The sequence below is a fragment of the Helianthus annuus genome, chromosome 14 (genome assembly GCF_002127325.2).
Source record: "Helianthus annuus cultivar XRQ/B chromosome 14, HanXRQr2.0-SUNRISE, whole genome shotgun sequence".
In the NCBI taxonomy this organism is placed as follows: Eukaryota; Viridiplantae; Streptophyta; class Magnoliopsida; order Asterales; family Asteraceae; genus Helianthus; species Helianthus annuus.
Window position 1 is genome coordinate 142,946,681 of NC_035446.2, and position 72,089 is coordinate 143,018,769.

General features: G+C 37.9%; 2 protein-coding genes and 1 long non-coding RNA gene across 3 annotated transcripts; 1 reads left to right on the forward strand and 2 right to left on the reverse strand.

Moving 5' to 3' along the window:
- The first annotated feature begins 7,440 nt into the window (after positions 1-7,440).
- LOC110907504 (CUGBP Elav-like family member 3) lies at positions 7,441-7,893 on the forward strand. Its single transcript, XM_022152479.1, has one exon. It carries the CDS (start codon positions 7,441-7,443, stop codon positions 7,891-7,893), a length of 453 nt encoding a protein of 150 aa, XP_022008171.1.
- A 29,999-nt stretch (positions 7,894-37,892) lies between these two features.
- Positions 37,893-42,098, reverse strand: LOC110904077 (probable (S)-N-methylcoclaurine 3'-hydroxylase isozyme 2). Its single transcript, XM_022149881.2, has 2 exons — positions 41,199-42,098; positions 37,893-38,581 (listed from the first exon to the last, which is right to left on the reverse strand). The coding sequence occupies exons 1-2, from the start codon at positions 42,081-42,083 to the stop codon at positions 37,973-37,975; spliced, it is 1,494 nt and encodes a 497-aa protein (XP_022005573.1). The 5' UTR covers positions 42,084-42,098; the 3' UTR covers positions 37,893-37,972.
- On the reverse strand, positions 38,594-39,340 carry LOC118486693. The gene is made up of 2 exons (XR_004879538.1): positions 39,190-39,340; positions 38,594-39,057 (listed from the first exon to the last, which is right to left on the reverse strand). It is a non-coding gene; the product is annotated as an uncharacterized LOC118486693 (long non-coding RNA).
- Positions 42,099-72,089: the final 29,991 nt, after the last annotated feature.

Consider the following 72,089-nt stretch of genomic DNA (forward strand, 5'->3'; position numbering starts at 1 on the left):
ACAGCACGACACACAACCGGTGGTAGAAATCGTGACCTTTGGATTCACTTGGAGGCATTACTTGGGCGGTACCGAACGCGTTACTTAGACCGATCACAAGGGCCTCCCGTGTACCCTGGCCACGAAAGAAGCTTTGTCAGTTGATGAGAACGCTGGATGGAACTTTTGGATGATTACGACCGTGAGACCTGAACGTGCATGACCTTGCAGTTCGCTATCCACTCTGACACACCTGACCAGACTCACCTTGTTCGAAGTGAAGACCTGTTGGAAGAGAATTCACAAGATGGGTTCATGCAAGGCATGGAGGAGCAACCATTGGCAAGGCGGACGCTATTCGCTATCTCATGGAACAAATGTGGACTCCACTATACAGCAACCGTATGGAACTCATACTGAGCGAAGTACACCGACTCCGATGTTCCAGCAGTTTGGACTTGATAGGAGATATTAAGATTTTAAGTCTCGTATGGATAACCGGGCAAGAAGGCCCCATAGCACTACATATGAACGATGTTGGACATGTGCGAGGATCAAGGTGGAACACCGGAAACCTACTTGTTTGGGCAGTAACCAGAAACACCCATTGGAAACGAGAACAAACACCATGAATTTGTCGTTGGTTTACTTAAAACTCAGAACGGAACCGATATCACCTGGTGATCGTCAATTGTCTCACGAAACCAGCACACTCTCTTGCAATCAAGAAAACTAGCGGGTCTTCACAAGCTGTGGATGTTCTTCTGAGAGAGGCGGTCTCAGGCACGAGGTGCCAACTTCTATTACTTCCGATATTGGAGCTATACCTAATTTATGACAGGCAATACACGATATCCTCGGCTTACGTCTAGGCATGGACGTTTCGTATCACCGTGGGGCAAACGATCAGAGTAAACGAACCATCCTTGCACACGAGGACATGCTGTGAGCATGTGTATGGTTAACTGTAGTAGAACTGGAAGGACGCTTATCTTTGGGTGAGTCTACAGCAGCTGTTACCGTATTAGTATGCATATAGCCTTGGTTGAGGCATCGCTTGGACAGTAACGCTAATCTCCTTGTTGAATTAAGGTGGGTGGTAACCTAATCACAGGTCCAGGATTTGAGCTCAAAACTCTTGAAGATTGTTTAGATCGGAAATTGTTTGATGGCAACGCGTAACTGCTAGGAAAACTGATAAGCTTAAGAAACTCTGGGAGTTCGTTGTGGACGAACGTGTCATAATCGAAGGTATCACCCTAGGAGGGTGCGGTACGCTATAGTAAACATGGTAATCTTAGTTTTCGACGCGTGGGAACATTCGAATTACTAGGATGAAACGGTGTCGTGGATGTAAAACCGTGTTGTCTGATGAAACCCTTATGATATCCTTGTCGGAATCTGAAGTCATCAGAACAGTTGTATTTATCAGGGAACCTATCGAAAACACGGACTAAGGAGTCAAGGTTTGCTAGCACAAGTTGTATGACAATTGTGTGGGTTGTTAAACCTCAATACGGGGACTGGAGTCTGCATAGAAATATAAGGATCTGTTGAAACTTTAAAACCTTCTATGGTTCAAGAGGTTGAACCAACCATGATTATCACTGGTGAATTTCGGGACGAAATTCCTCTTCAAGTTGGGGATGATGTAACACCTGAGGAAAATCCGCAACAATCTTGAATCGTCACTTCACTCTCTCGTACCTACTTGCCAAATTTCGGGACGAAATTTCCTTCAAGTTGGGGATGATGTGACAACCCGAATTCCCGAGGTTAGTATTATCCTATTCCACGACTCTTTTGTTTGTATCTACATGTTGTCGGCATCTTAAAAAGGTTATTGTTGCTAGTGGGATTACGTTGCAAACTTGTTATTAACGCGTTAAACACTTGATACTAATCCTTCGACCAGAGGTAATAAGATCCTTCGAGGATCTTTCGAGCTAAGAAACACCAAGGATCTTTCGAGCTAAGAAACACCCTTCGATCCAAACTCTATCTTTCGAAGATCCTTCGAACTAAGACCCAGTCTTTCGATTGAAAGCCTTAACTTTCGGCCCAACTTATTACCGGCCCAAACCCCATCCGTTTTATAAGATGTTACGTAGATTCACAGCACAAAACATTCAATCATACTGCAAACCCTAGAAACCTCCCTTGTTTGACGGCAACAACTCTTTCAACCAGGGCCTCGTATCTTGATCCACTACACACGCACACTCCGGTTAGTTTAATACTTTTGAATTAGTTGTCACGATGTTATAATTTCTGTGATATGATGATTGATTGATGTTATTGTTCCAATTATTTACGTGTTATGTAATACGATCGGATTGGGTGTATGATTGTCAATCTGTTGTTATGTGATGATGCTTAGACAAATTGGATCGCATGTAAGTTGTAATCGGCTCACATGTATATTCGATATTCCTACGGTTTAGACTGGATGATCCAGGATTAGGATCAAACAAGTATTAACCGGCTGCTATGGGGTCTCGTATAAATGATTTGGTTGTTTTAGTATGATAGCCTGGAAATCCGATTGGTTGCTCATTGTGATGATTATTGCTTGTGTTTGTTATATTAGGGTTCATATGAATTTCATGATGAAAACTCTTGTTTGATCGATAATTGATGGGTTGGGAAACTGGTAGTGTTGATCGATATTCATAAAAATAGAAAACTGACTAAGTTGATTGTAATCGAATTAATGGGGATTGTAACAAATTCTGCTTAAATTAGGGAAACAACATAACTGTTTGATCGAAAGGTAACACTTTGTCGAAAGATAACAATTGGATCGAAACATAACAGTTCGGCCGAAAGATAACAGCTGGCCCGAAAGATAACAGTTCGGCCGAAAGATAACAGTGTGATCGAAAGATAACTATTGTGTCGAAACATGACTATTATGAACCGAAGGATAACTGTTGATCGAAAGATACCTGTGATCGAAAGATAACTGTGAACCGAAAGATATTGGGGGGTTATGAACGTACTTTGAATGATGGAATTTGTGCATGATTAATTGGTATGCCATGCTTAGTGATGAATGTTAACACTTGTATTCGTGTACACTAGCTGATGACTGAATGTGAAATGATACGTGTTGTGCTAGTATGCAAACTGATTGATATGTGTAACTATCATAGGGCTTGGTAAATCTCTGTTGTGAAACAAGTAATTAATTCTACCGAGCAAACCAAGGTGAGTTCACTACATTCGAGCATGCGTCCCAGTGGTTGGGGACAGTCAGTGGGTATCCCATGGGGGGGGATGAGTCTTTGGGTAAAAACGAGTATATTGGTTAATATTCTCACCTATCATCTTTTGTAAGTCCCTCATCGGGTATTAGTTAGTAGCGCTACTTAGGTTTGGCACCCTCACCCCGTGCCTGTAGAGGACGGAGGTGAACTAATGACCCAGTCTGGCCCAGTACTAGATAGGAGTACGTGGGAAGGGCAGTCGTGTATTTCAGGAGCCGTCATTGTTCGGAATTGAGATATTAACAATATTACTTGCATTGGTTATTGAACGGTTTTACACACAACGGGTAATAAACATTTTCTAAAACTGTGAACTCGCCAGCTTTGTCTGATACACGTGTTACATGCTCGCAGGTCGTTAGGTATCTTGGAATTGGGAAGCTTGCTATCTGGGAGTGCTGGAGTGGTTATGGATCGAGGCTCTTGGATTAAAATACATTTAATACATTGGTTTTAAGCGTTATTACGAAACAATTGCTAAACAACTTATTACATGCTTCCGCTACACAACTTTTGAGAATTAATATTATGTTGGCAACTTATTTTGGTAAAATAGTGTCATGACTAATTTTAACATTTATCATTGGTTCAATGTGATTGGTGGCTCGAACTCTGATGCGTGACACGCCTCGCGGAGTTTCCGCAGGTGAAATTTTGGGGGTGTTACAGTAATGACCGAAAGTCAAAGATATCGTAATTACGCTTTGACTTTGTGATTATTTACTAACGGTCCAGCCATTATTCAAATTGAAAGTGGCTATGTGTTGGTAATTATGTAGGTGTTAAACCCTTAAAAGGGCACCTTCTAATTATCACGTTATCTCAGTCAATTGTCGGGTCAAACTACTTAACAAAAAAGTCAAACGAGTCAGTTTTTGCAAAATAAATCACAACTGATAATGTAGAAGCTATAAATTACATTTTATCACTTAAATAACTTGGTAAATAATATAAGAATATGTTTAGGCAAAAGTAGACTTTTGCTTTGACTTTCAGTTCTGACCCGAATTAGCTGAGTTTAGTTATACCTTAGGATTCCTTTGTGACCATATTACATGTTAGTATAACCTTCTGAGGTCATACTACATGGTCCCCTAGAAATCTGAATCATTTACATGTTTCCGTTAAATGCTTAAAAGTTGACCATTTTGCCCTTATGTTTTAAAAACGAGATTTTTGAAAATGTGAGAGGACAAAAACCTTTATTACTGATTTATAAGTATGTTATAAAAATTTGACATCCGTTTCTGGTCTCAAATGGAAGTTATGCAAGATATCGTCAAACAAAAGCTTTTTGTTAATTAAATGGCGTTTTCAGCATAAATCATATTAAACCCAATTTTTGGCACCAAACTTGCTACCCACTGTTATGATATAATATTTAGGGATTTTTGGAAATTTTTGTCAAATTTTGTACTGATCATAACATAGAGTTCTAGCATAAATTCGGTAAATTACGGTAATGCCCCTTTTGTGAATAAAATGAATTTAACATATGATTTGAATACCAAACCTTTTCTTACTGATATCATATGTTAAATAAAATATTTTAAGCATTAGAGACTGATCAAAACTTCAGAATTTTATAAACATCTTGAATACCGTCAATTACCGACTTTTACGCTTATTAAGCGCATAGTATGATTTAAAACCATATTTAACGCTTAAGACTTGTTACCTACTGATTTTAAAAATAAAATTTTATACTTTAACAGTAAGTATATGTCTTGAACTCAGGTTTCCAAATTTGACCTTAAAAGCATATGTGAAATGACCAAAATGCCCCTACGGTGCATAGTTTGGCCATAAATGATTAAAAACACACATATATATATGATATCTTGCTGATATAACAGCATAAAATAAATAATTTTGTAGAATGTTTTTAGACCAGAACCTCAATTTATGTTTAAACCTCTTTTATAAACTTTAAAATGACCAAAATTCCCTTACGCGGCTTAAATTGGTTTTAAATTCGTTTTGGGCATAATGGAAGATATCCTAGTGATATCATATCATATTTAAAGCATATTAACTTGTGGAACTTGTACATGACTCATTCGGTTACCCGTTATGCATATACGCGTTCGGTACGGTTTATGTAACTAGTTTGCATAAATTAGCCGAAACGGGTCAAACCTTATCATTTTTACTTCAAAATCCAGAATGTATTTAGTTTACCCATTTTATACAAGTCTTCATACTTGTTGGGTCTAAATCACATTCTAATCCGGTCCTCGCTTAACCTTGCGTTTTGAACCGTAAACCTTTCTAAAAACTAACCGGTCTAAGTTATAACTTAATAAGACCCGTTAGGAATCTAATAGGTTAATAAAACCTTCGTTCCAGATTGAGAGCCCCGGTAGAAGTACCTGCACTTGCTGATTAGAATATACGGCTGACTAAATTTACATTTTAGCTCAGGTAAATACTTTTAACTTATCTTCCCTTATACCGGCTTGGGATAGGGTTAATTATTACCGCTTGGTCGGGTGTAGAAACCTTTTAATTGAATATGTTGAAATTGTATTATCCCGTTTTAATCAGTGTTGCTTGATAACAGATAACATTGGGGGTTAACGACCGTGTCCTGGATATCCTTGGCTCATTCAAAAAGCGTGAATAGCCACGACTTAAGCACGGGGTGTAGGCATACACCTGTCTGTTGCGTATGTAAAAGATATACTCACTCGTGAGGAAACTTCTTGTGAGTTTATATTTGTGGTGTGTCGATTAATCTTGTTCGGATTTTATACCGACCCTAAATGTTGGACAAACATGTAAATCTAATACAAGATTATTATTAATATAACTGTCCCAAGTTATAAAATGTTTATGCCTTGTGCATTGAAACCAATTTTCATAAATGTTTTCAAAAGAGTCGGTTAATTGTACTTACCAGTGTAATTTGACGTATTTTTCCAAAAAGGCTAAGTGATAGGTACCGTACGTAATTGGCTGGGAGCTCGGGGCGTTAATATGGAATCTTGTAAGTTCTAAACGTCTAAAGTCTGTTGAACAATATTTACATTTCCGTTTTAAGATCCGCCTGTGGATCCATATACAACTGTTTGTATAATATTTGAATTATACTTTAAATTTCGGTTTTGTAATATTATTTTCATCCAAGACTTACGCTGTGCATTAAACTGTATACATTTGACTATGACGATATCAACTACGTCACGATACTCCCCACCGGGCCCACCGGTAATATTTTTGGAATATCGGGGTGTGACAGGTTGGTATCAGAGCCAACATTGAGTGAATTAAACACTAGCCTTTTGTGTTTAATCTCAATGACTGAGTTTGCACATTCCTTGACTTCCGAGTCTAGGCAAATGACTTAGGATTAATCCTAATCTAAACTTTTTTTCTTTTTTTGTTTGTTTCTTTTGTTTGTTTTGACAGGATCAAAAGCAAAATGCCGCCAAGAGTGAGGGGCAGAGGAGGAAGATGAAAAGCTCCAATTTGACTAGAAACGACCATGAAGCCGGACCATCTCACCGACGTACACCATCAGCAACACTCAGCTCTAGTCCTCACGAAGACTGGAGAACCTATTTGGAGCCCGCGAGACGCCCAGTCTCACTCAGTTCCTCACCGTCTTACCACCATTCGTCCGGGCCACATCAAGATAACGAGTCGCATGATTCACATCATTCTTTTATCCCGCTGCAGCGTTCGGGTTCTCACAGTTCTTTCCAGAACCCGACACCTTATTTTCAAAGCCGATCCAACCCGATGAACCAGATAGAAGAACCAGAGGGTCAAAACCCTTTGGGACCAGCTGATCATTATCCTGAGATGCAGGACATGGATCTGGACCATGATCCAGATCCAGAAATGCTACCATCTGGGACGCCGAGGCATCCCATTGAGATTTCTATCGGATCACCCTTTCATGGTTCGCCTTACAGGGGCCCTGGCATTTTTGCTGAAAGATGGGCTACGAACAAGCGGGTGTATTCTCCCCTCACCGCAACTCACCACCACACCAGCAGGTCCCTTCTGAGGACCCACATTTCCAGGCGGTCACGCCACCGCCACCACCAGCGCCAGAGCAGCCACCGCCTCCCGAACCATCGAGGCGATGAAGAACAACACGGATGTCCGTGCATGGGGGTTTCCATTTCATCACCCCCAACACTCCAGCAACAGCAACTACCCGCTGCTGTATGAAGACCCGCAAATGGGTTGGCCTTCAAACCCAGTTTCTGAAGTCGACTCTGCACCAGTCACACCAGCACCACACATGGGTTATGAAAACCCAATTTCATCATACCCAGGTGCAGCTGGGTATAACCCATTTGAGCAGCCAGCTTACTCGGGTTATAATTACAACAATGCCCCTGCCGTTGACCCGTACCTCGAGGCAGCAAACTACAATGCTCTCTACCCTGGACCCTTTCCAGCTACGTACCCAACTGGGTACCCCGCATATGGGTATCAATACCCACCACCTCCTCAACCTCAACAGCAGCAGCCGCTGCAGCCGCCACAGATTCAACCACCGCAGCAGCAAGAGATACTCCAAAGGTTGCACGAGGTGGAACAAAGGGTAGACGAGGAGCGTAGGAGCCGCCGCGGTCTACTAAAGGGTTTGGCAAACCTTATTAAGGGGAAGAAGAAGAGGGATTATTAAAATTCCTTATTTATTTATTGTATTGTTGTTTCATTTTCAATTAAGTCCCAGCGTGGACATTTTATTTATGTATTTGGTCCTTGCGTGGACTTGTATTTCTTATTTTAGTCCCTATGTGGACAAGTTATCTATTAAAGTCTCGTTTAGGGCAGCTATGTACTTCTTTCAATTTATGGAATGTTTCATTTTTTAAATTTTTATTTGTCAGTATATGCATGTACTATATTAAACAAATCAGAAATATCATTCCAATTTATAATTGATCTGCCATTAAATATTAAAAGAAAATCTTAAAGGTATAACCTAGCCTATATGTCATTTTAGACATGGCCATGATGGTAAAACCTTTTTAAGATTCAAATCTTTGTTAACATCTGAAAACATGTTAGCACTCCTGGCAAATGTGAATTCGATAAAATCACATTAGTCATCCTTATATTGGATTTTTCCAATTCCTTATTCTTACCTGATAATTTAAACATCCATTAGTGATGTAGTGCCTACGGGCCATACCTATTGTCCTATAAGACAAATGACAGTTGTAGTCTATGACTCCTGTCAGAAAAGGTGATGAACTATGTTCGAGCCTTAATGCCTCGATCCTATAAGATCATGGCTTATAAATTTAAAACTGACCTTGTGATAAGGCCTTTTGTGCCACTTTAATATCCTTAATGATTTATAACTGGGATAAATTATAATGAAAAAATTAAGATAAATATGATTAACAAATTAACCAAATATGGTTTATAATTACCATGGTTAATGAATCATCGAAAATGGTGATTCCATAATAGACTTCTAAAACAAAATTATTGTCAACTATTTCAGCATGCCTAAATCAGATGAAGTTAACAGTCATCCCAATATGAGGAATGACAATACATGAATGAATGTAATGGATGCAGATCTACAAGCAATGATAGATAATGCTGTCACTCGAGCCATTGACAAACAGTTCAAAGAATCAAGTGGTACTCGCACCAGGACCCAATCTGCACCTCATACAAAACCACCTTCCAAGACACATACATCTCATAAGGACGATTTTCATCATTCGTCGAATCAGAGAAGTATTCCATCCAAATGAATTGTGCTCAATCAAGAGCCACGTGTTAAGACCTGCTCTTATAAATACTTTGTCTCTTGAAAACCAAGGGACTTTACAGGAGAAAAAGGAGCCATCGATTGTATGACATGGCTTGATGAGATGGACACTGTAGTAGACATTAGTGGTTGTGCAGAGCAGGATATTGTGAAGTTTGTTTCACAGTCATTCAAAGGAGAAGCGTTGGCATGGTGGAGATCATTGATCCAAGCCACAGGGAAGGTCCCGCTTTATAACTTGTCTTGGAACCAATTTGTTGCACTGATTAAGGAAAACTTCTATCCTCAACATGAGGTAGTGAAATCGAGACAGACTTCTTGACTCTGGTCATGAAGAATTTGGATTCTCAGGTATATGTGACGAGTTTTAACACCATGTCCTGTCTGGTTCCCTACTTAGTCACCCCTGAACCTAAACGCATAGGACGTTTTATTGGAGGCCTAGCACCAGAAATTAAGGGAAATGTTAAAGCATCTAGGCCTACCACATATAGGTCCGTGGTAGACTTGTCCTTATCCCTCACTTTAGATGCTATCAGGAATAAGTCTGTTAAGACTTCTGACAAGGGAAAAAGGAAAAGAGAAGAAGAGAGCTCTCATCATTCTGACAAGATGAAAAGGGGAATTCTGATCATAAGAAAGGTTCTGAGTACAAGAAAAACTCGAGTCAGTCTGACAACAGACCCAAGTGCAGGAATTGTAGAAAACGTCATTCTGGAAAGTGTACGATCGACCCACATGCTAAACTTTGTGGGATTTGCAAGACCAATGGTCACAAGACGTTAGAATGCAAGGAATTGAAAAACGCGACTTGTTACAACTGTAACGAGAAAGGGCATATCAAAACTAATTGCCCAAAACTTGCAAAGAAACCTAAAGAGGCCAAAAAGACAAATGCATGAGTCTTTCAGATGAATGCGCAGGAAGCGGTACATAATGATAATGTTATAACAGGTACTTTCCTTATCAATGATGTTTATGCTAGAGTATTGTTTGATTCTGGCGCAGACAAGTCTTTTGTACACAATAAATTTTGTAAACTGTTAAATCTGCCAGTTAAAACTCTAAACATAAAATACGAAGTACAATTGGCCGATGGTACCATAGAGACTGCTTCAACAATCTTAGATGGATGTTTTATATCCATTAGGAATCACTCTTTTCCACTGTCTTTGCTTTCCGTTAAAATTGGCAGGATTCAATATAGTGATAGGCATGGATTGGTTATCTTTTAACCAAGCCCAAATTGTATGTGACAAGAAGCAAGTAATCGTTAGAACCCCTCATGGCGAGCCACTTACAATTCAGGGAGATACGCAGTATGGATTTCCTAAGCAAGTAACTATGCTTAAAGCGTCAAAGTGTTTGAAGAAGGGTTGTGTCATTTACATGGCACAAGTGACTATAGATGAGCCAAAGCCCAAGATCGAAGACATCCCTGTTATTTCTGAATATCCAAATGTTTTTCCTGAAGAGTTACCTGGTTTACCTCCAGACAGGTAAGTGGAATTGAGGATCGATATCATTCCTGGAGCAGCACCAGTTGCAAGAGCACCTTATCGGTTGGCACCAAATGAGATGAAAGAATTGAGAACACAGTTGGATGATTTGTTGGAGAAGGGTTTTATTCGACCTAGCTCGTCTCCTTGGGGAGCGCCCATCCTATTTATGAAGAAGAAAGATGGCTCGATAGGTCTATGTATCGATTATCGCAAGCTGAACAAGGTTACAATCAAGAATAGGTATCTGTTGCCCAGGATAGACGATTTGTTCGATCAGCTGCAAGGAGCAAGTTACTTTTCAAAGATCGATCTAAGGTCAGGTTATCATCAGTTGAAGGTCAGAACCGAAGATGTGCATAAGACCGCATTCAGAACTCGATATGGCCACTACGAGTTCTTAGTGATGCCTTTCGGGCTCACTAATGCACCTGTAGCATTCATGGATCTCATGAATCGTGTTTGCAAACCATATCCAGACAAGTTTGTCATTGTTTTTATTGATGACATACTTATTTATTCGAAGAGTCAAGCCGATCATGAAAAACATCTCCGGTGTAATTTTGAACTTCTGCAACAAGAAAAGCTTTATGCTAAGTTCTCAAAATGTGAGTTCTAGCTCCGAGAAGTCCAGTTTCTTGGGCATATAGTGAGTGAGCATGGTATCCAGGTGGATCCCGCTAAGATTGAAGCGATTATGAACTGGCAAGCACCAAAAACACCTACAGAGATTCATAGCTTTTTGGGTCTAGCAGGATACTACAGACGTTTCATTGAAAACTTTTCAAGGATTGCTGCACCTCTAACTTCGTTAACTCGCAAGAATGTAAAGTCTGACTGGGGTCCCAAGAAACAAGAATCTTTTGAGATCCTCAAGCAGAAATTAAACAATGCTCCTGTGTTGACATTTCCAGAAAGGATTGAAGAGTTTGTTGTTTACTGCGATGCATCAAACACAGGTATGGGTTGTGTGCTTATGCAGAGAGGCAAGGTTATTGCCTATGCTTCACGTCAATTAAAGGTGCACGAAAAGAACTACACCACCCATGATCTGGAACTGGGTGCCGTTGTATTTGCACTGAAACTTTGGAGGCATTATCTATATGGAACCAAGTGTGCGATTTATTCTGATCATAAAATTCTCCAACACTTGTTCAATCAAAAAGATCTTAACATAAGGCAGCGTCATTGGATGGAGACACTAAATGATTATGATTGCGAAATTCGCTACCATCCAGGCAAAGCAAATGTTGTTACTGATGCCTTGAACAGAAAGGAAAGGATTAAACCGATAAGAATCAACACCAAGAGCATCGAACTAAAGAACAGCTTAAATGAAAAGCTGTTAGCTGCTCAGAAGGAAGCCGTGTTGGAAACTAACTTTCCGAATGAAAAGTTAGGCGTCACTACTGACCAATTGTCGTATGGCAAGGATGAAATCCTTAGATTAAATGGACGAATCTGGGTCCGTATCCATGGAGGACTTAGAGATGTGATCCTTCAGGAAGCTACAGTTCAAAATATTCAGTCCATCTACGCAGTGATAAGATATACCAGGATTTAAAGGCAAATTATTGTTGGATAGGTTTGAAGAAATCTATATCCACTTATGTAGCTAAATGTCTGACGTGCGCACAAGTTAAAGCCGAGCATCAAAAGCCGTCAGGTTTACTGCAACAGCCTGAACTACCCACTTGGAAGTGGGTAATGGTAACTATGTACTTTATCACTAAGTTACCAAGGACGAAGCACGGGAATGATACTATTTGGGTTATAGTCGACAGGCTGACCAAGTCAGCTCACTTCTTGCCTATTAAAGAAACGAACAGCTCCGATAAGCTAGCTCAACTGTACGTGGATAAGATAGTATCTCTCCATGGTGTGCCAGTATCTATTATCTCTGATAGGGATACAAGATACACGTCTCATATTTTGGAAAAGCTTCCAGCAATCTTTAGGCACACGTTTAAATTTCAGCACTGCTTATCATCCTCAGACTGATGGACAAAGCGAGCGTACAATTCAAACGCTTGAGGATATGCTATGAGCTTGTGTTATAGACTTGGGTGGAAGTTGGGATGGCCATCTTCCTTTGATTGAATTTTCGTACAATATTAGCTATCATTAGAGTATCTAAGCCGCGCCTTTTGAGGCCTTGTACGGAAGGAAGTGCAGAACGCCAGTTTGTTGGGCGGAAGTTGGAGAAACCCAACTGTCAGGACCTGATATAGTCCTTGATACGACGGATAAGATTTTCCAGATCTGTGATCGTATCAAAGCTGCCAGGGATAGGCAGAAAAGCTACGCGGGTAAAAGGCGTAAACCTCTGAAATTTGAGGTAGGTGATAAAGTGCTACTCAAAGTGTCACCTTAGAAAGGGGTGATGCGTTTTGGCAAAAAGGGCAAGCTAAAACCAAGATACATAGGGCCATTCGAGATCATCGAATGTGTCGGAACTGTGGCCTACAAGCTAACCCTACCAGAAGAGCTTAGTGGAAAACACAATGTGTTCCACATCTGTAACCTAAAGAAATGTCTAGCCGACGAGTCGCTAGAAATGTCGCATAAGGACGTGCAGATTGATGAAAGCTTGAAGTTCACTGAAAAACCTTTGTCGATCAAGGATCAACATGTTAAGAAGCTTCGAAGAAAGCATGTGCCGATCGTAAAAGTAAAATGGGATGCCCGTAGAGGCCCAGAATACATGTGGGAGGTTGATTCCACGATGAAACAGAAATACCCTCATTTATTTCGGTAAATCTCGATGTCGAGATTTCTTTTAAGGGGGTGAGGATGTAACACCTCACAAAATCATGTCCAATATTATAAAGACACGTGTCATGGACTTTAAACGTGTAATGAATTGATTTTGAGGGACTAAAGTTGACAAAAGAAGAAAGTATGTGTGTAAAAGGATCCAAAGTGTCAACATTTGAAAATTTTGCCTCTCAACGACCCTACACGATGTTTATACCCTTAAACAAATAAATTGTGAAACGTATGAAGCCGTTTGTGAAAGAAAGTGAAAGTTTACAAGACGCGAGGGTTAAATGCGTCAACATGTTAAATTACTACCTCTGAGTGACCTTTTAATGAACTCGGGGCTTTGTAACGATTAATTATACACTCAAGAACAAGTGACAAAAATTTCACAAGGTTTCGATATCGTTTGATATACATACGTTAATTTTCGTAAATAAAGGGTTAAAAGCATCAACGTGGCAAAACTTGTGTTTTCGGTTATCGTTTAACGAAACCGGACCTAACAACATTTGGTTATATCCTAAAGATCATCCAAATATAAATTATATGGGTTAAAAGTGCTTGAAATGAAAGTTGTTACGTTTTAGAAGGTCCAGGGGTCAAATCTGCCAAGTTTGAAACTTGTTTTGCTGGTCACCTTAGTGGTGGCGTCGCGCCACACCTATACTCCCCTGCCGTCGCGCGACGTGACGACTTAAAATGGGCAGAATCCATGCACAGGTGCAGGGTCTGCCAGTTCTTCACCATTGCATGCCTTAACTCGATTCTATGGACTATTTGCTGGTATTCAAAACCACTTTGGACACCTATAATCATCAGAGAACATCGCAAAACACCTGGATTGATCTGGTGATGACCTCGTCTAGTATAAATAGGGGCTTGGAGTTGTTCTTTCATTTGCACAAGTTTAAAATTCTCATACTCGCAATTGCTAAAGCTTTCAAACACCTTCTCTGGAGCATCCTGACTTAGAAGGAAGCTCTCTTAGTGAAAATTTTCGTGCTAAGGACCATTGTAAGTGTTCTTAGCCTCTGTAGTTAAGTTTTCATTAGTGTAATGACTGAAAGTCAAAGATATCGTAATTACGCTTTGACTTTGTGATTAATTACTAACGGTCTAGCCACTATTCAAATTCAAAGTGGCTATGTGTTGGTAATTATGCAGGTGTTAAACCCTTAAAAGGGCACCTTCTAATTATCACATTATCTCAGTCAATTGTCGGGTTAAACTACTTAACAGAAAAGTCAAACGAGTCAGTTTTTGCAAAATAAATCACAACTGATAATGTAGAAGCTATAAATTATATTTTATCAATTAAATAACTTGGTAAATAACATAAGAACATGTTTAGGCATGTTCAACCAGACAATTCTGAGAATTAGGTTCGGTTCGCAACCGAAAGTCGCAAAAGTAGACTTTTGATTTGACTTTAAGCTCTGACCCGAATTAGCTGAGTTTAGTTATGCCTTAGGATTCCTTTGTGACTATATTATATGTTAATATAACCCTCTGAGGTCATACTACATGGTCCCCTAGAAATCTGAATCATTTACATGTCTCCGTTAAATGCTTAAAAGTTGACCATTTTGCCCTTATGGTATAAAAACGAGATTATTGAAAACGTGAGAGGACAAAAACCTTTATTACTGATATATAAGTATGTCATAAAAATTTGACATCCGTTTCTAGTCTCAAATGGAAGTTATGCAAGATATCGTAAAATAAAAGCTTTTTGTTAATTAAATGGCGTTTTCCGCATAACTCATATTTAAACCCAATTTTTGGCACCAAACTTGCTACCCACTGTTATGATATAATATTTAGGGATTTTTGGAAATTTTTTTCAAATTTTATACTGACCATAACATAGAGTTCTAGCATAAATTCCGTAAATTACGGTAATGCCCTTTTTGTTAATAAAATGAATTGAACATACGATTTGAATACCAAACCTTTTCCTACTGATATCATATGTTAAATAAAATATTTTAAGCATTAGAGACTGATCAAAACTTCAGAATTTTATAAACATCTTGAATACCGTAAATTACCAACTTTTACGCTTATTAAGCGCATAGTATGGTTTAAAACCATATTTAACGCTTAAGACTTGTTACCTACTGATTTTAAAAATAAATTTTTATACTTTAACAGTAAGTATAAGTCTTGAACTCAGATTTCCAAATTTGACCTTAAAAGCATATGTGAAATGACCAAAATGCCCCTACAGTGCATTGTTTGGCCATAAATGATTAAAAACACATATGTATTATATATTTCTAATATAAAAATGTAATATAAATAATTTTACAGAATGTTTTTAGACCAGAACCTCAGTTTATGTGTAAACCTCTTTTATAAACTTTAAAATGACCAAAATACCCTTACGGGCTTAAATTGGTTTAAATTCGTTTTGGGCATAATGGAAGATATCCTACTGATATCATATCATATTGAAAGCATATTAACTTGTGGAACTTGTACATTACTCATTCGGTTACCCGTTATGCATATACGCGTTCGGTACAGTTTATGTAACTAGTTTGCATAAATTAGCCGAAATGGGTCAAACCTTATCATTTTTACTTCAAAATCCAAAATGTATTTAGTTTACCCATTTTATACAAGTCTTCATACTTGTTGGGTCTAAATCACATTCTAATCCGGTCCTCGCTTAATCTTGCGTTTTGAACCGTAAACCTTCCTTAAAAACTAACCGGTCTAAGTTATAACTTAATAAGACCCGTTAGGAATCTAATAGGTTAATAAAACCTTCGTTCCAGAATGAGAGCCCCGGTAGTAGTACTTGCACTTGCTGATTAGAATATACGGCTGACTAAATTTACATTTTAGCTCAGGTAATTACTTTTAACTTATCTTCCCTTATACGGGCTTGAGATACGGTAAATTATTACCGCTTGGTCGGGTGTAGAAACCTTTTAATCGAATATGTTTAAATTGTATAATCCTGTTTTAATCAGTGTTGCTTGATAGCAAATAACATTGGGGGTTAACGACCGTGTCCTGGATATCCTTGGCTCATTCAAAAAGCGTGAATGGCCACGACTTAAGCCCGGGGTGTAGGCATACACCTGTCTGTTGCGTATGTAAAAGATATACTCACTCATGAGGAAACTTCTGGTGAGTTTATGTTTGTGGTGTGTCGATTAATCTTGTTCGGCTTTTATACCGATCGTAAATGTTGGATAAACATGTAAATCCGATACAAGATTATTATTAATATAATTATCCCAAGTTATAAAATGTTTGTGCCTTGTGCATTTTAACCAATTTTCATAAATGTTTTCAAAAGAATCGGTTAAGTGTATTTACTAGTTTAAACTGACGTATTTTTCTAAACAGGCTATGTGACAGGTACCGTACGTAATTGGCTGGGAGCTCGGGGCGTTAATAAGGAATCTTGCAAGTTCTAAACGTCTAAAGTCTGTTGAACAATATTTACATTTATGTTTTAAGATCCGCCTGTGGATCCATATACAATCGTTTGTATAATATTTAAATTATACATTAAATTTCGGTTTTGTAATATTATTTTCATCCAAGACTTCCGCTATGCATTAAACTGTATACATTTGACTATGACGATATCAACTACGTCACGATACTCCCCGCCGGGTGATTGTTAGTGCACGATGTATAAAGCCTACGTCTTGTGTCTAGGTCCTAATGTATAGAGGTCTTAGTGTCAAAAATGTAAAGTTTAAGGGTTCTTATGTAATTTCGCATGAAAGGTCCTCAACTAATTCTGCACGGAATTACAATTAGTAATTCCGCATGAACTCTCACGTACTAGTTTCGTGCGGAATTAGTGACCTATATATATGTATGTTTGCTTTCTTATTTTGTACGGAATTAGCTGCATAGTAACGAAGTGCTGCCAAAATCCTGCCGTGTAATCAAGTTGTTTTATGAATGAGAAAGCTGTGTTAAGGTGATATCTCTGTTTTCTACTTAATTCTCTCTGATTCAACACTGTTTTTTTGTTTCTGCCACTCAAACAATGGTGTATTGACTTTAATTGACTCACTTGATCGTCAAATCGATCCTACAATTGGTATCAGAGCCAGTTATAAGCCAATACACTTGAATTAGTGCTTTTTATTACACTTTTTTGGACTTCTGGACAATCTAACGGACAAAATGGACTGAGTTTCTAGTATTGTGTGTAAAACTGTGTTTTAACAAACCCTTGAGAGAATCAGATCAAAATTCAAAGTTTAAGTGACAAAAAACTCGAATTCCGCACGAAATCTCACTTGATTTCATTTGAATACGTAAAAATTGTTTGAAAACTAATCCCGTTTGAAGTTAATCTCGTGTGAAGATCTAATTCCGTGTGAAAGTCCATTAGGTCTGTAATTTCATTTAAAGTCTGATCTTATGTAATTTCATTTGAAACACCTGTTTTTTCAAATCTTGAAATTTTTTTTGGTAATCTGATTTCTAAAAAATGGAAAATCAACATTTTTATAACTTCTTTGCCAGCGGTGGGATGACAGCAGCACAGAACCCAGCCAGTATAGTGCAGAACGTCAATATGGAGAATGAGTTAGGGACGATGCAGAAACCACCTAAACTGATGAATATCGATGAGAATTCGGGTTGGTCTGGGAGATTCGAAAACTGGGTACAAGTCAACCACTTTGAATGTTAGATGAAGATTGAGTCGAAGTATGTTCCACCAAGATATGGTTTGGGTCTTGAGAAGGGGATTGGGAGTTTAACACAAACTGAAAAGGATGACTTCAAAGCTGAGAAAAAGATGATGAGCATTCTTCAACAGGAAATTAAAGAGGATATCTTGGTGTTGTTGCAGCATGAAGATAATTCACAACCAGTTTGGCAGCAATTGAAAGTAAAGTTTCAAGGGAGTGTGTCCATGATCAAGAGCAAAAAGGCTTTGATAAAGAAAGAATTTGCCATCTAGTTGTGGAGATGAAGAGATTGGAAATAACCAAGACAAATGAGGAGTGGATCGATAAGTTGGCAGATGCAATGCCTTACGACGAATGGGGTACTTCAGATTTTGCTAATTTGAATCTTAGTTCGTTCATAGAGAAAATCGAAGCTCATGAGTTAGAGTTAATAAAGATCAAAAAGATGAATTCTGCAAACGTTCAACAGGATGTGTCTCTTTATTACAAAGGCAGCACACCAGCAACAACAAATCTAAGCCCGAAGATTCAAACAGCGTTCAGCGCAGATTCAACATCGGGTGTTTCATCTAGTACTCCAAGCAACAACAAGCCTTCACCGTTTGCTAGTTTTGAGCCAAATTTCAAAGCTTCTGAACAGATGTCACCTCAAATCTCATCTAGCTCGAACAATCAGGGATATGTTTCTGGGATTCAGTGTAATATTGCAGTCAACATCAAGAACGTACATGAGTTTACTGAAGCGGCTGCAAAACAACATATTTCACTGTTAGCTTCCGTTCTGGAGTCGTACGAGAGTTTGGTGGCAGGAAAGATCAGTAATCCTGATATGACCAAGGAGGATTACGATTAAATAGATCCGGAAGAGCTAGAGCTGATTGACATCAAGTGGGGGATGGCTAGTTTGGTTAGAAGAGCCCAAAGGTTTTTGGAAATCACGGGTCGAAACAGTTTGTCTGGACTAGATCAAAAGCTCGGATTTGATAAGTCCAAAGTGACTTGTTTTAAATGCAAAGAAAGAGGGCATTTTAAGAGAGAGTGTCCGAATAGAGAGGTCAACAATCACCAGAATCTATTTACCAACGACTACTACAGACAGGTGATCTATCACAAGCCAAATCAACAACCAGTCGTTCAAAGACCTCAGATTGAGAACAAGCCGGAGAAAGCTCTCATAGTCAACCAAGATGATGAGAAGGTAGCTGAAGGATTCAGTTGGGATAAATACATCCCGGGCAGTGTCGGAAAAGCTATGATGGCTGAGATTGTGGAGGAATCAGAAAGTGTTGTTGAACCAGAGGTGGTTAGTGAGGATGTGTCTGTGAAAATGTGGATGATCTTGAGTTAAATAACTGCCGAAGTCTACTATTATCAAACCGAACAGAAGGTTTTAGCTAGTTCTTTAAAATCAATTATGCCTCCTAAAGTGTTTGATTCTTTTGCAGGTTACTTCGGAGAGCCAACAACAGGATTTTGCCCACAGTATAATGTAAAGAAAGATTCGGTTGAAGAGATGATTGATGTAACCAAGGAAATGACTGAAGAGACACTGAAAGAGATTGCTGACAGAGCCTTAATGGGAAAACTGAAAGAGGTAGACACAGAACCTGTAGAATCAGAGTCTGGTGATACTGAGTTAGTTGAAAGTATGTCAGTCAAAACAGAGTCAGGTCAAATGGAGTCTGACGGGAAATCTGATAGTGAGGAGGTCAAAACCGAAGAAGTGACTGAGTCAGAGTCAGAGTCTGATAATGTCGGTAAACAGGATGTTGATATTGATCAGGAAGAAAAGATTGTCGAGAAGATTGAGTCAATTTCTGAAACCCCATGCCAAAATTGTTCAAAACCTTGCATGGAGTGTCTTAAAAAGGACACAAAGTTTCAGGAATTGAAACAATACACTGATATGATTAAATTTGACCTAAGTGAAGTAAAAGAAACTTATGACAAGTTGGCTAAATCTATAAAAATGATTCAAAAGGAGAGTGTTGAAAATGATAAAGCCACAAGATTATTAAAATCAACAATTTTTGATAAACAAGTGGAAATCAATTTTCATTTAGACACGATTGCTTCATTGAAGAAAGAGTTAGAGTTAACAAAAATTGAGAATGAAAGAATTGATAAGAAGTTAATGAGCTATGTTGCATCTTCTTATGTGATTGAGCAGATTGTCCCACAACAACAAAATGCAACACCTGTCTTTAACAGTGTTCCACCCCTAATGTGGAATCATTACACCCAGAAGTATCCAGATGGGGTGGAAGCTGCATTGAACCTCAAACTGAGGACCATTGAGGAAGAGTTACCAGAAAGTATTGATGTTACATTCTCTCCGTCCAACACTGACAATGAGTCACAGGCTATCAAGACCGTTGTTGACCAAGTGTTAGACGAAGAGAGTGATAACTCGGAGTCTGAGATAGTGAACACTCATTCTGAGAAATTTGTGTTTGATTCTGAAGAAAACAGTAATTTCTTAGACCGATTCATACCAAAATCAGACAAAGTCGCAAATGATGAGCCGATCATTGTGGTTTACACAATGATTGGAACTGACAAGCTTTATTCTGATTTTGAGTATCCGCTCCAAAATGCAAAGATTGAGAATATTGAAAAAGTGTTCAAATTGGTCGAAATTAACATTTCTGAGGTGAACAACAAAGAGTTCTTTTCAAAACCCAAGAAGTCGTTTGTTAAATCACAATCTAACAACTCGGGTAAGAAAGAGTGGGAGGGAAATGGTGGTAACAAGCGAAATGGAAACAATTTAAAAAAAGGAATTGGTTTTGAAAAGAAAATGGTTAAGAAGAATATCAAGTCGAAGGAAACAATGAGTGATGTTTTCGTTGTTGGTCCAAGTGTTGATACTGAAAAAGAGTACATTTTCAGTCAGAAAGCCATTGATGATTTCAGTGCAGCGAAGAAACTGAAAGAAGAGTCGTTCAAATCAACTTTTGTCGAATATGACAAAAGAGTTTGCTATCGCTGCAATGAGATTGGTCACATGGCCAAACAATGCAAGAAAGTCTTTGAAAAACCTGTTTTTGAAAAACCTGTTTTGCAAAAACCCCGACCTAAATCTCCAACTGATAACAAGGGTAAAAAACCAATGGTTTCACCGGTTCGCATTTTGAAGAGGGGTGAATCTTGGAAATCAGAAGATAAGGCGAAATCAACTTTTGAGGTTGGCGAATCTTCAAAAGTTCAAAAGACTTCAAAGATTTATCGAAAAATGAAAGTTTTTGAGAATCAATCTTGGGTAGTGAAATCAAAATCATCGGTTGAGGAGAAAAAGATGGAAAGTGTTTTGAAAAATGAAACAAAAGTTTTTAAAGATGATGTAGAAAAGCTTAAGTTTGAACTTGATAAAATTCTTGAAGAGTTTCCACCGATTAAAAAGGAAGAATTAAAATCAAAAGTCAAAATTGATGTTCCAAATGTCATTGTTAACTTTCCAAAGGTTGATGTGACGTGTGACATAGTAGTTGGAAGTGTTTCAGCTGTTAAGAAGTCATGAGCGTCTTTGTTTGAGTGAATTGCTATAATGTTTGCAGGGGCTGCCGAGGTCGATAATATCAAAATGGATAATGGACAGCGGAGCCTCAAGACACATGACTGGAATGCTGGCGTTGCTCTATGACGTGAAATCTATCAATGGTGGATACGTCGGATTTGCTGGAAACCAGGGTGGAAGGATTGTTGGTCAAGGAACCTTAACGAATGGAGTTAAATCGTTTGAAAAAGTGAACTACATAATTGAACTGGAAAATAATCTGCTGAGTATTTCACAAATTTGTGACAAGTCTTTTACCGTACATTTCACTAAAAATGAATGTCTTGTCTTAAAAACTGGGCTTAAAATCCCTGAGGATATGGTGCTGTTGCGAGCTCCACGAGAAAATGATTTATACATTCTTGACATGAGTGTCGCAACACCAACAGATCATCAAAAACAATGTTTTGTGATGAAAACCAAAGCTACAGACAAAGAGTCGATCATGTGGCATCGAAAGATGGGCCACATTCATGTTAGGAAAATGAACTTTCTTGTACATAACGATTTGGTTGAAGGTGTGAATTTGAAAATTTTTCATTTGCATGATGACTGTGTAACTTGCAAGAAAGGAAAGCAGACAAGGAAAACACGCCCGCAGAAGTTGCTGAATTCGATCAGAGTACCGCTCGAGAGACTCCACATGGATCTCTTTGGACCGGTTAATGTGAAGAGTATTAGTGGTGACTTATATTGTCTTGTGGTTACTGATGACTTCACAAGATTCTCTTGGGTAGTGTGCATGGAAATGAAAGATCAGACATTTGAGTCACTGATGGTTCTATTCAATAAGATGGAGACGTTGTATAAGCTGCCGATCAGGAGAATAAGAAGTGATAATGGAACGGAATTCAAGAATAATCGAATGCTCGAGTTCTGTAACGAGAAAGGGATTCTTCATGAATTCAGCGCGCCATACACTCCACAGCAGAACGGTGTAGCTGAAAGAAAGAATCGTACTTTGATTGAAACTGCTCGAACAATGCTTGCCAATTCCAAGTTACCCATTTTCTTCTGGAGTGAAGCAGTTGCAACAGCGTGCTATACTTTGAACCGAGTGCTCACCGTCAAGAAATACAAGAAAACGTGTTTTAAACTTTTACATCGTTACAAGCCCAATTTAAAGTTTCTAGAACCGTTTAGATCTCCATGTACTTTCATAGATCAAGATGGTAAATTCGGTGCTAAAAGTAATGATGGTTTCTTTGTAGGTTACGCGAGCCCATTGAAGAGGGTGTTTGTGCCATGCCTGGGAAAAGTAATTCAAGTTCAGCATGTAGCTTGTCAGAAACACACTGCTCCACCACAACTTCCCGGACAAAGATTCTTGTTCGATTACAACAAACTCTGGGAGTCTTTCAAATTGTTGATTCAGCCAAGTGATGAGGAACTAGCACTTTTGTACCAATATCAGTAGTCCATGTCGCAAGAACAAGTGCCTAGACCGCTAGTAGTTTCTCAACCCACCGAGGGTACGAACAATCGCGAGGCTGGTCCAAGTGGAACTGCTCACGAACCACCAGAGGAACCAGCTCCAATATTTGACAATTCTGACAACTCAGAAGCAGAATCCGGTCCGACTTTTGACGAGGAACTAGATGTTACAACGACGGAAGCTGAGGATCACACCGGTGATCTAGATATTACGAACTTGCAATCAGAAGTTAATGTGCCTGACACTGCTATGCCACGAACATTGTCTTATCATCCTTCAGAGCAGATTATCGGTGACCTACAGATTGGTGTAAAGACAAGAGATCAGATCAACAGAGCACTTACATGTTTTTATTCATCTGTTGCTCCTTTACAGGAAGAATTCTCACTTAAATGTTTTATCTCGCAGATTGAACCCAGAACATATAAAGAAGCTTTGACTGAAGACAGTTGGGTGAATGCATGCAGGAAGAGCTGCAGCAGTTTTAAAAACTGGGTGTTTGGAGATTAGTAGACCTGCTTGAAAATCAAAAGCTTATAAAGACAAAGTGGGTTTTCAAGTGCAAAAGAGATGATAGAGGAGTCGTCGTTCGAAACAAAGCACGAGTGGTAGTACATGGATTCAGTCAGCAAGAAGGCATCGACTATGATGAGGTTTATACGCCTGTTGCTAGACTTGAGGCTATTAGGATCTTCCTGGCGTTTGCATCGTGGAACGGATTCAAAGTCTACCAACTCGATGTGAAATATGCATTCCTGTATGGAAATATCAAAGAAGAAGTGTATGTGGGACAACCACCGGGTTTCACTGATCCACAACACAAGAACAAACTCTATCTTCTGGATAAGGCGCTTTACGGACTTCACCAGGCCCCGAGAGCCTGGTATGAGACGTTTTCCCAAAATCTGCTGGCCAACGGGTTCAGCAGAGGGACAATTGATAGCACTCTGTTTACAGAGGAAATTGCAGGCCATCTCTTAGTCGTGTAGATCTATGGTGATGATATCATTTTTGGTTCAACGAATGACGACTTGTGTAAAGATTTCGAGAAGGTGATGAAAAAGAAATTCGAGATGAGTTCGATAGGGGAGATGAAGTTCTTCCTCGGGCTGCAGGTGGAGCAGATGCCCGACGGAATCTTCATTCATCAAACGAAGTACGTGAATGATGTGCTGAAGAAGTTCAACATGGCTCAATCCAGTCCAGCATCAACCCCCCTTGCATAGAATCATGGAATTTGCCCCGATGAGAGTGGAGAAAAAGTGGATGAGACACTCTATCGGTCAATGATTGGATCCTTGATGTATCTTACTGCTTCTCGCCCGGACATCATGTATCCAACGTGTTTGCGCGCCAGATATCAGTCAAGTCCAAAGCAGTCACACCTGACAATCGTCAAACGAATTTTACGGTATTTGAAAGGCTGCCCAAGCATCGGCTTGTGGTATCCTAAGACGGGTGACTTCTCTCTTACTGGTTTTGCTGATTCTGACTTTGGTAGCTGCAAGCAAAACGCTAAGTCCACCACTGCAGGCTGTCAGTTCTTCGGAAATAGATTAGTCACTTGGCAGTGCAAGAAACAAACCTCAGTAGCGCTCTCTACTTGCGAGGCTGAATACGTTTCGGCCTCGAGCTGTTGCTCTCAGATCCTTTGGATCCAACAGCAGATGCGAGACTTTGGTTTGCAGTTCTTGGACATGCCGATCTTCGTGGACAATGAAGCAGCAATTAATATAACATAAAACCCGGTTCACCATTCTAAAACCAAACATATTGAAATCCGTCATCATTTCATCCGTGATTGTCATGAGAAGAAATTGATTCGGATAGAACATATACACACCGATGAACAGAAGGTTGATTTCTACACCAAACTGTTTGATAAAAAGAGATTTAACTATCTTTTGAAATTAAATGGGATGAAAAATTTGCTTTCTGGGAGGGTTGAGGAATGTGAAGCCGAAGAGGGCGGCGATCTGATGTCTTGTTGTCAATTTTATTGTACAGTTTATTTTCTGCTTTTGATAAAACCAAAAACTCAAAAAATATGTTCTTGTTTTTAGGGGGAGAAAGTTTGCAGAAAAATACAAAAACATGATAAAATTTCAAAAGCCAAAAACAATAGAAAATTTGAAAAATCCAAAAACATTGAAAAACTGAAAAAGAGTTTTTGTAAAAAGGGGAAATGATAGTACATCAGCTAGACAGATACTGTACGCTAAAGAAATGTAATGTTTAACATGTGTTAAGCAGTCTCGCTGATGATGTGCCAATAGGTTTTTACAAAATTAGTAGATTTGTTTGGGATATAAACATAAATAATTACTTGCTTTTACGTGGGGAACATCTCCAGGATATATGGGTAACCCCCGAAATCTTGTTTGAAAGGTCCCTCTTTCTAAGATACTAGGTCTTTATACTTAGTGATATCTGGGGTATTATACCTGGACTTCTGATTTTGCGGAAGCAATAGCCTAGGCCTCGTATAATACTCTGCACAAGCTTTACTCGTAAAGCCTCCCCTCAGCATAAAAAATGATGAAAACATTGAAAAATGCTAATCATGTGCTGTTGTAAAAAAGATTCCTTAAAGGGAACCCACTGAAAGTCGAGCCGCCATCTCTCTGCTGAACGGAAGTTCTGACTTGAGCTCTCACGGCCTCGCATTCACCCCATTACAGATATCATCTAGGTATACTCACCTGTAAGACTGAATATTGGGATCTAGATACGGGAGTATATACTGAGGTGGTACACGCGTAAAAGTTAAGATCTTAAAACACTAAATCCATATCCCGAACAGATTGAAAATTGTGTGAAGATTTAAGAGGATCAGTATATCGACAATCTAAGCGAACTGTTTAATGCTGTGAATGAAATCTAAGCTTAACGATACTCGTCTCTTGTCGGAAGCTGATATGATCCCCTAACACGCTCACAAAAACATTGTGTGTACAGTTTTTCTGCTTATCATTTTCATAAATCCAAAAAGATTTTTAGTTCATCTTATTTTCGACAACGAACATTGGGGATCAGATGATCAAAGTCTATTGTGCAGAACATGTCTGGATCATGAGGGTTGGGTAAGCAGAAGTTTAAAAATGTGATTGATAATTGCTTGAATGTTCAAAAGTTCATTAACTTGAACATAAAATTTGTTTCAAAATCAGCATCTTCATAATCTGGTCCGCCAAGGTCGTTAACTTGGACTTGGCAGGCTAAACAGTTGACCAGGGTCATTAACTTGGACTTGGTTAACTAGGTGTGTCGGTAAAAGCTCAAAAATGTGAAAAATTGAAAAAGTTCAAGTATAATCTCGTTTGAAACACTAATCTCGCTTGAATGGTAATTCCGTTCCAAACCTAATTCCGCATGAACCGGGATTTCCGTTTGAAGTTAATTCCGCGTGAATGTCTTTAAAGGTAATTCCACACGGAATTACCTGGTCTATAAATAGGTTGGTAATTCCGTTTGAAGCTCATTTATCACCTGATTTCGCATCAAAGACTTGTTCAAGCGGAATTTCAAAATCATCATTTTCATCCATTATTCTGCCTGTTTTTCTACCGATTCTTGATTCTAGTTGGCCGGTTCAACTATTATTATGGGAAAGGTAGTATATCTTGTCAGTTTTGATCGGATTTTTGTCTAATCTCGTTTGAACTGTTGATAACTTAGATCTAGGGTTTGATTACGTTGTATAATGAACAAATAACAAACCATTGCACTCGGAATCTGATATTAAACATGATTAGGGTTTAAATTTGACAGTTTTTAGGTGTTGTCGGTAGTGCAGATAGTTTGAACTCAGATCTAGGGGATTTAATGGATAAAAATGCTTAAAAAATACATCATGTTTCTCGGAATCCATTGAATAACAAACCCATGTCATTAATTTTAACATCAGTTCATAATAGTTTGAGTTTGGGTAATTTCGCTTGAAACAGTTAATATCGTATGAACCTGATTTCGCATGAACTGTAATACCGTTTGAAAGTGATTCCGCTTGAAAAGTAATCTCGCATGAACTGATTTCATTTGTGAATTTAATTCCGTATGGAATATGATTCTGTTTGAATGATGTTTTAGGTGAAATAAATTTTCCTAAGTGTTGAACTTGTTGTGTGTTGTGATTTTGCAGACTTCGAACGTACTGTTTGATCCTCTGCATAACACGTGCTGTGTATATGACAAAGAACTTTCAAAGATGGTTGGATTTAAAGATATTCTGGAGTTTATGGAGAGACTGCCTATACAGAAAGCCTTATCAGATCAACGTTTGGTGTTTAGATCTCATATCAAGTATTTATGGGAGAAGGCGACTTATGATGAAGCAAACAAGACCATTAATTCAGTTGTGAAAGTGAATGGAAAAGACAAACCAATTATCATCACTGAACAGCTTGTGAGAGAAGTGATGAATTTTCCTGATGACGAGAACTCTCCAACGAAGTTTCCTGAGAGGATGGTTAAAGGGTGTATGCTGCGGATGGGTTACAACGGTGATCTCAACAAGGCAAATTATTTGAAGGCAAACTTTCCGAGATTGTACAAGTTCATGATTCATTCTGTTGTATTAGCTCTCAGCCACAGGAAATGTGGTTACGACGTGATGAGAGACTACCAGATGAACATGGTGACAGCTTTAGTGCTGAACAAAAAGTATAATTTCACGAAGATTGTGTTTCATTATCTGGTTGAGAATGCAACATCAAAAAACAAGACTTGGTTGTATCCGCATTTTATCCAGATGATTTTAGATCATGCTTATCCTCAGTTGGAAAGAGATGAGAAGAATGATTTGTTGATTCTGTATCACATGGACAATGAGTCTTTGAAGCAATTGGCTAGATATCATCCGAATCATCCAGAGCCATCGTTTGTAGTTGAATTCTTTGGATTCATTAAAGAAAAGACGTATCAAGATCCAGATCCAGTTAATCACCAGAACTGGAGGAATGAAGAAGAAAGGAAAGAGAAAAGTTATGCCGATGAGCTAAAAGTACTTGAAAAATTCAGGGAGTCTCGCAGTGAATGGTTCTTGAAAGAGGAGAAAAAGAAGAAAGGTAGACAAACAACACCGAAAGTACAAACTGATGAAGGTTCTTCATCTCAACCAAAGAAAAGACGAAAGAAAACAGTTGAGACTTTGCTTGTTGATGAACCTGATGAAGAGGAACCAGTACCAGAACCAGAACCAGAAGCTGAAGCTGAAGTTGAACATGAAGCTGAAGCTGAAACTGAAGTGAATGTGGGAGTTGATGTTCGTTTATCTCCTAATTCTGAAAAGTTTTTGAAAGATCTTAATGAGTTTAATGCTCAGAAAGAAAATGCAGCTGGTGAGAAAGAAGGTGACGATGGTGATAAAGGCTCTTCAAGTTCATCCGATGAAGAAATTGATGAGACAGAGCGTGAAAAGAGAATTCAAGCTGAGATTGCTAAAGAAAAACAACTAAGAAAGATGAAAAGACAGGAAAAGGATGATGCTGCGTATGTTCCATCTCCTGAACATGTGTCTGAATCTCAAACGCCTCCTTCTGGTGGAAGAAAGAAAGCAGGAGCAAGGAAAAGTGTTGTATCTCCAAGAGCAGTGCGATAAAAGTTAAAGCTGGCTCTTAAAGCACCTAAACGTACACCAAAAACAAAGCAACCTACACCACCACCATCACCTCCACCTGAACCATCACCACCAAAATCACCACATCAATCACCTCCAAAACAACCTACACCCCCAAGACAACCATCTCCTATCCAATCACCACCACATTTTACACCACCACATCAAACTACATTCCAAGAACAACCTTTACTTACTTCACAACAAATCTTTCAAACACCACCATCTTCACAACCATATATTCAAACCACACCTGGGTCTTCTGGATACAAAATGTTTCCAAATATTCCACCAGAAGGTATTTCTCTTGAAGAGATTGGTGATTTCAACTTCGCAAGTGATGTATAAGTAAAGAATGTTGAAAAGAAAGGTGATGTAGTGTTGGTTGAAAACAAAAGATTGGCAGATCGTGAGAAGATTCTTGAAATACGTGTCAAGAAAGTTGAGTCTGAAAACAAGTCTTTGCTGAAGAAAATAGAAGCAGATCAGACTGAAATTGATATTTTGAAGGTCAGAGTAGTAGAGTTGGAGGATGAAAAGGCACGTAGAGACGAACAGAACAAGTACTTTGAACTGAAAAACAAAGAACTTGAAGCTGCCAAGGTGATGAAAAGGGATGAGCTGTATATGATGAATAAAGTGATTGAAAATATCCTCGGGAAGTCAATTGAACAGAGGTTTGAGGAGATAGGGGTTGAAGAGTTAAGGGCAAAACGCCAAGCTGAAATTGAAACCGAAATGAAGTATAAAGGAAAAGGTGTTGAAGGTTCTGAAGTTGCAGAAAGATCAATAGTTCTATCTACTAATCCTGAGTCTCCTATTCAGAATCATGTTCCTATATCTGATGTGTCAGCTATCTTTGAAGAAGATGTGTTACTTGAAGATATTGCTGATGATGATGAAATAGACGATGAAGAGGATGATGACGAAGAGGATGACGACGAAGAGGGTGATGACGAAGAGGATGATGATGAAGAAAAAGTATTCTCTGCTAGTAGTCACAGTGACGACGATTATGATGACGATCAGGGTGGTACGGGTGTTACTGTTACTGAAGCATCAAAAGAGCAAAATGTTGATGATTTAATGCATGATGATGCAAATGAAGATCATGATGATGATGCTGATGGAGAGGGGGAGATGTGGATGATAAGAATGTCGAAGAGGTTGAAAAGTTGATTCTTCGTATTGAGCCTGATGTAGAAGAAGGAGAAATCAGGCATACGCATACTTTGGATGAAGTTCTCAAGATGTTTAATGTTAATGAAGATGAGTTCAAGTTCGATTTTGGAGAAGAATTGAATGCTTTCGATATCAACCAACAACCTGAGTATGAATACAAGTATGTTGAAGAGGCAGATGTCTATGATAGGGTTGAGGTTGAAGATTGTACTGATGAAGAGAAAGCTGTGTTAAAGTGATATCTCTGTTTTCTACTCAATTTTCTCTGATTCAACACTATTTGTTTGTTTCCGCCACTCAAACAGTGGTGTATTGACTTTAATTGACTCACTTGATCGTCAAATCGATCCTACACTGATCCTAAGAACAAAATCGTTTTAAAACTCCATGATTAAGCATTTTCCGTGTCTGATCATAAACATGGCCAAGTCTATATACTCTTGCTTGGTGCTACTCGTTATTTTTATTGCATGTTTGCTAATTAGTTATCTTGCTAATTTTATCATTAAATCCTTTTTACAAATTAAAAGTAACAATACAAATATAGTGAAGAGTTCAAATGAAAAGAAATTTTTTGTAAGAAAAAAAAGAAGAAATTTCAACCAATAAAAATGCTTTATTTTACTTCATTTAATATAAGTATTTAATGTTATTATAAGGGTACATTGGTAAATCTACATAGGTCATTAATTTATAGTCTTCTTCTTTAATAGCTAACTACATTAAATATTTTGTAACTTATCTTCAAAATATATATTTTTTCAAAAAAAAAAAATAATTTAAACCGTAGGATAAATTACGAGTTGTGTAAGATAAATTACGAGTTCTGTAGGATAAATTTCAATGTGTAGGATTAATTTCGAAATATGTAAGATAACTATGTGTGTAGGCAAAAAAGTTAGTGTGGAGGATACTAGTCTTTATGACTAATTAATTAGTCAAAAATGATAATAAATGAGATAAATGAAAAAAACTATTTAATGTTTTACAATATTACCCTTTGTTCTTTTTCTTCTAAATTAAATTTTCTTCTCAAATGAACATTCCCCTACAAATATATATATATATATATATATATATATATATAGGGGAAGGTTCATTTGAGAAGAAATTTAATGTGAGAAGAAAAAGAAGAAAGGGCATATGAGTAAAATACTATTTCATTTATAACTCATATCATTAATTTTTCTCTCTTTAATTGATTAATGAACTAATCATTAATTATCCTACATATAATCTACAAAACCTACACATATCAAAATTTTCCTACATATACCCTACACATTATAGAATTTTATCCTACACAATCGAAATTTATCCTACACACCTCGAAATATATCCTACACAACTCGTAATTTATCCTACACAACTAATAATTTATTCTACACATTAAATTAATTTGTTTTTTTAATTTGAAAAAAGTATATATTTTGAAAAGGAGTTACAAATTTAATTTAGTTAGTTATTAAAGAGAAAGAATACAAATTAATGATTTATGTAAGTTTACCAATATACCCTTATATTAAAATTAAATGCAAATATTAAATGAAGTAAAATGAAGCATTCTTATTGGTTGAAACTTCTTCTTTTTTCTTCTTACAAAAAAATTCTTCTCATTTGAACCTTCCACTATATATATATATATATATATATATATATATATATATATATATATATATATATATATATATCCATAACTGTTAAAATAATTAATAGTCACATATTTTATATAATTTAACAGTTTATAATAATTTCATATGTTTTTTCCAATAAATGAAAGATATGTATCACACTTGCATAATATTTAATGTCAAATATATAATTATACTATTAATCAAACAATTGTTACATTATCAGATATGAAATTTATCTTTGTATTAAATATATTCACTAAAAATATTTTCGCATTAAGTACAATGTATAGAGAAATAAGATACAAAATTTGCCTATTTAAGTGACATAAACATGACTGATCCTAACAACAAAATCGTCTTAAAACTCCACGATTAAGCAATTTCCGTGTCTGATCATAAACATGACCAAGTCTACATACTCTTGCTTGGTGCTACTCATTATTATCATTACAGGTTTGCTAATTAGTTTATAGCTAATTTTATCATTAAATATTTTTACAAATTGAAAAGTACTAATACAAATATATATATGTTTGTTTTATAGTTGGAGTTTCAATGGTCGATGGTAGATGCCCTGTATGCCATGAGGTGTTGTACAAGGGTGGTTGTACGTTTCTAGATTGTATTGCTAAATGCGGTAGAAAATACCCTGGTGGAAAGGGAGAAGGAGTATGTGATTTTAGGAACAACGATTGTCTTTGCTATCACTATTGTTGTTGATATCTCAAAGTATCCAACTACTTTAACAGTTAAAAGCTTAGTTTTTTTAGGAATGATTAATGTTTATGAACGCGATGTGAATTCTCTTTAATGATAATGCATAATCAGTGGCGGACTCAGTAATTATTTGCTAGGGGTGCGGATAAGGTGTTCAACCGTATTTTCAAGGGGTGCGGTCGGGTTTTTTGCTTAAAACATACACTAAATTTTCTTTTTCAAGGGGTGCGGCCGCCCACCTTAGTCAGAGGGTAGGCCCGCCCCTGTGCATAATAATATTTAATCATTTCATTTTTTTGATTTTGTCTCTTCACAAAGGTTTGGTGTGTTTCATTTCGTTGTTTCTTCGTAACATTTTTCTTAGATATGAAATTCCAGCCGTCTAAAAAATAAATTAAACTCTACGTGTTAACTCAATAGCCTAAAAAATTTTACCATAACCTGTAGTAAAAATAATAATAGGTGTTACATGGAAATGTAAAAGCGAATGTGAAGTAACGTATGCTTTATCTGTAAAAGAAAAAAAAAGAAGCAACAATCAAGGCTAACAAGAATGTTAATATATAAACATAGAAAACATGATTCAATAAAAAAGTGTAGAAAGCACAAGAACACAAAAGTGTAGTTATCCTGCCCAATCTTGTCGTCACGTTATGATACTCTGCGTTATTTTACGCGTCCTGTTCTCGGCTTTGAGTGTGCAATCCATCACATTGCGCGCCTTGTTCACTTTGCGTGATGTGCATAAAGCTTCACATCTCGATTGATGCGCAAACCTTAACTTTTCGCCTGATGATGTGCAATCTATCACTTTGTGTGTTGACAAGCAACATTCGTACATTTTGATTCCTTACTCTCTTTTGTCCGATGCATTCAAACTAATACGTAGCAGTCATACAATTTGATTCCTTACAAATTCCCCCTGACTAATATTATCATCTTTGTGTGATACTGTCACACATCTGCATCAATCCAGTTTTTTCAGTTGCATCATTATCTTGAAGTCCTCAATGTCAAATGCATATGCATGCTAAGGATAGACTGATATTGTTGAAGTCGGGACATGTGAATTGTGCAAACATGTTGGATCATAACATCCAATACTCCCCCTATGAAGCAGATCTTCTGTAGGGTAGAGTAGTAGTGACTTGATGAAGATTTAGGACTAACTTCCAATTCTATCTTTGTTTGAGCATGTTAGAAAATGTAGGAGGAGGTTTCCTAACTTCGGTATCTTCTCCACATTCAAGGAACAAGTTCTTTGCAATCTGGAACATTTGCTCATAATGATCGGCCACCATATCATAGATCTTTGATGAGAAAGCTTTAACACGTGTCTAGCTGCTGAGATGTGTTGATGTATATGGTTATCTTCATGAATTATATACTCCAATGAGTTTCTTGAATGCTGCACCTCATGAGTTTATGAGCAACAATCTGTTCACATCACATATGATATCTCCAAGGTCCCGTTAGACTTATTTCACATCACTAACAAACCCGTGTTTATATGTCTATGTGTACATCCAAAACAAATTTGAAAACATAAAATCTTTTTGTGTTTTTCAAAATTTGAATGAAGACACAAACAAATCACAAATAACTGTTTTTTTTTTTTTTTTTGAATTTTTTAAATTATCTAAAACACACCGAAGATATTTATGTAATTTTTATAGCAAATACATCCTTTTGTGAGAAAAAAATCCGACAAGAGATCACACTAGCTTATCACACTAAATCACACTTAAATTTTAAACATCTGAAGAAGTTGATCATGACGATTGTCAATATTTTTGTCCTTTTAAACTCTGGCATAGTTCTATCAACTTTACCCTTTAGATCATGAGTTTTAATTATATTTTCTTCTAGCTTTTCTTTGGCTATTTTCCTTGTTTTTTAAAGCCATCATTTCGTACTTTCAATATTCCTAATTCACGCACCAATTGATTTATGTGACTTCTATACCAGGTAACCCTTTCAAAACATTTACGAATGCATAATTTTTTTTTTTTTTGTAGGTGAGGTGGAATATCGAAAATGTCTGCCATTTTTAGTTTTGACACTTTCTGACATCTTTATTCAGATTGAAACACTTCACCACTTTGTGCTGATCTTGAAGTTGTCCGGATGTAATTTACGTAGCAAATATCAATCGGTCCAATTATAAAATACAATGGCCCAAACAAACTTTTAAACCCGACCCACATTGAATCTTTTAAACCTGAATTTCCCTAACCCAAACTCACATGTTTCGGCCCAATATTTGAACATCAAAATTGTTGTTTGCAATCTCAGTATGGTTTCAATTAATGCCCCAATCGAGTCTTTTTTAATGACAACGCTTGCTCTACTATTTACTAATTTCCCAGGATTGAACCCGAGACCTCTCCCTTAAGATGCATATGCCTCTACCAAGTGGGCTACCCTAATCAAATGGAATTTATAACTAACCTGCAAGAGAAATTGCAGCTCATGCATGTAATCCAAATTTCTAATTTTGCAAAAGCCCAAACTTTGCAAAACCTTCGGTCCACAAACCTTGCACATTAGCCTATAGGTGCACAAAGCGGGTATTTTTAATAACAAGTTCCGGTTTCTCGTTTTAAGGGTTGGAACTGGTTATTGCTATAATCGGTTCGATTTCGGTTCCCGTTATTTGACCAAAACATCATACCCTACGTACCCAGTTCCGGGTAGGGTTCGGTTCCGGTTCTTATGAAACCAGGTATTACAATACCCTATTTTCGAGTTTTTCTATACCTTATTTCTGAGTTTTTTAGTACCCTATTTTTAGGTTTTATAATACTCCATTGCGTTTTTACTACCCTATTTCCTCGTCTTTTTTGTTTATTATTATTATTATTAAATATGCTTTGTATAATATAGAAAAATTAAAATAAATGCAATAACATATATTTAAAGATAGATACTAGAATCATGTATCTGGTATAGCTGAGTATAATCGGTTCCAGTTCTTGTACTCCAGTTTCGCGTATCAATCGGGTATGATCGGTTCCGGGTATATAGATCAAAATGCATACCCTATTTATACCCTACTGATAGGGCCGGTTTCAGTTTCGAGTATAGAATACCAGAGTATTAAAAAACCAGATCTGGGTTTTTTTTTTACAAGGCTTGATTCCGAGTACGGTTTTTTATGCACCTCTAAATCAGCCATATACACCAAGTTCATGTGAAGCAACAACCGACCCACAAAACAACAATCACAATTTAGTCCAGGTTGCTTTTTAATATGTCTCGGCCCACAATAACCATTTAGTCGGCCAAGTAAATATGAAATAATATGTCTCGGTTCACAAACTAGGGGCGTGAATTTCAGACATGTCACAAACCTAACACGAAATTTACGGGTTTGGGTTTAGTCTAAACAGGTTCGGGTCAGCTTCAGGTTGAACCCGCAAACATGTTTAGATGAACAGTGCCTATGAGCTCAAGAATCAAGATCTGCAAGTCCTTCTAAGGCTTGAACTTGAAAGGGATCTGAATGACTATCTCTAAATGAAATTTTAAGCACCAATTCAAGGGCCAGATCAGAGAGAAGTTGATGAGAAATAAAGATTAATCTAATAAACATTTGTTTTGGCATAATCTGTTCTAGGAGGAAATTGTTAGACTTACAAAAGAACAGATGATATTCAAAAGCCAAAACATGACCTCCTGATCAAGAAACAAACAGTTGATGAAGCATTCTCCTCCCAAAGATAGTGAATCTTGAATACTAATCAGAACATTTGTTAAAGACATTCAAAGATCTGTTTGAAGCCATGGAACCATTGTTGAAGAAGAAGAAACCATTGTTCAAGGCCAAAGCTCCTGTTGAAGCAAAGCACTGATCGTGAAATCTAAACAAGTGTTGTGGCCAAACATATGTTTATTCAGTGTAACCGTATTTAGATGTGTCTTACAATCAAAAGCTCGAGGGTTCAAATCCAGCAGAATGCAGGTTGTGATGTATTTATTCTATAGAATCTAGTAATTGCTGTTAAAAAAATTGTTCTATGAAGTTGTGTTTTTATTCTATAGAATCTAGTAATTGTTGTTAAAAAAATTGTTCTATGAAGTTGTGTTTACAAGAAAAAAAATACCGGATTACTATAACAAGCAAGTTACAATGTAAAAAGATTTCATGTTGTGACCTTCTTGTCAAAATGTTCTAGTTAGGAAGTTTGATGCTTGCTTGATTAAAAAAAATCCACATCAATTGAGATAATGGAGAAGTCGGTTAAAGGTTGTAGTGGATGCTACATCATCAAAACTTGATACAAAAATCACCCATAAACGTAAAACCATGCTAGATGATGGTTCAAGCTAATCTTATAAATTACCTCAAGGGTAAATTACTTTTTGAGTCCTGTGCTTTAAGGGTTTTAATCACTTGAGTTCAAAATCAAAATGATTAACGCCTTGGGTCCCTATAGCCGCTTTTCCCATTTGAGTCCAATTTTCTAACACTGTTGGAATTATTTTGTTAAAATTTGTTAAATGACCAAATTACCCCTACCTAACATCTCTTTCTCTTCCTTATCTTTCTCTCTCTATCATATCAGACTATCCCCACTGCTGCAACTCCCTCCGCCACCGTACCACTATCCCCACCGCACCACACCACTACCACCACTGCACCACCACCATCCGCACCATCATCACCATCACCATCACCATCCCCACCATCAACCCCACCCTGAGCACCACTATCCCCATCATGAACTACAAATCAATCTAGGGTAAACGCAAACAGATCCATATCCAATCAATCTATGTCACAAATAAACTATCTATCCTTCCACAAATAGAATCCGATTAACAAATTCAACAAAAAATCAAAATCAAACAAACCGAAGCTAAATCTTACAAATAATTCCCAAAATTCAACATATAAACGCAAAAAAAACCCTACGAAAACATCCAACATTCTTTAGATACACACAAATTGCTCACAAAACCTAATCACAAGCATCAAAATCCACCACAAGGCGCATGAATTACAATTGTAGAGTGAAATTGAGTTGAAATTGAAGAAAAAACGAACCTATAGGGTGCAATTTTGGGTCCAAATCGGAAACTAGGGTTTGAAGAATGGAATAAAGGTGAATAAAATGGTGAAATTGAGATGGTTTCGATGGCGCGACGGTGGATCTGCAGATTCGATGGTGCGGTGGTGGTAGTGGTGTGGCGGTGGTGGTTTATAGTGGTGTGGTGGTTGGTGATGATGGTGCGGATGGTGGTGGTGCAGCGGTGGACCTCCGGTTGATCTTGTTGCAACGATGGGGATGATGGTGGTGCGATGGTGGGGAGGGTGGTGATGGTGCGGTGGTGGTAATGGTGGTAGGATGGTCTAGGAGTGAGAGAGAGAAGAAAGAGAGGGATAGCGTGTATGTGTGTGCAGGTTAGGTTGTAGGTGTTGTATTATATATAATATTAAAACCATGCATTAAAGACTTGTTCTTTGTATTTTGTGCATTAAAGAGTTGTATCTTATGTGTAAATGACTAAAATGCCCTTATAGTTAACAGACTTTATGGAGAGTGTTAAAAATTATAGAGACTCAGGGCGTTAAACATTTTGATTTTAAACTTAAATAGTTAAAACCCTTAAAACATAAAGACTCAAAAAGTAATTTACTTTTACCCCAATAAAACACCTACATGAATCAAAACCAAAAGTTTATAAGTTGTAACTTGTAAGAGGTTCCTCTTTTATATTGAAACACGCCATCAAAGTGAAGAAGCTTTCACATAACTAAAAATATTATTTTATTACCATGCAATTTATTGTGCCACGGATCACGAACATTTAAAATCCAGTTGTATTTAAACACAAATGGTAAAGTTAGTAACTACATAATAATATATATAATAATTTAAAACATTGATTAGTTTAAATGTTTGAGAATGAGTTGTAGAGGTTTGTCCTTTTGCAAAGTGACCCCAAATTTCTCATTCATGTCGAGCTTCGCTTGGTCCTGATCATCTGGAAGAAGCCAGTCAAATCGAAGAATCAAAGAAGCAAGTATAGATCGAACACTAGTGATTCCAGAGGGTAAACCCGGACACATCCTCCTCCCTGCACCAAATGGTATGAACTCAAAGTCTTTGCCTCTAAAGTCCAAATTTGAGCCAAGAAATCTTTCGGGTTTGAATGAAAGAGGATCTTCCCAAAGTTTTGGGTCTCGACCAATTGCCCAAATGTTCACCAATAATTTGGCCCCACAAGGGATTGTATAGTTCAAAACCTCACTTGTTTGGATTGCACGGTGCGGAAGCAAAAGAGGGACAGGAGGATGTAATCTTAAGGTTTCTTTAATGCACGCATTTAAATAAGGCAACTTTGAAATTTCAGATTCGGCCATGGAGGAGCTAGAGTTGATTTTTTGTTTTACCTCCTCTTGAAGTTTAATCATAACATCTTTGTTCTTTATCAACTCAGCCATAGCCCATTCAACTGTCGAGGTGGTTGTATCTGTACCTGCTGTGAATAACTCCTACAAGTTGAAGAAGGGTTAAACATTCTTCGTATTCACATGTTAACAAAACAGTTTGGTGCTTCTGGTTTTATTTTCTGTGATGATTACATTTCTAGAGAACTATTATATACATGATTCATACCTAAAATCTTACTTCTAATAAATAATGGGAAAATTAGGAAAATGTAGGTTGACCAAAAGTATTTTCAGATTTGTCACCCTCATGTGTCTTTGGAAGGACTCATCCGACTTTAATGCGTCCATATGCAGACCCTTTAAACACTCAAATAAAAATTGGGAATGTGGCGTTTTGCAGATGGGCCCAGACTCATCCCACTTCTAATGCTTCTCTTTCTCTCTCCTCTCTATTCTCTTTCTCTCTCTTCTGTTTCTGGTTCTGTACAGGGAGTCCAGAATCTACAACCAATTGGTTCAGAGACTCCATTTGGCAGATGTAAGTTATAAGCACAAGATGTTCCTTCTTAAATTTTAATCTGTGAAAATGGAAAATAATCATTTCCAATCTACTTAAATTTTACTAACCCATACATGGAGATCAAGTCCTTTCGGTGTACAATAATTAATCTGTGAAAATGGAAAAGTACGGTATTTTATATGTAATTTACCTAGCCAAAAGTATTATTTGCAGCAGCCATTTGATATTAAGGTTGTAAACCGATACTTCTCAGACGGTGATTAAGTCCATGTTGCGTTGGATTTCATTGACGACTTGGAGGTACATGTCGAGTTCGTGTTACTCAGCTTCACAGGCGGAGACACCGGTATTGCGATCTCGAAAAAGGCGGGTATGATTCCGTTACAAATGGAATTGGGTGGAAAAGATGCTTGCATTATACTTGAGGATGCGGATTTGGATCTGGCTTCATCTAGCATTGTTGCAAGAAATTTATCCGGAAGAAGAATTAGAAACTTAAGGGGTGGTTGCAGTTAGAGAGTGTAGGTCAGAGAGAGAAAGAGAAGAGAGAGAGGAGAGAGAAAAAGACGCATTAGAAGTGGGATGGGTCTGGGCCCACCTGTAAAACGTCACGTGTCCAATTTTTATTGAGTGTTTAAAGGGTGTGTATATGGACGCATCCAAGCCGGATGAGTCCTTCCAAAGACGCATGAAGGTGACAAATCTGAAAATAGTTTTGGTCAACCTACATTTTCGTAATTTTCCCATAAATAATTCCAATTAATATCACGGGTCATAATCTCTTTCAATCTTACAAATCTTTTATATTTTATTTTAATACATTCTTGTTAATAATTAATTAATACATGGATATCATTTTCTGATTTAAAATAATGAATACCAAAATTTTTGGTAAGTCAAATATTCATTATTGTATTTTATGATAACTTTTTTTTTTAACGGGTAATTTCTTTAATTCCTTGTCGTATGTGGGACTTGAACCCAAGACCTCCCATTTCCCAACCTAGGTGTTTTAAAGGGTTTGCCTTTGTCAATGGACCACCACCCCATTGGTTATGATAACTGATATAATTACAAATTACAATTATACCTAAATTATCTCTAAGCTAATTTTCGTTATTATCTATAATTTTAATTTTAGATTTAAAATCCTTCTATATAAATTATAATCCTCTTTTAATAACAAGTTTACTATTAAACTATATAAAAACAAATAACTCCAGAAAAATCAATTTAAAAATATTCAAATTAAAAAACTGAATATATAAGTATATTTTTTCATTTTATATTGTATGAATTACTCAGCGCCAGTATAACATATGTATAACATATGAGATCAAAGAAGGCAATTTTCTCTCAATATATGTAACACAATGACAATCACTATCTCCAAGTTGGTTTGTTTTTAAAATAACCTGTTGTTTTCACATGGTCATGGTCTGTGCGTAGAGTTTTTCAAAGTCAAAAATAGAGATAAACTTAAATTGTTAAATGTTGATAAAGATGGTAATATTCCTAATATGACGTTGTTTATAAAGAAGTTTTTAGAGATTTGTAATCTTTAAATGTAACATCAATTTGTAATTTTTCAATATTACATGTAATATGTAATTATTTATTACATGTAATACGTAATTATTTATTATAAATGTTTTTATTGCATCATTGTTTGTACCTATCCCCGTGTAATACACGAATTTATAACCTAGTGATTGTTATATAAAAGAGGAGTAAATTGTCATTTTAGTCCCTGTGGTTTTGTCTAAATTGTCATTTTAGTCCAAATAGTTTTTTTTCTTCTCTGGGTCCCTAACTTTTTCCTTTTCTTGTCATTTTGATCACATTGTCTAACCCAGTCTAAAAATATGGTTATAACCAAGGCTATTTTTGGCATAACTGTTGCATAGTGATAACCAGGGGTAGTTTACAACATAATTTATAAACTTCATAATAATTTAATGCCAAAAATAACCCTGATTATAACCTGGTTTTTAGACTAAGTTAGGCAATGTGATCAAGATGGCAAAAAAAAAAAAAAAAGTCAGGGACCCAAAGGAGAAAAAACTATTTGAACTAAAATGACAATTTAAACAAAATCTCAAGGACTAAAATCACAATTTACTCTATAAAACAGTAACTTAACGTGGTATTTTCACATGTGAATCATTTCAGGAAGAATAAAAGGAAAGACTTGATTACCAAAGCCAATATATTTATCTGCTCATTTGAGAACCCATTCTGAATCAAACGATCCAAGAAACATTGTTCCTTATATGCGGTTGCAGCCGATCTTCTTTCATTAATCATACCCACCCAAGAATCATATACCTCCTCCATATGTTTCAAGGCTTGCTTTCTTAGCCCTTGAAGATCCAACCTCTGCAATATTGGGAAAAAATCACTTATATTTGGTGCAAGTCCATTCTCCAATATCTTCATCAGTTTCTCTTTCAAACCACCCGCAGTTCCGCGTTGATCTTTCAAATCAAGAAAATCTTTTCCAAAAATAATGTTGCTCAAAGTGTTGAACATTGTTGTGAAAACAACTTCCTCTATATTAACAACTTGTCCACTCTTACTACACAAGAAATCTATCATTTGAGCCAGCTTTTCCTCTCTCAAACTAGATTGGAACTCTAAGGCATTAACCGAGAACATCTCAGTTCGACAAAGTCTTCTTAACGACTTCCAGTTTTCATTACAATCTAGTGACCAAATAAGTGTGTGAGGTAAATAACTACAATGAAATGCGTTAGGAACAAATCGAGAAGACAGAAACCGGTCTTGGGTCTTAAGAATTCCCATGGCTGCCTCAGGAGAAGATGCAACAATGAGAATCTGAGTGCCTAAATGGAGAGAGATAAGTGGACCATGTTCTTGAGCCAAGATGGCGGTAGTGACATGAGGGTTCTTGCCTACTTGGTGTAGATTTCCGATGATCGGCCATGGTCGTGGGCCTGGTGGAAGGTTCTTTTCAGATTTGAAATACTTTCTAATGAGGAATAATAGAAACAAGGGTGTTAGTAGAAGAAGAAAGAGAGAAAATGACATAGTATTTTCTTTAAAAGGAGTTATGGAAGCCATATATGTGTATGTAACTTTGTTTATGGAACTGATATTTATAAGGGAAAATAATGCGCTTCTTTTTGCTATTCAAAAATAAAATTAAAAGATAAAATTCATTATCTAGTAGAGTCTTTGGTCTTGGGTTGGATCCCAAACAAGGTGATAATTAAGTGTAATTTAGTAGTGATTAGAAGTTGTGTATCATTAGCCGTTCAAAGCTAGTTCAAAAAATAAAAGAGAAAATTCTCAAAATATGCCCTTTTGACTTGTTTTCCTACGTTATGTAACTTTGACTTTTCGCCCATGTATCACCCATATTTAATAGATACGCCAACGCCTCAGACGGTGTTAGTGTGGTTAACGTTAAAGATGGTCAAGAGGTATGATCCAGAATCACATGTGCACATGTGTTAGAGGGACCATACCACTCCAAGCTGGCAACCTTGCCACACGAGAGCATCCAGAAGGTTCTAGAAGATTCTGGAAGAAGACACCTGGTGACAAGAAGATGCTCCCAGCAGACAAAAAGGACGACATGTGGCACTAATGGCAAGATCTCCATGGGGCAGGCCGACAGCCAGTACAAAAGGACGCTGAGCTGGAGCGAATAACCCTGCGCCACGTCACCTCCAGGCCTAGCCATGGCAGAGGGGACAGAACTCAGAAGGGATATTCCTCCTTATGACTTGTTTTCCAACGTTATGTAACTTTGACTTTCCGCCTATGTATTAAGGTTTGTTGCACGTCTTTAGATTTAATGAAATCATGCCACATGTCCAAATACGACCAAAAACACCCATATTAATAGATACGCCAACGCCTCAGACGGTGTTAGTGTGGTTGACGTTAGAGATGACGCCACTGGTTTTTACATATTGGCGACGGGCGTCCTGCAAGTGTTTGTTTTACCGATTTTTTAAATAAAACAAAATAAGCAATGTTCGTTGGATCTAGAATAAACTATGGCAACAAAAAGTCACGGGTACTCAGTGTTAGTGCATGCATCTGTCGACTTCGTCTTGTATCGAGTCTTGTACTAGATAGGTTAGATCAGGGCACGTTGTACGAGAAAATAGAAGAGTTTAGGGTTTATTAAGCTGATTTCGCTTGAACTACCTGGTTCCGCTTGAAATGACTGTTGTCACTTTCAAGCGAAATCTCATCTAGCTGATTCCGCTTGAAGTGCAACATGTAACTTTCAAGCGAAATCAGATGTGTATATATAGGTGTGGAGCCGAATCATTTGTAATTGATAGTAATTTTGGATACCGAAGTGCTGCCGGTTTATCCAGTGGATGTAGTTACTGTTAAATCAATCTACAAGGTGTTTAAAGTGAAGAACAAGCTGTTTCTAAGTTTGTTTCTTGTTTTCCGCACCTGAAACAGATCAAAACTCCTCTGAACGACTCGTTCGGGTCACATACGCGATCCTACAAGTGGTATCACAGCTCAGGAGGAGGAGTTCTGCAGATTATAGCCAGTGTTCATTGTGTTTTCTGACTTCTACACCTTCTTTCATCATTTGAACAAAATTTAACGGTTAAAATAAGCTCAATTTCTAACAAAATGTGTAAAACTGCATTATAACAAACCCTTGAAAGTTCCAGCTTAAAATTCAGACTAAAAGTGACTGAAATGGACCAAAAACCTGATTTCGCTCGAACGAACAGCTTCTGATTCCGCTTCAAATGTGTTATCCCGCTTGAAAGTTTCAAGCGAAATCAGTGCTTTCGCTCCATATTCACTATTCCGCTTGAAATGTTTCAAGCGAAATCAGTAATTTCGCTCGAATTATCTGATTCAGCTTGAAAAGTCTTATTCCGCTTGAACTTGCTGGAATCATGAGTGAAGAATTCTATAACGCGTTTGCCACATCCCCGACTACTCCGGCTTCCATAGCTCAGAACATGAATTTGGAAAACGAGACCGGAACTTTACAAAAGCCCCCGAAGCTAATGAGCATAGAAGAGTATTACGGATGGAAAGATAGATTCGAAAACTGGGTTCAAGCTAACCATCTGAGATCATGGGAGTGTATTCTGAAGAAATATGTTCTACCACGTACCGATCTGCAAGTTGAGAAAACAATTTCTGAATTTAGTGATCAAGAGCGAGATATGTACAAAGCCGAAAAGATGATGATCAGTCTACTTCAGCAAGCTATTAAGGAAGACATCTTTGTATTGCTTCAACATGACAAGACCTCAAAATCAATCTGGGATGCTCTTAGAATCAAATTTGAGGGTAGTGAAAATATGATTAAAAGTAAAAAGGCACTGCTCAAGAAAGAATTTGATCTTTTCTCAAGTCTGCCTGGGGAAGATACAAAGAAGTTAATTGAAAGATATTGCCACTTAGTACGATCCATGTCGATGCTGAGCATAACCAAAGATCGTGAAGAATGGGTCGACAAGTTAGCTGATGCTTTACCGCAAAAAGAGTGGGGTACTTATTTGATGATCTTGAAGAACACTGGAGTTTATGATGGTTTGACAATTTCTCAGTTTATTGAGAAAATTGAAGGTCAAGATCTGGAACAGCAAAAGATTGCAAGGATGAATAATCCGAGTGGTCAACAAGATGTGAAAATGTACTACAAAGGCAGTGTTCCAGAATTTGAAAGAAGCCTGAAGATTCAAACTTCTTTTAGTGCTGGAAATTCATCAAAAAATGTTGATCAGGGTTCTAGCAACAGCAGTGGATTTTCTTCATATCCGACTGTTAATCCAAAAGATACAACATCAAGCTTTCAGCATCAAAGCTCTAAAAGTGGAAATGGTTATGTGATACAATGCAATATTGCTTTGAATCTTCCTGATGGTCAAAGTTTCTCTGAAGAAGTTGCAAAAGATCACATAGCATTACTTGGTTCCGTGCTACTATCTTATGAAGGCTTGGTTGCAGGGAGGATCGGAAATCCTGTGCTTACGAAGGAGGATTACGATCAGATAGACACTGAAGAGATGGAGCTCATGGACATCAAATGGTGTCTAGCTAGTGTTCTAAGAAGAGCTGAAAAGTTCAAATTGATTACCGGAAGAAATGACTTTCTTGATGCACATGTTTCAACTTTGGGTTTTGATAAATCTAAAGTTACTTGTTTTCGATGCAGGGAAAAGGGTCATTTCAAGAGGGAATGCAAGAACAGAGAAGCAAGTGAAGCTAAGAATCCGTTCGGAAAAGATGACTACTACCGGAAAGCCATATATCAACAAGTCGATCAACAACAACAACAAGAACCACAAGTGGCTCATGGTAGAAAAGTGATAGAGAATTCAAAGAGAGCGTGTTTGGTGAATCAAGAAGATTTTAGCTGGAATAAATACATTTCATCTGACAGCAAAGCATGCTTAATCAACCAAGATGATGAAAGGTTACCAGAAGGATTTAGCTGGGATATGTTTACAGATGAAAAAGGAGAATTTAAAGCTTTCATTGCGAAGATCGTGAAAGAACCAGATATGTTTACAGAATGAATGAAATCTATTGGTGAGAGTGTGAAGAATGAAGATGAAAAATCTGTTTCATCTGATGAATGCTCACAGAGTTCAGATGAAAGTTTACAAAGTGATGAAAGTTCAGAAAAAGAAGTTGTTTTTGATCAAACACCATCTGATTCTGGTTCTTCGGATGATAGTTCTGATAAATCAGTAGAGTTTGATCAATCGCCAACTGATGACAGCAGTGATGATGAGGAAGAAAAACATATTAATGTTGCAAAATCTCATCTCTCTCCTGAAAGTTTTCATTTTTACTTTGCAGATCGCTTGGAAAAGCTGAAGAAGAGAAGAGTAGCAAAAGAGCAAAAGCAGGTGAAGTCTGAAAGTGTTGCTCAAGAAGATGAGATTGTTCAAAATAAAGAAGTTAAAATTGTTGCTGAGAAGGTTGGTGAAATAGAAAAGGTGACTGAAGTAGAAAAAGTTGTTGGAGTTGAGAAAATTATCGAAGTAGAAGAGATTGTGGAAGTTATCATGCCTTGCTCAAAGTGTTTAGAACCATGCAAGGAATGTGCAGCAAAAGACGAGAAGCTGGCAGAGTATGAGAAAATGAAGGAACAATTACTATTCAATCTCAACTACGTGAAGGTGTCTTATGACGTTTTGAACAGAACAGTAACTGGTCTTCAAAAGACAAACTCTGAAAGAGAAAATGCTTTAACAATGATGAATGCGATGATGATGATGAAGCAGAAAGCTATTAACTTCTACATCGAAGAAAGTGCAAAGTGGAAGCAAGAGTTGGAAACCGAAAAAATAGAAAATGAGAGGATCAGACGATTATTACAGAGTTATTCTAGTTCTGATTATCTTATTGATCGAATTTATCCGACTGTTGCAGGTATGGAAGCATTTCAAGATGACAAGCCAAAGAAGAAAGATACTGGTAAGAAATCGACTGTTAGCTAAACAAGTGTCCGCCTCCGATTTGGGAAGGTTATTCTCCCAGAAAACCAAATGAGGAGCAAGTCGAAAAGGCAGTCAATATAAAGTTAAAAACCGACACAACTGATGAATTACCAGAAAACATTGACGTTACTTTCACATCGTCTGACACTGATCATGAGTCTGAGTTAATCAAAAAGGTGGTCGATCAGGTGTTGGATACTGATGAGGAGTCTAAGTCAAAGTCTGAGTTTGGAGGGTCAAGTTCGTCTGTCAACAGTCCAAAACCGATCGTTAAACAAGCTTACAGTAAAGAGTTTTTGTTATCAAAATCGAATTTGAATGATGAAACATTCGAAGTAGCATATACTTTGAATGATTCTAACAAATTATATTCTGACAAAGAATTTCCAATAAGAAGTGTTCGATTTGACATGATCAAAAAGGTTTTCAAAATGACAGAAATTAATATTTCTGAAATAAAAGATTTAAATCTTACTGAAAAACCTAAAAAATACACTTCAAGAGTTCAACAGCGTTTAAACAAGAAAAAAGGTTACAATTCTGGTTCTGGTTTTCAAAAGAAACCAAACCATAATGGTAATTTCAAAAAGAAAGGTTTAGGTTTTGTTCCACCAGAAAATTATAAAAATGAGAAAAATTCTAAAACAAAAACAGAATTTGTTTCAGGTGGAAGTGCTGAGGATGAACAGAAGAAACCGTTCTGGAAACAATCAAACCAGGAGTTTCTTGCTGAGAAGAATAGAAAAGGAACTGGAGTTTTTCATCCAATAGAGACTAGAACCTGTTTCAAATGCAATGAAGTTGGTCACATTGCATCAACTTGTTCTCAACGACAAAACCAAAACAGGGAGTTTCCCAAAAACTTAAAGAAAAAGTTGTCAATGTTGAATCACCAACTGAAAAATTCAAAAATTTTGAAAATTCGACTTATGAAGTTGGTGAGAGTTCAAAGAAAATTTTTTACAAAAAAAAAGCCAAAGACAACCAAATGTGGGTTGTTAAAAAGTCTGATGTACAAGTCGACGATGAACCTGATTCCACAAAATCAGAGGAGCCACAGATTGAGGTTAAAAAGGAAAACTCAGTACCTCCGATGGATGATGAGAACTTTCCACCATTGAGATCTGAGAATTTTAAATCAAAAGTTGGTAAGGTTGAGATATCGAATCAATTCTATTCTGAAAAGAAAGAATTTGATGTCGATAAAGAGTTTAATGGAAGTGTGAAAAAGATTTTTGGAAAAATGGTTGATAGAAAGGTGAAAGGGGTAAAAGAGTTTTATGAAACAAAGAAAGCAACATATACCCTGACGGAAAGTGAACTTGATAAGCTATCATCCAAGCTTGCTGAGGCTTGGATGTCTGTGTTTAATATGTGAAAACCGGACTTTGCCGGAGATCCCAAGTTTATAATCGCGGATCAGGAATCGGCATCATTCTTGTTAAAAATTGAGTTTATGAAAGATTTGAAAATTGTGTAAGTTTTTACAGGTGATGGACTATGCCGGAGCTTCCAGGTTGGTAAGTGTGAAGCAGGAATCGGCATCTTTGTTGGTAAAAGGAATTTGTGTAGATGTGTTATTCCTACATCTGTTCTGAAAAGTGACTTTATCCTACAATTGGTACAGGATTGGTCTTACAACTGGCACAGAAGTTTGCTTGTGCATTATTGCAAGTGGTAAATCAGGGACATTAAGTTGTACTTGATTCATTACAAGTGGTTAAAATTGAAAAAGATGATGAACCAGTCCCTACAAATGGTAAAAACAAACGTATTTTCCGAAAAAATCATTTTGATTAAAACAAACTTAAGTGTTTTGAAATCTTAATGAGAAAATATTTTGTTGAAAGGGGGAGTTCTGATTGTTTATGCCAAGTGGATGGCGAATTGAAGCAACTCGATATCGGTTGTCACTTTACTTGTATAGTTTGTTTTCAAATTTCTTTAAAATGTGTTTGCATTTTAGGGGGAGTAAAAATTTCAGAAAATCCAAAAACATTTGAAAATTTGAAAAAGTCAAAAACATGATAAAATCAAAAACGAGTTTTGTTGTGAAAAAAGAGGAAATGATAGTACATCAGTGGACTATCACAACATGCTAAAGAAATGGAAAATAAAAATGTGATAAACAATCTCACTGCGGATATGCCAGTAGGTTTTCGCACATTTAGTAGATTGTGACGAGATATAAACCTAAAAATTTCAAACTTGCTTATTTCGTGGGGAACAATTTCTTGGATATATAGGTAACCGCTGAAATCTTGTTTGAAAGGTCCCTCTTTCTGAGATACTAGGTCTTTATACTCAGTGATATCTGGGGTATTATCCCGAGACTTCTGCTGAATGGAAATCTGACCTCGTCCCCGTATAATACTTTCTACAAATGCTTGAAATATAGCACAGCCCTCAACAAAAATGATGAAACAATAAAATTGATAATCATTGTTGTTGAAGAAAAGATCCTCTAAAGGGGACATACCAAAAGTCGAACCGTCATCTCTCTGCTAAACGGAAGTTCTGACCTGAGCTCTCACGGTTTCGCATCTAACTCCTTTACAGATATCATCTGTGGTATACTCACCTGTAAGACTGAATATTGGGATCTGGATACGGGGGTATATTCAAGTGGTGGGACACCGATTAAGTTTAAGTGATTAAGACATTAATATCGGATCTCGAAACAATTGAACTTTGTGTGAAAATTTAAGTGGACCAACTGACAATCTAGGTGAATTGTTTAGAACTTAAAATGAAATGAAGCTTAACGGGATTGGTGATTTGTCTCATAAACTGATATGATCCTCTTACACAAACTCACAAAAATATTGTCTGTAAATATTTCTTTAATGCATTTCTTTACAATCAAAAATCCAAAAAGATTTTTAGTGTGTTTTAGCATAAATTTTGAAAAATACAAAAAGATTTTTGACAACTGGTGTTGAAAAGCTGATATTCAAAATTCCAAGTGCTAAACATGATGACATTTTTGTGAGAGGGAGTTTATGTTTGTAAACAAATATGTTTTGATCTAATCTGCAAATGGTTCATCAAGATTATAGTTAAATTTGAGGGAGAGTTTGAATACCTAAACTTGAAATGTTTAAATTTGTGAAATTTACTTTGAGGTAGAGATTGTGCAGGTGTAAGTCTGAGCTAGGTTGATCGATTCTGAGAAGCTTGTGTTTAAAGAGCCAGGTTCCGATACCTGAGGATTTTGTGGATAGAGCATGAGCTAGTTTTCAATTCTATGGACAAAGGTTGAGCCTGGCAACGATCTTGAATATGAGAAAGTCAGATTACGATCCTGAAGTTGATGATGCTGATGAACTTAAGGAATGCCAGCACATTGTTAGGGGGAGTCTGTTAATGCTGATTGAAAGAGAAAAGCCCAAAGACTGATAAAGACTGAAGATATGAAGACTCGACACAATAGACTCGTCAACATCTGAGGGGGAGTCTGTTAGTGCATGCATCTGTCGACTTCGTCTTGTATCGAGTCTTGTACTAGATAGGTTAGATCAGGGCACGTTGTACGAGAAAATAGAAGAGTTTAGGGTTTATTAAGCTGATTTCGCTTGAACTACCTGATTCCGCTTGAAGTGCAACATGTAACTTTCAAGCGAAATCAGATGTGTATATATAGGTGTGGAGCGGAATCATTTGTAATTGATTGTAATTTTGGATACCGAAGTGCTGCCGGTTTATCCAGTGGATGTAATTACTGTTAAATCAATCTACAAGGTGTTTAAAGTGAAGAACAAGCTGTTTCTAAGTTTGTTTCTTGTTTTCCGCACCTGAAACAGATCAAAACTCCTCTGAACGACTCGTTCGGGTCACATACGCGATCCTACACTCAGAATACTTGTAGCTTGGAAGGTCATGGTTATAAATGCAATTTAATGTTTATTGGTCTACGATCCTTTAACTGTAACTTGCAGCCAAAGATGTTAAATGGGTCGGGTTTGGGATACCCGATTATAAATATGTGTCCCAAACCCGTCGGGTATACCGTTAGTTTCATAGAAAATACCAGTTGTGTATACCGTCGAGAGAGTGAGATGATGTGGTTGTCGGAGTCGGTGAAGATAAGATGCCGCCGATGGCGGTGGCTACCGGAAAGTGTGGTGTTAACCAGGGATGAAGATAACAACCTTAAAATGATTAAAAGGATAATTGAGGGGTAGTTTATATAAAAAAAACCATTAAAATATAACTGAAATGACATTAGTACCCTCACATGCTTTGCATGTGAGGTGACTTAACCAAATGATCTAACAGTGTTAGTGTTAAAGGTTGACCTCTGTATCAAAACGTGAACATAAAGGTTGAGTTTGGCCGATTTCATAGTGAAAGGTATGAAGTACAGTTCAGATATAACATAAAGGTTGATTTGTGCAATTTAATCTTTTATTAATCAAATAGCAATGAATAATGTTTATTAGAATCAGCAGAATAGTAAATCAATCATAAACACAAGTAACTAGGTCAGGGGGAGTGGTATACCGTCCCTGGTCACATCACCTTCGTTAGCGCCTTCTGGCGCCCCACACCCTTCCCAAACCCGCCAAAGAAGGGGTGCTATAGCCCCATCGCCAGCCTAGTAACGAGCCAAAATACGCGTTGTTCGAGATGTTTGGTCAAAATGACCGTTGTCAAACGGTCGAATTAATAAAAAAAATTAAGTTTTAATTTTTTATTTTTAATTTTAACACTAAAAATATACTACCCCTTTACTCAAATGTTCATCCATTCTCTATCTATTCTCCATCTCAAAACTTTACAACTTTATCATACTCACACAATGTTTCCAAACAATCAAAACCCATGGGAACCCAACAATCCGTTTTGGGGTAATTTAGCAAACAACGAGCAAGAAGAACGCTACCGAAGAGACCCCGCGAACGGGTGAGGTTGGGTATTATCCGATGCCACCTACCACCCCAACCTCGCCTCATCCGACCACGCCACCGATTCCCGGTTTTTTTTTTTTTGGGATACTATTCCCCACTGCCATTTTTCTCCAAAACATACCCAAAACGTACCCGAAACCTAAAACGTATCCGAAACCTAACCCACTTCCTCAAAAGGTGGACGAAGGCACCATAAGAACGGCGAGAATGAAGTACGTGCTCCTAAGACGATCGAGAGGTGGACGCCTAGAGAAGAACTTGCATTGTCACATGAACTTGTTTGTAATTTTTCTCTCCATTAACTTTTTATAAATATATTTTTACAAATTTTTTTTTATTTTAATTTTGTTGTTACTAGTCTCGTCAACAATCATACAAGGGGTTCGAGCGACGTGGATATTATGACTGCCGCCCACAACGAATATAGATTGTATCATGGGCATTCGTTTACGATGATACCTTCATGGGAGCTTCTTCGCAAATCTCCCAAGTGGCAGGGTCGTCTCCGAAAATCTTTGAAAATCTGTGGGCCCTGTGCGAAAATAATATACGGGCCCCTAAAATATAAACTTTTTAAAAGAATGTACAAAAAAGTTTTAAATATATGAAAATGAATTAAAATTTTGTGGAATCACCCGCATGTTGTGGCAGGCTGTTTTTTTACGTGGAATAGTAGATAAAAAGCACATCACTCGCACATTTGGACTACGAAACATAGAAAGAAAACACGTTGTAAGGGTAAATTAAGAAAATACTGTCGTAACTTTAAAAATTGTTATTTATAATCATGTAAAACTATCGTAACCTATCCAAATTTATTTAGAAATACACAGAGTTGAAAGAAGAAAAAACAAAATAAAACTTTTTTCATAAAAAAAATGGAACACACAAAACTAATTGTAGATTGAATTTTTAAACTAGATTTGTATAGTGACTAGGATTCTCATTTTTGATTTAATGTAACACATTAGTCAATTAATGTCATTTGCATTTAATACACAGGTAACAAACATAAAGGAAAAAAAAATCAACTAAAAGTGAAGCTACCAGGATTAGAACCCAAGGTCTACTTGCTAATAAAGTGACATGTGAACCACCAGAGCATGCTTCTCATCATGTCATTTTTCATTTCAGTACTTATATATTCTACGTTCTACAGCTTAATTTTATTTTTTTTTAAATAAATTTTTGGGCCCAGAGGGTTTAGGCCCTGAGCCGTCGCCCACCCCGCACCCCCTCCGGGCCGGCCTTGTCAAGTGGCATCTTGTATCACCGTTTAACTCAACGACCCATAGGTCAAAACGATCCAAATCAACAACGACTAGCGAACCATACGAGTCCGATGCTCGTACTACTATTAACCTAAACGACGAGTTCGATGATTTCAATTTTGAAGAACCGCAAGAGCTGCCACGACCGAAGTGTAGGGATAGAAGTAAGGCCGCTGCACGAGCACGAGACACATCTTTTTCAACGCTTTCGGATGGTCCGTCAAAGTTGGACGAGTTTGACGATAGACTCAACCGGCTTCTCTCGATCAAGAAAAAGGAGCATGAACTTAGAATGAAGACACAAATCTAGAAAGATATGAAGTTTCTCGAGAAAGACTTTTCCAACCTACCGGAGGAGGATCGAGTCATTTTAGAGGCTCGTAAGGCAAAAATCCGAACCAAATATATGTATTTTTTTTATTTCTAAGTAGATTATTTTTTTAAGTAACTTTGTAGTTTTTTTTTATTTTTTAAGTACTTTGTACTCTTTTATTTATTTTATTGAAATTGTGTTTTTTATTTTGTTTTAAATAAAATTGGCATATAAATTAAAAAAAATACAAAATATAATAAACAATAATAATTAGGTAATGATGATGGGGCTTTAAACCATTGCATACAAGTTAAAGAGAGAGACTTTAAAGCCCCCATATGAGGTGGCGCCTAGGTGGATCTGACGTGGCGTAATAAAGCCTCTAGGGGCTTTAAACCGCACCCCCTAGCCTTAACACAAAAGTCATCACGAGGTCACGTATCATTGAGTTTGCAAACTTGTACTCCCCCTCAACTAATGATCTCACAATTGTATACTCTAAAATCTAGAATAACTTATTCAATAGATCATGACAGACCTATGTTCTATTTCTGCACAAAGAAAGAAACAAGTGATCAACCCACCTAACGTCACCTAGAAAGTGACATCTAACAAGCTAAATAACTGAGAGATTCTTAGTTGTTAGTAATCTTATAAAACACTGTTACATAAAAGATCGATATATACTAATAGAACAACTGTTGTCAATGGCTAACAATTATTCTTTCAACAACAATAGTTCTTCTTGTTAGCACTACTCTTTAGTCTTCATGGTTGTTTTGATCAGCACTCTTGTTTAGTCTTCAACCATCATTTCATGGGGGTAACAGTTCTTTCAACATTACACGAAGCAAATCTTTATTTAGTGAAGAACAACTGTTTTGACCGGTTGTTGGGACTTTGGTATATTAGTTCTTTGCATGGTTCAACATTTTAAGAAATGTTGACAAGAAAAATGGTTTATGTAATGAACTAGATTATGTGTCATATCAGTCGATAATCATATTGTTATTGAAGAAGAGATAATTTCTGGAAGTAAAATTGGAACTCACACTTTTATTCCAATAATTAATTAGTCACCTTGGGAGAAAATGATTCATTTCAATTGACAAAAAAAGATAGTTTCCATTTTATGTTTATTTTGCAATGACAATAAATAGAAACGGTCACTATAAAAGGTTGGCTTTTAAGACAGCCGATTTTCCATCATGGGCAACTATGTGTAGCACAATCCAGATTTTTTTTTTTTTTTTTTTTTTTTGCACAAATAGGTGTTTTGAACAAGAAAAGAGTGCTTCTAGGTGGCCATGGATAATGTGATTGTGTATACGTATTTCGCTGATTGAATCAGCAACTTTCAAACCAAAAACCTACAAACTTGCAAACATTTTGTATACATTCTGTTTGTTGTATAAAATCGTTGTTTTAAGAGTTAAACGCTTGGTTGGTCCCTGTGGTTTGCAAAAATTTCAGACTTGGTCCTAGTGGTTTATTAATTACACGCGTGGTCCCAAAACTTGTCAAAAATGAACTCAGTTGGTCCCCAACCCTAACATCAGTTAAATATCTATGTTAACTATCTGTGAAATGACTAAATTGTCCTTGAAATAAAAAAATATATAAAACCTGCTACTGATGTTCTTCAACCCCCCCCCCCCTCTCTCTCTAAAAAAACTCCACCACCCCCTCTAGTTGTTTGCCGATTGTTCACCGGTGTTGTACGCCGGTAGTGTTTAAGTCACCGGAAACCGTTTTGACGCCGGAGAAATTTCGTTCGGAGCTCTGTTTTTTTTTTTTTTTTTGTTAAAGTCAGAAATTTGGAAATTGAGAGGCTTTTTGTGACAACTCGTATTCTAGATGTTCTTGCATTTTCAATGTGTCTTGTATGTACATCATGTGATCATGTATCGTGACTAATTTCAAATAGAATACTACGAGTTTGTGTGTTTGTTGCATACTTAGGTATGTTTATTAGGTATATTATTGGGGACTTGTCTTTGGTCCAAATCGTTGAAACCCAAAGAAAACCCACCAGCACTAGAGGCCCAAACCTGTCACCCTTGCCCATTTCGTTGGCAGTTTTGCCATTTGTGTTCGGCGGCCCAAGTGGATGGGCTTAAGCCCATTTCGGTCCATAGGATAACCGACCCAAACTAATCCCTCATCATTTAAAGGTACGTATCATGCTTTTCTTAACATAAGACTCAAAGTATAACCCTACCCCTCCCAAGTGTGCACGGCAGCAGCCCCCCCCCCCTTTCTCGAAGCATTTGTCCATTCGATAGAACCTCCGGTTAGTGCAATTGTTCTCAGTCTTTGTTGCTATATGACGTTAATTGTTGATTGATTATATACAGATTGTTATGATGATGTAGATAGAAAAGTAGTATATGTTGTAGGTTATATATTTGCTTGAATTGATTACATATAATGCATGTGAGATGTCTAGAATGGCAGCCAAGTGGATAGGAATCATCATATGTTGTCGGCCATTGTGTACTTATGTACATGTGAATTTGTCAGGGAACATGTGATTGATTTTATGTGTACAATTTGTTAAAGTTTCACATGAGTAATTAAATGAGATATAAGTCTACTAAAGTGTTCTCATTAATCGATGGAGCAATGATTGTGTGTGATTAAATATTGATTGTTTGTGAGCATATAAAAGCATCGCCTGACATGAGTAGATAGTGGGATCCGATGTGGTTGTTGATCATGGTATTAACTTTTGATAATTGAATCGGTTGGTAACTATAACTCATGAGAATTAGGGAATTTAATTGCTTGGATTTTTTCTAAATGATGGGTACTACTGATAATCGACGATGATAAACCGTAGGAAATTGAGGTTAATATTAAATGATGATAATTTCCACGTTGAGTGGTGATGTTAATTGTGAACCGGTTGATATTGATGATAATATTTGATGAATGATATCCATAAACTTGATGATGTGGTAGTATTTAGGGAAGTAAATTGATAAAGAATATTATGATTCTGGATGCTAAGATGAAACAGTTAGAGAATGGGTTAGATAGTAATATGGGTATTGGGCTTTGCTGGATCAGATTTCATGTAAACTAGTGGGCCGTGGGAGGTGATGGGGTTCATCTTAGGTTGAGGCCTGTTGTGTTTGGGCCGGGTAACATGAGTGGTGGTCGGGATTTCGGGGAAAACAGGGATCAAATGGATGGGTTAGTGGCACAAAATTCCCGAATAGTGACATGTATGTTGGGTCGCAACTCACGTTCGAGCCATGTATTAAACGTGAGCCGTATAGCGGGTTACCACATTTAGTTGGGCTTGAAACTAAGTGGGCCGCACCTTAATAAAAATAGTGCATCGTGTTGTCGAGTGTGGTTAAGTCGGTAAAGCTTGTGTTGCGAAACCACTTGTGATCCGAATGCGAATGGTGTATTGTGTGAACTTGTAACTTAAATGTACTATGACCAGGATGCTTGTATGACATACGTGACGTTATATGATTGGTTGTTTACTGCTTGAGCAATACGTGTGTCTAGATATGTGGATTGTAAATATATGAAACTGACTGTCTCTGATAACCATGCTAGGATTTGATTGATCAACTTGAATACGTAGATAAACATACCGAGCAAACCAAGGTGAGTTCACTACACTCGAGCATGCGTCCCCGTGGTTGGGGACAGTCAGTGGGTATCCCGTGGAGGGATAAGTCTTTTGGATAAAAACGGGTATATTGGTTAATATTCTCACCTATCATTTTTGTAAGTCCCTTATTATGTTACCTGGAGGGTAACGGGTATTAGTTGGTAGCGCTACTTAGGTTTGGCACCCTCACACCGCTCCTAGATAGGACGGATGTGAACTAATGACCCAGTCGTGGCCCAGTACTAGATAGGAGTACGTGGGAAGGGCAGTCATGTAATTCAGGAGCCGTCTTGTTCGGAATTGAGATATTAACAATATTACTTGCATTGTCAGTGAACTGTTTTACATACAACCGGTAACAAACGTTTTCTAAAACTGTGAACTCGCCAGCTTTGTCTGATACACTTGTTACATGCTCGCAGGTCGTTAGGTACCTTGGATTTGGGGAACTTGCTGTCTGGAGTAGCTGGAGTGGTCATGGGTCGACTGGAAGGATTATGTGATTGATTTCATGAGACCATACTTTGGTTATGAAACAATTTAACTTGGTTTACTATTTGCTTCCGCTGAACTTATTGATTTTCATTTTAACTGGTTGAGTATATTTTTATTAATAATGGGGATTTTATTTATAACTTGTATGGGTTCAATGTAATTGGTGGCTCGTTATTGGTACGTCACACGCCTATCAGGGACACTCCCTAGGTGGTATTTTGAGGGTGTGACAGTTTGGTATCAGAGCCATTGGTTATAGTAAACTTGGTTTTGAAAAGGGAAAAAACGTTTTTTTTTATAAAACCAGACTATAACCGAACAGTTCTGAAAACGTGAATACAACCATGACACTCAGCTCCAGATTGCAAGGTTCGTCTCTCGTATACTCATTGTATTGCATAACTAGTGAACACTTACATATGATATTGCATGGGATTGCACGTTTAGCACAACAATATGAATTCATGTATTACTCGCATGTGTTATGTGACCGATAGGGTGGTATTTCCCTAAACCTTCATGACTTACGCTTCGTGATGCTCATTGTTTGCTACTCGAGATTGAGGAACATGAGTTAAGAGGAGCAGAATCCTTCACAGATTGTAGCAGAATCGTCTATCTAACCTAGAGTGCGGAATCCTCTAGATCAGATTGTAGCAGAAAACGTGTAGGAAACAGAAACAGCAATTCCAATCAAACCGGGTTTTCTATTGATTATCAATCACAAGGAATTACAATCAATCCAAAACCCTAACTACTCCAAATTCGTCCAAACCCTAATGTTCTCACGAATTTGCTCTCTAATAACTGTTTTGGCTGATTAACTGATTAACCTAAACCCTAAAGCCTAACCTTGTTTATATAACACAAGGTTTACTATTTGGGCTAGGGTAAACCTCATGGGCTAGGCCCAATTCGTTTCCCTACATCCAATTGGGTTTAGTTTAGCCCAAACACTATTATCTCACTATTACAAAGCTAAACCCGCTAACTGTTTATCGTTAAACTAATTACAAGATATCCAAAGACCAAATCTAAGCTGTTGTCACAAATATGCACCAACAAACTCCCCCTTGACAATAGCTTCATAAAAACTTTGTCTTGAGTCAAAACTTTGTCTTCGGTCTTCTTGCAATCTTCAAGTAGTCTTGCACTGTCTTTGGTCTTTGGATAGCTTCAGCTTCAATAGCTTCTGTCAGCAACAGACTCCCCCTAAGCTGATGCATCCAATCACCAAATCTTCAACACGTTAGCATTTGAGTAGACTCCAGTTTAGCATTTGCAAAGCAATCTTCAAACTCTTCAACTTTGTCTGCAATATAGAAAGGAGGTTCTACCATGCAGCCAATCATAACTCTCATCTTCACACGTTACAGCAACTTCTCAGCGACAAACTGCTTCAATCTGTATACTATAAAACAAACATCTCGAGAAACCATAAGAATTTTTCAACAAAAGTTAAATAAATTATTATTTTTCAAGAGATTAGTTAAACTGTATAACAGATTAAGCTTTTTCAACTTATCACCAACACGCAAAACTTTTTGTTCAACACACAAGAACCTGCCTGATTGAAAATTTTTGAACTCACTTACTAACACCGTCTCCCCCTATCAGTAACAATTCCTCCAAGAATAACAGTTTTCCGTACGTTAAGAATTTTAAACAGAAAAAGACACTATTTTTGGATTTTTATATTTTTCTGAAAGCAAGTAAATAACAAAAACAATAAACACTCTATTTTTGTGAGAATCACTGGTAAGAAGATCATATCAGCACAAGCAAACTGTTTCACACAATCATATAATTCTTTATTCAATTTTTTTGTGAAAAGCAGTTCAAGACGATTACCAGTATGTTTGTCCACTTAAACAAAATGCATGAACATTTCAAGTACCATTACCGTATGATACATTAAGGTAATTTTATTTCCTGAAATACGAGCGTGTCCCACTTCAGGATATACCCCCACGATCAAGGTATGCACAAAGATTCATCGTAGTAGGTGAGTATACTGAATTCATCCTTTAAGATATCCTGTCTGTGTCTAGTTCTGCATTTAACCTGTTTTATCATGTTTTGATTGCTTAACTATGAACACCCAAATAAATACAAATCAAATCCTGGAAATATAAACAGCACACTCTATCATGCAAGTATCTTCCCTACCACATATTTTCACAAGTCCAATCCAGAGTTCTGAAATCTTAACTGGGAATAGGTTGAGAAGAGAACAAAATAGATCTTTAGTAGAGAAGGTATAATATACAGATCAAATGAGATTTTCTCAGTTTGATATAGGTTTATTGGGTTTCTTTTGGGCACTAGAGGGCCTCTTTCGGGTGTATTAGATCTATAGCGCGACAACGAACAGCTAGGTCAGCATGTATCTGGATGCAGCAGAAGCTGTCGTTGCCTAGCACCTCCAGGTCAGCATATATCTGGATGCAGCAGAGGAGGTACACGACTTTTTTCAGAGAAGATTTCAGAATCAGATCAAAATTGTGTGTATCGGGAAATATACAGACATTCAAATAGAAATGAGCTAATTCCAAGTGACTATCTTTCCTGGGGTCATGTACAATTTTAGTTCTAACAGACAGACAGTCAAGATATCCCTAGTTGAAACAACAGTATAAAGAACCAAAACTTCAGATTTTGGCAATCTATCAACGCAAGAATTAAGGTCATTAAACCATACACCACTGATATGTTCCCCACTCATATTCAGTTCATTTAAGTTTATATCACATTGGTAAGTTGATTATTTCATGCTTTTGCCTACTGGTACATCATATAATGAAGCTGTTATCACACTTAAGCAATTTATAGTTCAAGTTCAGTGTGACAGTCTAACTTGCTGATGTACTATCATTTCTCCTTTTCACACAGTGATAACTCATTTTTTTTATTTTTCAATTTTTTTTATGTTTTTGATTTTTCAATTTTTTTTTTATTTTTGATTTTTAAGAAAAACAGTAAACTATTTACAAAAATTCTTATGAAAAACCAGTTATTCAGGATTCCTCATCCCGTTGAGTTCGACTAAATGTTCAAAGCGAGCCCTGTCAAATGCTTTAGTATAAAGATCTGCCAGGTTATCCTCTGTGTCGACTCAGCACTTTGAACTTCAAATTAAATCATTTAATATATATACATATCAACAATCTCACACCCCCCTTCCTGTGCCTGAAGCAGCCACTATTAACATAAGTTGATAATCCTCCTTAGCAGCTCCTGCACACACTAACTTAAAAATTAGTTAGATTGGGGGACCCAAGCCTTAATGGTCTTGGGTCGTCCAAATTCACCAACAACTGGAACATCCATCCAGTATCCATTACTCCTAACTGGAGTCTTGGATCTTAGACCTGTTGGAATTTGATTTTGATTTCCACTAGGTCTTTGGTCCTGAGGGTTCCTATATACATTTGGACAATTTGACCTTTGGAAATTTTGATTTTGATTCCAAGAAGCATTATTGTGGTAATTTCGAAAGCCATTGTTATAAAAATTTCGACCACCATTATTCTGGTATCGATTTTGATATTGACTTTGACTTCTGAAATTATTAGAATTATAATTGTTCATTCTAGGTGAACTGCTTCTAGGTCTCTGATATCTGCCTGGTGGAGATCTAGGCTGAAATCTAGGTTGATTTCTTTGAAAACTTGGAACTTGTGGAGTTCCTGTTCCAGCCTTATCTACACCAACAGCAACATTCTGTGGTTGCTTGGGAGCAGATTTCTTTGGAGAGTTGGACTCTCTCTCCTGCTTATCACCACTTTTCTCTGGTGACTTCTCTCTCTTCCTCTCATTCACTTGTGCTTCATTCTTTTTGTTAGGACAGCAGCTAGCTACATGTCCTTTGGTGTGACATTTGAAGCACGATCTCTTTTTCGAAAACTTCTTATTGGAAGTCTTTGAACTGGATTCAGATTTCTTTGTCTGACAACTTGATTTCACATTATTGCTTGACCCAACCTGATTCCCGTCAATAACTTCGTCAACTTTTTGCTTACCTTTCTTCAAAGGACAACAACTCGCCACGTGCCCTTTGTTGTGACATTTAAAACAGGATATTTTCTCTTTGTTTGATCCCTTTTTAAATGTGTTGGTCTTTTTGTCTTCAGTATCCTCATCCACTTTATGAGGTGTACTGTTAGACCCAACAGATTCTTTCAAAGAAACTGGACTACTTGGCAAGTCCACAGCTATCGGATCCACTACATGTGCAGTGGTTACAAAATCAGTTAGCTCATCTTCAGTTGGTAAAAATGAGTAGTCAGAAGATGAAGCTTTAGTAAACCCCACCCCTGTTTTATCATTACTTCTTTTTAAACCTTTTTGAATTTGAGTTCTGACTAACGAAGAATTTCCAAAATTATGTAACTTCCCCTGAAGTTCTACAATTTTGGCTTGTGCATCAGCCAATTCTGTGCACTTTTCTGAAAGCTCGTTAGTCTTTTCTTTCACAGTTTCGCGAGCCAAATCAATGACCTGTAACAGTTCATTGACTTTGCTTGTTAAACTGCTAATTTCCTGTTCATTTGATTTGAGTTTTTCTAAACAGTTTGACTCTCTTTTAATCAAAAGAACATTTAACTCTTTTCGGTTTTCCAAATCAGCTAACAGAATGTTGTTTTGTTCCGATAGTCTGTCAACTTCGCCCTGTAGTTCAGTGCAATTATTACACATATGACTTACAGGTTCTGGTGTTACCTTCACCTCTGTTGTAAGTTCATTTACACCATTTATGCACTTTGAAACCTCTGCAGCCTTCTTCTCAACCTTCTGTTCAAGAGCTTTCTTCTTCTCTTCTTTTGCTTCTTCATCAAATGCACGATCTCCTACACTCTGTCTTGATGAATTCTGATAGCGTTTTCGTAAGGCTTCCCACAGATCATAAGAATTCCCATATTGCTTGATGGTATGTTTAATTCCCTCAGGCAGGGTCATCTTTATCACTGCTAAAGCTTTCTTCTCAGCATCAACCATCAGTTTCTCAGATTCATCCATCTTGTCATAAGAAATCACTTTTGTCCTTCCTTCAACACGACGTGTAGGAGCCATGTATCCATCTATAATACAATACCACATTCTGGTATCTTCGCTCTTCACAACCAATTCAAACTCCTCCTTCCAGACAGCATATTCGTTAACATTTGTAAGCTTTGGCCACTTCTCGACATTGTCCACTTTAATCATCTTTAAACACGTTTTACCGTAACCGTACTGATAAAACCGTACAAAATTTTTTTCGAAAATTGTTTTTACCAAATTATACCTTTAGAATCGTCTCGAAAAGACGAATCCAATGATATATAATGTCAAAAACCGAATTCGGGATTTTCCAGAGTTTTTTTTTTTTTTTGTCCTAAAAATCACACGAATCTAACGGCGCAAACGGTTCTGTCAAACGAGTTACGGATCAATTTCTATTTGCAAAACACCGAAAAATTTCCGACGCTTGCCAACTGAAATTCCACCACTTAAATTTGCTACTAAATTCGCTGGTTATGGCTTAATTTCGCTGGCCAGTGGTTAAATTCGCTGATCAGTTTAAATTTGCTGGTTAATTCGCTGAACTGTTAAATTTGCTGGTCAAATTCGCTGCCAATTTCGCTCAGATTAGTTTCGCCGGTTAACCAGTTCACTATTATAACGACTGGTAGAATCGCTGAAACCGTGATAATTTCGCTGTGGAAACTAACACGATTACCAAAGTCGCCTTTGGATTTTAAATTCGCCGATCACCGTGAAATTATGTCCCAAATTCGCTGATAAATATGCTGGATCAGTTAAATTCGCAGGTCCAGCGAATTTACTAATTTCGCCAGGCAGCTTATGGAAATTCAATCTTTTTCAATTTTCGGAGATTTTCCAAGATTCTGTAACAGTTCCTGCAAAATCGAAACAAGCAGATTATCAGTGATTTTCGAAAATCAACAAGAAACAGAATGAAGAACGCGAAGAACACGAAGAACAATCTTCGAATCTTCAAGTGTTTCCAGCCAAAATCCTTCAAACAATCAACCAAAAACAGTCCTGCAAACCCTAAAACCTGCAAAACAGCAATCAAACAGACCAGAATATCAAGACAGCCAACAAAAATCAAAAATCAGAATCAAACCACACCAAAATTTCGAAAATTTTAAAACCCTAATTGTCAGGTTTCACCAATTTCGAAATTTTTTCTGCAAATCACAATTCTGAACCGAGCAATCAAGAGCCTAAAGCTCTTATACCAATTGTAGGTCCCCTTGATGTATGGATCTTTCAGAGAATCGTCTATCTAACCTAGAGTGCGGAATCCTCTAGATCAGATTGTAGCAGAAAACGTGTAGGAAACAGAAACAGCAATTCCAATCAAACCGGGTTTTCTATTGATTATCAATCACAAGGAATTACAATCAATCCAAAACCCTAACTACTCCAAATTCGTCCAAACCCTAATGTTCTCACGAATTTGCTCTCTAATAACTGTTTTGGCTGATTAACTGATTAACCTAAACCCTAAAGCCTAACCTTGTTTATATAACACAAGGTTTACTATTTGGGCTAGGGTAAACCTCATGGGCTAGGCCCAATTCGTTTCCCTACATCCAATTGGGTTTAGTTTAGCCCAAACACTATTATCTCACTATTACAAAGCTAAACCCGCTAACTGTTTATCGTTAAACTAATTACAAGATATCCAAAGACCAAATCTAAGCTGTTGTCACAAATATGCACCAACATGAGGTGAACATGCAAATCACAATATTATTGTGGGTGCACACATAATAATAATGTGGGGTGCATGCGAGTCCCAGTGATGCCTAACAAGTGAAAAAGGGGTTCTGTCTCGCTAATTGATCAATGTGAAACAAACAAACCTATAGGGGCCGTAGCAGCAATTGTCCCCTACTCAAACTCAAACGTGAATTTCTCATTTATCATTGGATTCTTTCGAAACTCGATGCTGTCGAGTGTTACCTGAACACCCATCAGAACACCTAGCGAACTGTGTAGAATGTTAGGTTCTTTTACGAACGTCCCTGAGTTGGATGTCCCAGCGTCGAATGATTGATCGATACCTTTCTTACTCCTCCTCGTTTGCTGAAACCCACGTATTGACGCCTTAGATCCCGAAGTGCGATCACTTCTACAACACCCTCGTAACATATCGCGTATTACTCAGCCAACTTGCAAGAACGATGGACTTTAGCAATTGAACGACCCTAGTTACCAACAGTGAGCACCAGCGAATTGGCTTCAATCGAGTCCTTAATCCTTGTCAGCGACCCATGGGAGCCAACTCTTACGAATCAATCGAGGCATAAGTGGTGATAATCGACCTTAGTGTGGTATGCGTAACTGCCAGTACAGTGTGTAGCGCTTTAGGACACGGCTCAGAATGTGAAAATATGGAATATGATGGTGAAGAATCATAGGGCTTTGTTTCGAGCAACGACATTGGGGACAGCAGTCACAACGACAACAGGGTGCTCGCAACCCTAGCCTACAGTAAGGATATAAAGGTGCCTACAACATGGATTGGTTGTGGTTAGTTCAAGAGGACAACGATCAAGGGAACAACGACAGTACTTGGAATCCTAGTAATGGAAACAGCAACACCAGAAATGATGCTCTTGGAAGGGGCACTTAGAATTGGCGTGGGCGACGTCAGGACCTTAACGACATGGTAGCTAGTATGAGTAGCAATATGTTTCGTCTTTGTTCCGTTTACCCTGATGCCCTTAAGGGTTTGAACCTGCTGTGAAATCGGCCGGTGGCTAGACATTGGAGACCTCATATGATCGTTGGGATGCAAACATGACCTTGTGGGACAAGTGTTCGGCATCGACCTTTCTTCTGTTAATCTTGATAGATGGACCTTGTGAGGAGACGATTCTGCATATCCCTCTCCTCCGTGGAGGATGGTTATCTGTTCTAACGCGCCAGAGTGGCACAACGGTTAGCGTCATTTCAGCAAGAAAAGCCAGGAGTGGCTACGGAAGGATTACCCCGCAATGTTAACGTTCGATACTGGTGTCAAGACTAAGGAAAGGATGATCGAGGACCCACCAATTATTCGTGATTTCTCCCTAAGTGTTACCAGAAGAACTGTCAGGTTTATCTACACATCGCCAGGTGGGATATCAGATCCGTACTATGCCAGACGTAGCCTTGTCGCTAGTACATCTTATTATCCTACACCAGGAAGGTTGCAGGAACTGCCTAATCGACTTCAGGAATTATTGGACTTGAGTTTCAACGGATCTAGTTTTCGCTATAAGGAGCCCTCGCGATACCCGTGAAGAGAAGCCTCTCCGTATGAGTACTGATTATTGGGAACTCAACAAGGTGGCAATCGGGAACCGTTCGCATCGACCACGTATAGACAACCCGTCGACTAGCTGCAAGAAACAAGCTTCCATTCGAAGATTCGCTAGCAAACGAATAATTGCCAGGAGGAAGTCCAAGGGGTGAATGCTCTTAAGAACAACATGTCGAATGTAATGCAGCCATTTCAACGTTATACACCATGACCATTGAGTTAACCAACACACCAGCAGCTTCAGGGAATCACATGAATCGACCGCATTTGTTGACAACATTCTGAATCCTGACCCGGAGAAAGGAACGCCATGGGTGGCATTGGTGTCTTATTTTAGGGCTTCTGAGGGAGGAGCCACTCTACTCTAGATTAGAGAAGTACCTTTTGGTTATATAATCAGCAAAGTGGAAATGCACGTGGATCTCACTGAGATCCGTCTTGGTTAGAACTAATCGACACCAAAAAGTCCTTTATGGATACAGCAACTCCTTAGTCTTACTTGATGCTATCACGGATAAATCATAGGATTTGTGAAGGTCACACCGCTTAAATATCTCTAGCACAGCAGGGTGTTGTGTTCGTGAGAGACAGTACAGGAGGACGTCATTTCAGCTTTCGAATCCCGACACTGCAATGCCCTGAGCATCGATTTACCCGAGCACACTAGTGATTTAGTGGTATATTCTTATGGTCCGAATCAGCGTCCTAGTTACACATTGATGCAACGTGAAAGGGTGATGACTTACGTGATGGAGCTACAAGGAGTAACTGCACGACACACAACTGAAGGTGAAACCATGGTTTCGGGATTTTGGGATGGAGGCAAGCTTGGACGGTACCAGATGTGTTATTTAGACCGATCGCAAGGGCCTCCCATGTACCAATGTTCGAAGGAGCTAAAGCATGCAATGGCTTCGCTGGATGGAACATACACGAGCTCTGTAGCTCGCTATCGACTCTAACTTGCTGGATCAGACTTGCTCCGCTCAACTGGAGAACTGAAGGAAGAGGATTTTCAAGTGGAACTCATGCGAGGCATGGAGAAGCCACCTTTGACAAGTTGAACGATACTCGCTACTTGATGAAGCGAATGTGGGACTCATTACACGACAATTGAAGGAAACTCGCGTTGAGCAAGCACACCAGTTCGACATTCTAGCCGACTGGGTTTTGATGGAGCGCATTAGGAATTTATAAACCTTGTACTGGTAAATGGACACGAAGTCTCATCTAGTTAGGTATGAGAAAGATGGATCGACTTGTGGAAAGTCAAGGTGTAGCATCAGCAACCAGCAACACTCGCACAAAAATAAAAACAGACTGCCATGGATTTGGTCGATAGTCTACTTACAACTCGAAACGGAGACAACATCACCTGGATACTCAATGATTGTCTTGCGCAGTCAGCATACTATCTAGCCATCAAAGAAACAGATAAGTTTCTACACTTGCAGTCATCTATCTTAAGGAAGCGGTCGCTAGGCACGGGGGGCCAACCTTCATTACCCCTAATCGCAACCAACGATTTGCATCCGATTTGTGGCAAGAGGTACACAAATCCTTTGGCACATTTAGACATGAGCACAGGATATCATCCACGGACAGATGGACAGACTGAACGCACCATCTAAACCCTTGAAGTCACGCTTCGAGCATGTGAAACCGACATTGGCAATGGTTGGGGAAGACACCTCCCTTTAGTGGAGTTTTCGTATAACAGCAGCTACCACACCAGCATCCAAGCTGCTCCGCTTGAGGCATTGTGCTGACGCAAATGCCGATCACCCCTCTATTGGGTAGAGGTTGGCGACGACCAAATCACTAGCCCAGAGCTTGTAGTAGTTACAACCGAGAAGATTGCTCAGGTAAGACACTGAATGGCGGCAGCTCGTGGCCGTCAGAAAAGCTACGCTGTTAAGCGCAAGAAACCACTCGAGTTCCAAGATTTGGGATCGAGCACTACCTAAAGTCTCACCTTGGGATAGTGTACTTCGTTTTGGTATACGGGACGAAACTCAAACCGCGATATGTTGGACCTTTCGAAATCACTGAGAGAATTGGCAAGGTGGCCTACAGGTTGAATCTACCCGAAGAAGTCAGTGGAGTTCACAACGTATTTCATGTGTCGAATCGGAAGAAATGTCTGTCAAATGAAACCCCCACAGTTCCTTTAAAGGAGCTCACCATCGATGATCAGTTGCGATTATCGAAGAACCAGTGGAAATCTTGGACCGGGAGGTCAAGATTCTCAAACACACCAGAATACCTCTTGTTCGAGTTCGTTGGAACTCCCGTCGTGGCCCAGAGTTCACTTAGGAACGAGAAGACCAAATGAAACACAAATATCCCCAGTTATTGGAGAACAATGAAACCACTACTGAGGCTGAAGCTACTGCGGAATTTCGGGACGAAATTCCAAACCAACGGGGGGATGATGTGACACCCCAGGAAAACTACGCAACCTACCTAGCTTCCTCAGTAACTACGTGCTAAATTTCGGGACGAAATTTCTTTCAAGTTGGGAATGATGTGACAACTCGTATTCTAGATGTTCTTGCATTTTCAATGTGTCTTGTATGTACATCATGTGATCATGTATCGTGACTAATTTCAAATAGAATACTACGAGTTTGTGTGTTTGTTGCATACTTAGGTATGTTTATTAGGTATATTATTGGGGACTTGTCTTTGGTCCAAATCGTTGAAACCCAAAGAAAACCCACCAGCACTAGAGGCCCAAACCTGTCACCCTTGCCCATTTCGTTGGCAGTTTTGCCATTTGTGTTCGGCGGCCCAAGTGGATGGGCTTAAGCCCATTTCGGTCCATAGGATAACCGACCCAAACTAATCCCTCATCATTTAAAGGTACGTATCATGCTTTTCTTAACATAAGACTCAAAGTATAACCCTACCCCTCCCAAGTGTGCACGGCAGCAGCCCCCCCCCCCTTTCTCGAAGCATTTGTCCATTCGATAGAACCTCCGGTTAGTGCAATTGTTCTCAGTCTTTGTTGCTATATGATGTTAATTGTTGATTGATTATATACAGATTGTTATGATGATGTAGATAGAAAAGTAGTATATGTTGTAGGTTATATATTTGCTTGAATTGATTACATATAATGCATGTGAGATGTCTAGAATGGCATCCAAGTGGATAGGAATCATCATATGTTGTCGGCCATTGTGTACTTATGTACATGTGAATTTGTCAGGGAACATGTGATTGATTTTATGTGTACAATTTGTTAAAGTTTCACATGAGTAATTAAATGAGATATAAGTCTACTAAAGTGTTCTCATTAATCGATGGAGCAATGATTGTGTGTGATTAAATATTGATTGTTTGTGAGCATATAAAAGCATCGCCTGACATGAGTAGATAGTGGGATCCGATGTGGTTGTTGATCATGGTATTAACTTTTGATAATTGAATCGGTTGGTAACTATAACTCATGAGAATTAGGGAATTTAATTGCTTGGATTTTTTCTAAATGATGGGTGCTACTGATAATCGACGATGATAAACCGTAGGAAATTGAGGTTAATATTAAATGATGATAATTTCCACGTTGAGTGGTGATGTTAATTGTGAACCGATTGATATTGATGATAATATTTGATGAATGATATCCATAAACTTGATGATGTGGTAGTATTTAGGGAAGTAAATTGATAAAGAATATTATGATTCTGGATGCTAAGATGAAACAGTTAGAGAATGGGTTAGATAGTAATATGGGTATTGGGCTTTGCTGGATCAGATTTCATGTAAACTAGTGGGCCGTGGGAGGTGATGGGGTTCATCTTAGGTTGAGGCCTGTTGTGTTTGGGCCGGGTAACATGAGTGGTGGTCGGGATTTCGGGGAAAACAGGGATCAAATGGATGGGTTAGTGGCACAAAATTCCTGAATAGTGACATGTATGTTGGGTCGCAACTCACGTTCGAGCCATGTATTAAACCTGGGCCGTATAGCGGGTTACCACATTTAGTTGGGCTTGAAACTAAGTGGGCCGCACCTTAATAAAAATAGTGCATCGTGTTGTCGAGTGTGGTTAAGTCGGTAAAGCTTGTTTTGCGAAACCACTTGTGATCCGAATGCGAATGGTGTATTGTGTGAACTTGTAACTTAAATGTACTATGACCAGGATGCTTGTATGACATACGTGACGTTATATGATTAGTTGTTTACTGCTTGAGCAATACGTGTGTCTAGATATGTGGATTGTAAATATATGAAACTGACTGTCTCTGATAACCATGCTAGGATTTGATTGATCAACTTGAATACGTAGATAAACATACCGAGCAAACCAAGGTGAGTTCACTACACTCGAGCATGCGTCCCCGTGGTTGGGGACAGTCAGTGGGTATCCCGTGGAGGGATAAGTCTTTTGGGTAAAAACGGGTATATTGGTTAATATTCTCACCTATCATTTTTGTAAGTCCCTTATTATGTTACCTGGAGGGTAACGGGTATTAGTTGGTAGCGCTACTTAGGTTTGGCACCCTCACACCGCTCCTAGATAGGACGGATGTGAACTAATGACCCAGTCGTGGCCCAGTACTAGATAGGAGTACGTGGGAAGGGCAGTCATGTAATTCAGGAGCCGTCTTGTTCGGAATTGAGATATTAACAATATTACTTGCATTGTCAGTGAACTGTTTTACATACAACCGGTAACAAACGTTTTCTAAAACTGTGAACTCGCCAGCTTTGTCTGATACACTTGTTACATGCTCGCAGGTCGTTAGGTACCTTGGATTTGGGGAACTTGCTGTCTGGAGTAGCTAGAGTGGTCATGGGTCGACTGGAAGGATTATGTGATTGATTTCATGAGACCATACTTTGGTTATGAAACAATTTAACTTGGTTTACTATTTGCTTCCGCTGAACTTATTGATTTTCATTTTAACTGGTTGAGTATATTTTTATTAATAATGGGGATTTTATTTATAACTTGTATGGGTTCAATGTAATTGGTGGCTCGTTATTGGTACGTCACACGCCTATCAGGGACACTCCCTAGGTGGTATTTTGAGGGTGTGACACTTTTTGAGCTGTTTTTTGTTGGATCGAGTTGTGATTCAGTGGATTAGAGTGGTTTGGTTGATGATTCGGTTGGATCTTGTGATGGTTTTGTGAGTTTTGTGTGTGAACTTGGTTTTGCCGAGGAAAAGTTGAAGAATTTGGGGAATTTTTTGATGGTGTATGAAAGCATGGCTGAGGTTTCTTCAAATTTTTAATTGATAGTTTTGTTTTGTAATTATATTTTAGAGAGAAAGAGGTTGAAGAAAATGAGTAGCAGGGGACCGTTCGTAACAAGGCTTCAACTGCACTGATCGGTTGGATCCGGAAGACCGTTCCATCTATAAATTGCCCTTAAGGGGACCGTTCCATCTTGTTACACTTTGATCTTTAGGTGATTGGTGATTTTGATTGTAATTAGTGGAAATCTATATAATAATGAATTTAGGTGATTGATGATTTTCATGCTCTTTTACTGCAATTGAAAGTTATTTGCAAATGTGATCATCAACCTTATGATTTCTGAATTAGATTCTGGTGAATTGAGGGATATTGAAAAGATACAGCAATATTTTATTTTCTTCAATTGTTCTTTGAGTAGGATTCGCTTAAATACACAGATATTGTTCTTCAATTGCACGCCTATTGACAGTGGAGGTGGAGGAGGTGGTAGTGATGGTGGATTGAAGGTGGAGGCGGAGGTGGTGGCGGTGGTGGGTTAGAGAGAGAGAGACAGAGAGATGGGGAGAAGATGGGCCCATCTTCTTTTGTTTTTTTTTTAATTATTCAGGGACAATTTAGTCATTTCACAGATAGTTAACAGAGATATTTAACGGATGTTAGGGCTGGGGACCAAACGAGTTCATTTTTGACAAGTTTTGGGACCACGCGTGTAATTAGTAAACCACTAGGACCAAGTCTGAAATTTTTGCAAACCACAGGGACCAACCAAGCATTTAACTCTTGTTTTTAATGAGCATTGTTCCGGAAAGTTGTTGTTTAATTAAGCGACTTGACTTTACTGAAAGTCGTTGATCTGAATCCCAACTTTACAAAGTTGTTGTTTAATACAATTACTTTCTTTAGAAGACACTGTTACAGATTTAGATGTTTGGAAAGTGGCTGTTTTAAACCACTATCTTATACAAAAGTCACTGAATGGAAACTGAACATTATAAATTCGCTATATAGGTCCGCTTCTTTCTTTAAAAATCGCTGAATTTTTTTTGTTTTGTTTTTAGCCAATGACCTATCACCGATGTTTTCAAACCCGGAAAGGATCGGCCGGACGAACCGGTCGAACCGGTGACCGGAGCCTAAGGCGGTCCGGTTCATGGTGTTGGACCGTTTTAGTAGGTAGCCAGAAGGTCGGACCGGTGGCCGGCGGCTGGACCGGAAGTTTGGTGAGAAAAAACGGTCGGGTCGGGCCGGTGGAGTGATGTCCAACTAGATGTCGATGGCGATTTTCAGACCTGCGAGCGGACGAAAATAACAAGATGTAGTTTTTCCTGGCCAACAATGGAGCCACGAGAGGACATAAAGTTATATGAAAGAGAAGATATGTCTTGTGTTAAGATGAGATTTAAAGTAATCTGACTCAGCCTATAAAGATACAATATTTTATGTTTTTTCTATCTTCAATT

Bases quoted from the DNA above. Each gene is read 5' to 3' on its own strand.
- LOC110907504 (XM_022152479.1), top strand. From the start codon at position 7,441: ATGGGTTGGCCTTCAAACCCAGTTTCTGAAGTCGACTCTGCACCAGTC.
- LOC110904077 (XM_022149881.2), bottom strand. From the start codon at position 42,083: ATGGCTTCCATAACTCCTTTTAAAGAAAATACTATGTCATTTTCTCTC. The intron at 38,582-41,198 runs GTAATCAAGTCT...TTCAACTTGTAG, and splicing joins AGATAAATATATTGGCTTTG to GAGTTATTCACAGCAGGTAC.